Consider the following 72,089-nt stretch of genomic DNA (forward strand, 5'->3'; position numbering starts at 1 on the left):
GGCCATAATTCTGTCAAAAACCTTGACAGAGTTATGTACTCTTGTCTGTAGATGGAGGTTATGATGGTGAACAAGTATGGTAAGTTTCAAAGCCATACTTGTAATACTTCTGAAATAAAGTGGGGTGGTACGAAAAACTTAACCAAGGTGTGACGCCGACGCCGACGCCGGGGCGAGTAGGATAGCTCCCCTTTTCATAGAAAAGTCGAGCTAATAAAATCATTGTTTAGGAAATAGATATAATAATTACTCTGAGTGCATTGATGTAAAATACTGCACGGGTTAAGTTTAAATGAGTAGTAATATAAATCACAAAGACCTCCATCGTAATTGTCCACGATAGAAAAGAATCGTCCACGGTGGTATCGCCAAAAAGACAAATCCGCGCTAAGCATATTGTATTTAGCAATAATTTCTTTGGGAGTGATTTACAGTTAAATCTCATTTTTTGCTAAAACAGAAAAAACACATGTATGATGGTAAGTTGTGTTAGAAGAAAATCAACTGGAACTGTGTCCAAAGGACACTGATGCCCCCACTGTGCAGATGTGCTCGTAAACAAGAGCATGCATATCTGTATGTAAGATTTTTATGTAGAACTTTTTCATTCCACTGTTTCATTTCTGTACATATATCTAAAATGATCTACAGGTAACCTTACGTACATGTTAAATTAAATTACAAACTGAAATGTAAAATTTATATGTTCAATTATTTATATGGTATATAGTGAAAAAATCAACAAAGGGCCATAATTCTGTAAAATTTGGTCACAACAAAAATTCCTTCCTTTACTACCATCTACACATTGAAGCTGTCCATCCCTGGAAGTAGCTGTCCATCCCTGGAAGTTTAAGTAAAATCTGCCATCCAATTTAAGAGGAGTTGTGTTCACAAAATTTCTATATGGTATATAGTGAAAAAATTAACAAAGGGCCATAATTCTGTTAAATTTGGTCGCAGCAAAAATTCCTTCCTTTACTTCCATGTACACATTAAGGTTGTTCATCCCTGGAAGTTTAAGCAAAATCTGCCATCCGGTTTAACTTACTTTAAGAGGAGTTGGTGTTCACAAAATTTCTATATGGTATATAGTGAAAAAATCAACAAAGGGCCATAATTCTGTTAAATTTGGTCGCAGCAAAAATTCCATCCTTTACTACCATCTACACATTAAGGTTGTTCATACCTGGAAGTTATGCAAAATCTGCCATCTGGTTTAAGGGGAGTTGCGTTCACAAAATTTCTACATAGTATATAGTGAAAAATTCAACAAAGGACCATAATTCTGTTAAATTTGGTCGCAGCAAAAATTCCATCCTTTACTACCATCTACACATTAAGGTTGTTCATCCCTGGAAGTTTAAGCAAAATCTGCCATCCGGTTTAAGAGGAGTTGCGTTCACAAGATTTGGGGATGTACGGACAGACGGACGTACGGACAGACAAGTGTAACGCTATATGCTCCCCACTTTGTGGGTGCATAAAAATTGATCTCTATAACTTACAGGACTTACAGCTCTATCAGTATCTGTCACACTCAAAGCATTGTTTAAGAGTGAAATTAATTGGTTGTCTGACTCATATAGTTTGTTTTGTTGACAACACTTTAAAGGGCTAGGCAACTTGCCATATTTACTAGTGCCTCTCTGTGCATTATGTTAAGCAACAGCAGGCACCTTAGTAGAACAACCAATGTCCTGTTACTATTTTTTTTAGCTAGCTGGATCATTCTAAGTTGGATAGCTTAGAGCAGGCATCTGAGTAGACCAACCAAAGTCCTGAAAGCTAGCTGGATAGCTTACAAACAAGACTCTGAAAACAATCATAACTTTTTGGCTAAAGAATAATCCTCAAGCTGTTCCAATTAAAAATGGAAGTGGTGCCAGAAATACCATGAGACTTCTTTGCCTGGCTTAACCATATTACCACCTGTGTGAAGTCAGAAGATAAGTGGGCAGTACCCGATATCAAGCCTCATAACTAAGGTCTATGTTAATATCACAGTTCAGAATTGTTCACTATATATAGGGAGAAGATGTGTAAGCAGCCATATAGCTCAGTCGGTATAGCCGTGGTACGGTATTTCAAGGGTCCCGGGTTCGAGTCCCAATCAGGCTGCACATTTTTCTCACACTGTGTCATTCTACATCTACATCGTATGTCGGCGCAATCACACTTGATTATAACGCCACGGGTGGTGCTAGGTCAAGAAAAAGAAATATACGTGAAATGATAGAAAGTTAGAAGAGGTTGGATAGTTCAAAAGAAGAAAATGTAGACAAAAAGTTTGGCCAGCTACATTTTTGCCTCTTCAACCCAAACCTCTCCGGTTACGGTGGCGGCGGCCGGCACAGCCTTGGGTATCACTAGTGGGTACTTGTAGCTGGGCCCCTAATGGCGGATTAGAATGTGAGGGATAATAACCCCTGCTTGAAGGATACCAAGTTAAGGGCCTCTGCAACAGGGCAGGTAGGCTGTTCCAGGCTGTGGCTGTACGAGGGAAGAAGGAGTTCTTGTAGTATGATGTAGATGTGGATGGTTGATTGAACTTCTTGGAGTGGTCACTTCTAGTGCAACTTGGGGCTGGGGTGAGGTAATCGCTAACTGGTATGTCATTGGTGATCTTGAACATCATGGTCAGCTGGGCTTTGGTCCGTCGTGACTAATGTCTCCCACCCCAAGTGTTGAATCATGGAGGATACGCTGCTGGTGTTGTAACGGTTTGTCACATCTTGCAGCTCTACTCTGGACCATCTCGAGCTTACGAGTAAGGTCCTTGGTGTAAGGGTTCCAGACGGTGGAGCAATATTCAAGACCTGGTCGCAGGAGTAACATGTAGGCTGTGCTCTTTACCTGTTCATTGCTGATGTGCAGGTTGCGTCGAAGGAAGCCGAGTGTGCTGTTGCCCATCCTCACAATTTTGTCAACGTGTTGGTTCCAGGAGAGGTTTCCAGACATATGGACTCTTAGGTACTTGGTTGTCAAGTTTTTCTCGAGTGTGTGGCCCTTCAAGGAGTACAGGTATATGATGGGGTTCCTCTTCCTGTGGACCCTGATTATGCTGCACTTTTTTAAGAACATAATGGAATTTCCATATATTGATGTGCAACAATCAATTTTATGGTGGGTCAGCATAGTAAAAAATAGCATTTAAGTTACTAAAATTTTGCGTTCGGGAACTTCTTGCATGCCAGTAGTATAATTTTTTAGGGTGTAGATCTAGTGAAATAACAAAATTTTACTGGATCAGGATATAATTAACTCTACCTTTAATTAAGTGTTATTAAACACACAAAAAAAGCTTACACTTTCTTTAAATAAAAACGACCTTTTACATATTTCAAAAACGTAGAATTAACGTAACAACAACGATATACCTCAGGGTCCTGATACGTGTAATCCGAGTCATTTTCAATTTCATTTTGTGTATCTGTGATATGATCAAAGGCCCTTGAATACATTGCACTCATCTTTCACTTCCTGACGTGAGAACAAAGTTTAAGATCCGTAATTATCAAGTAGTATTTACATTACAATCTAATTTTAAGCTACTTAGCAAAAGACAATTGAAAATAATTAAACACGTTTCCTGTGTTTACAAAATTTCTTCCTTGTTAACATTTCACTTCCGATTTCATGAGCTAAATGTTTTCAAAGAATTCTATTGGACAAAAAGAAAAGAGCTTCACTAACCCAACGAAAATATTGAACAAAAAGATATTTTAATACTAATTTAAGTAACAAATGTAATATTTATAAGACGTACTTAAGATTTGGTGTTAAAATTAGAGCTAACCAAAGAGTGTTTCTACAGAATTTAGTCAAGGACTGGGTCAATTAAAAAAGTAAATATTAAACCAAAGAAAAGTAATTTTAATTACCTCCCTTGATAAATTCCAAGTGAAAACCAAACTCTATCAAATAAGTTTATTAAGACATCTTGTCAAAAATAGTCGGCATGGTCAACACAATTCTATTCATACTTTTTCAGATCAGTTACAGTATTTTAGAGTTGGACATTGTGGTCAAGGAAACACTTTTACAGTGTAGTGTACTAAAATTTGAATCTTGATAAGGTTTAAATAGTAATTACATGGTTATAGCAGGCCAGATACTAGGGCAATTAAAAGGAAAACACTTAATAAACATGTAATACAATCTTACTTTTGCTCGGTGTAGTCAAGTTTTTTTCTTATTTATATATGTGTCAGTCTATTACTCAAATTGATTTTCTGTGTCAGTCTATTACTCAAATTGATTTTCTGTGTCAGTCTATTACTCAAATTGATTTTCTGTGTCAGTCTATTACTCAAATTGATTTTCTGTGTCAGTCTATTACTCAAATTGATTTTCTTCAAAGAAAACTTCTAATCACTTGGATAATTATTGATATGTAATTTCAAAATGGTGAAAGTGAGTGGCCTGAAATAATAAAAGTCATATGACTTCTTTCCAGTTGCTGAAAGAATATGTGCTCACACAAGCACTATGTCACCCCTAGCACAACAACAGCTATCTGGAGAATTTTCTGACACATAAGAATCCGAAATCTCGGACAGGATTTGTTCTTGCAGCAGTGGGCTGGGGACAAATGATTGAAGTCAGCAACCTTAGCTATGTCAAGGAGTTATACAAAAACTATGTCAGGGACTTATACAAAGATCTACAATATGCTACATAAAAAAAAACAACAACAAAATTTTTTACACATTTATTACAAAGTATAGCCAAGTAAATGTCATCATCATAAAAATATCAATACAATTCACATTCTTTTATTTTTATGTTTTACAAACACTGTAGTGTTGTTATAAGATTTTTTGTTTTAATAATAATTATGATTATACTTTAACTACGTTAACAGATATTTACTTACCACTAACTAATATACCTAACATAATATAACACTCAACTTGAAATGGTCAAATAAATACATTCAAAAAAAGATGTTAGATCAGTAATTATATCCATAATTTTTTTTCTTGTGACATTCTATTCACAAATCATTCTACATGAAGACATGAGTTTGAGACCATGTTTTATGACATCATGATGTATGTACAAGTATAACATTCACATAATATGTCTGTACAAAATGTTCACTATTACACATCTCCCTATGTCTCAAAGGTAAGCTACACCAGGTCAAAATTTGATGTGGCACATCACGTCACTTTGCTCATCTGCCTGTTTAGGATTCTGTAATACAAAACACAAATTTACTTTTCATCATAAACTAAAGTATCAAACATATATATATATATAGTTTAAAAGATGCAAAATTCAATTTAATATCTGTTTCAGGATCTAGCAAGAATTCAATAACACTGGTGTTTTGTTGTTTTTTTTTTATTTGTTTCTCTTTATCATTTCAAGCAAGCTCTAGGTTGTACTTCTCTGGAAATTATGTTATAACAAAAATATGCACAAAATATGACAATCTTTTCACAATCATGACTTTTTCATACAAGTGTGACCTTGAGCTTTGAGCAGAAGACCTAGAGCAATTTATTTAAGAAACCATACCTTCATGTTTTCATCACCTCTTGTAGTTTACGTCTAGCCTCATTCACTTTAGACTCTTGTTTCTTAATATCCTCATCTGATACAATAAGTTGCTGAATCAAAAAGAAGACATGATCATCAATACAGATAGAAGAGCTTCAAAGATGTATATAAGTTTTTACAACACTAATACTGCTATCATGATGTTAAATAAGTAACTCATTCTGGGTCGAAGTATGTGTGCATGTAATCTCATGAAAGGTAGACATTAACATTCAAAGATTAACTAAAATCCTGGAAATTTTCAAGATAAAGAGACAATTTGAACTAAAGGTCACATTTGCATTGACCTTAAACTTTTTGACCCAAAAATGGGCTTGGAAAACATAACTCAGGTGTATCCATATATTAAACTACATTGTTACAGCTTTATTAGTGTTCAATTGTTAAAATGTTTAACCAATGCCACCACTGAGTGGGTCATGAATATTTCCACATGACAAGCTAGGATTGCATATATTACATGTTATAAAATAGATTTAAAGTACTAAAAACAGATGTTTTTTAGCCATAATGATAAATTGAGATTATTTATTGTAGAACTGGTACAACATTCCTAGACATCTCATCTCTGATATAGCAAATGCCTGGCAGCCTTTAGTTACCTGAATATGTGGTTGGTTAACATCCATGTGAACACCTGGATTTTTCTGTACCAGATTCTTGTTACTATGCTGACCTATGATAGGGACAGCTCCAAGATGAAGAGCTGCTGATATACTCTGTAGAATATTCTCTGTTGTCAACTCTGGTCCTATCCCTGAAACAACAGTCAAAACAAATATAGCATAATATAATTCTCAATTACATGTAGAACTAAACACCATTTTCCGAAAAGAGCAAAACTGTGACTCTCTAATGTGCAGTCAAAACAATAATCTGGACAGAAAGTATCTACAGTAGTTAAGATGTTTTGATTACTGATTAGATGTCATGGGTTAGTTCAGCAAATAGTTCTTTACACAACATTTCAGGGATTTTTTGGCTTATTTTATTGCCGATATTCAGTCATATTCCCAACTTAAAACAGTATGTTATTTTCCCAATCCGCAGAAAAAAATTCCCAATTTAAAGTTACAATATAAAAATATTGAATAACAAAATTAATTCTAAAATCTTTCAAAATAAGGGCTTAAATGTTTGAAGATGCCATCATAGTCAGTGACTTTTTGCATTGATTCATTTCATCATTGTAAAATTTAAGTCATGCATTTTTTCCCAATTTTTAACAAAACATCACTGAAATTCCCAATTCCATGGGTATCATGTTCCCAAAATCATGGGGAAAAAAACCTGCATTTTCATAACATTTCTAGACAATCTTATCTCCTGCATTGCAAGTGTCCTTCAAAATATCCCTTCCTTCCCTAATAATCGTTAAAACAGACAGAACCTTCCTGCATACATTGTTAACATGTTCTGTAATTTAGGAAATTACTTCTTAGTTTAGTTTATACAAATGTATTTTAGTTGGATGTCAAAGCTATAAGCTTATTGAAATACTCTCAAATCTGTTTCTGGAACCAACCAGTGCTAAGCAATGAATGTAAAATTTCTTGCTCAAGCAAACAACAGCTTGCCCTTGACAGGGTTTGAACACATGCGGCCATGTAAAATTACTATTTGTAACAAAGCATTAAAATAAATGTGTACATTTAACTTACCTAGAACAGTTTTAGGTAGTTCTAAGCTTTGAATAAGTTCTTCAGTACTGTCACACGCTCGAAGGCCCTGAAGTCTCTTCTCCCAAAATAACTGGAAAAAACAATAACAACCCAACTTCTGATTGAAATGAGTCATAACCAATAATAAGCTTAAAGAGAAAGATTCTTGAAGGTCCAATTAACCAACTTTAAAAATATGTATGCCACCCGACCAACCACCCACCCACTCACCAAGCATACACCAACTGACCCATCATATTCTTATAAAGGGATAAACTCATCATTGTTGAAGTTTTTAATTGAATTAATTAAAATATAAGTAAATAAAAAATAATTAATTGAAAATACAACTTGCAGACCATAGTGGTTCACAGTAACAAAATGCCCAGTCATTTATAACAGGACTATGTCTAATGTATTGAACCAAGTATGATGCTTAGATTTAAAACTTTAACACTTAAATCAATTAAATACATGTGTATTAACTGACAACATTTAAACAGTTTCAAGTTCAAAGCATTCATTTAAACACAAGATTCTAGAAGGTAAAGGTCAAACTATTCATTATCTATTTAATAGACATTATTCTTGTATACAACAAATATACAGTAAACTTCAAATATAGCAAACACGGTTATAGCGAACTTCCGGTTATAAGGAACAAAATTTTTTGGCCCGAATTTTGCCCTTCTTTATTTAATGTAAAAAATTATGGTTACAGCGAACACGGATATAAGGAATTATCGCTTATAAGGAACTCATTTTTTAGTCCCAATGCCATAAAAAGTACAGAAAATTACACTTTTATAACGAACTCCAAAATATCGGCTATACGTTAACAGATCACGTATATTCTACTTTCGTTTTCATCAGCACAGATTAAATTGAAATTAGCCTGAAGAGTTGTAAACATTCCTAAATTAAAATTAGCGATTTCTTCAAAGAAAAGTGATTATTTTTGTGCATGATACTGTATTGTTAATAAATAACAATATTGCATATATGGCCCAAGAGTTATTTCTCTTAATCAAATGCTCTTCAAAATGGAGGACGATGGTAAACAATTAGTTCGTTTTATGTAAAACTGTTCGCTATAAAAACTTCTGATACAAGGAACTTATTCGCTATATGCTTACAAGGAACTCCGGATATAAGGAACAGATTTCGAATGTCCCAATGAGTTCGTTATAAGCGGAGTTTACTGTATGTGGAAAATCATAAAAACCTGTACCTGTCGTGGGGGTTCTTGAGGGCCATGTTTGAGATCTGACTTAGTTGCACTGTCGGGATGGTTCCTGATCACTGTCACAGGCTGTTTAAATATTGACGCTGTCTGACGAATTGGCAATGCAAGGTTGGCGTCCTGTCTGATCCCTAGAATTTACAGTAATAACATTATTATACATGATTATCACATTGATTGCTATGCTTTACTTTTAAGTTGTAACATTGACTTGAATGTTCATCGATGAAATATTCATTTTGTGCACAAGCCAATTCAATACAAGTAACAACCACACATGGAAAACTGGAAACCTGTGATTATAGATTAAAATAAGTTAGTTATTGTTGTTTTGTGTGTCAATTTCATTACTTCAAAGCTACATGTGTAGTCTTTATTCACAGGCTAGACTTTTACAATAACAGATATGAAATCACATACATTCTAAAGTTCTTGAAAAAAACTTCTCATTTCTGCTATGTTACTAATGTAGTGTAACATCCATGTAAATAAAACTTATTCTTCATACAATAGGCACTGTAACATTTCTAATATATCTTACATTATCTATAATAACTTTTGATTTATGATGACTGATTCTTTATTAAACTAGAGCTATCACTGAAGGTGATTACATGTACTACCCCCACCAGCTCTAACTCTAAGTTAGTCCGGAAAACATTTTTTTATTTTTATGAACAGTGACCTTGACCCCAGGAGGTCCAAATGCAATACCAACTGGGGTCTTCATATAAGCTTGCTATACACCATGTTAGATAACAATATCTCATCCCTAACTCTAGTTAGAGTTCTGAAACCATTTTCTTATTTTTAAAAACGGTAACCTTGACCCCAGGGATCCAAATGCAAAACCAACCGGGTCTTCAGATAAGCTTGCTATACACCAATTTTGATTACAACATCTCTTTCCTAACTCAAGTTAGAGTCTGGAAACCATTTTTGTACTTTTAGTAACTCTGACCTTGACCCAAGGGAGTCCAAATGCAATACCAACCAGGGTCTTCATATTAGCTTGCTATACACCAATTTTGATTACAATATCTCATTCCTAACTCTAGTTATTGTCTGGAAACCATTTTTCACTTTTAGTAACAGTGACCTTGACCCCAGGGGGTCCAAATGCAATACCAACCAGGGTCATCATATAAACTTTGATTACAATATCTCAAACCTAACACTAGTTATTGTCCCGAAACCATTTTTCTATTTTTAGTAATGGTGACCTTGACCCCAGGGAGTCCAAATGCAATAACAACCGGGGTTTCTACATAAGGTTGCTATACACCAGGTTTGATTTCAATACCTCATTCCAATCTCTAGTTATTGTCCGGAAACCATGATGTGGACCGACCAACAGACTGACTCCTATATCCCCCTAAACTTTGTTTGTGAGGGTGTAATAAGATAAAGTTATATGAACCTTATGAATTGACTGACTTATTAATTTCATTTATAAAGTGACATACTTTTATTTACTATGATCTGTAAATTTACAATACATTGTAGTTACAAATTTCTTATTTAAGCAACTACACTTTGACTATACCACAGCAAGTCAAAACAAATGTGCAAATGTTTATCAAATAAAATTTAATGCAAACCACACAACTGAACACAAAAAAAGTCAAATTTGAGAGAACATTAAAGTTCCAAATAAGCACAGTAGCTCTAATAAGTGTCTACATGATACTAATGGGAAACTAGAAATGTGTCGTCATGCCCCCGCATGCAGCCGAAATTTCAAATGTTATAATATTTAGTTCAAAATTTGTTTGCACAAACTATTTTTTTCATTTTAAATTCAAAGCCCTTAAAACTATTCAATGCTAACACAAACCATTTTTATATAAAGTTCAAGGCACTGAATCTATTCAGTGTTAACCTTTTGTAAATTGCATATTGTATATTTGTAGCCAGAATAATGACTACATACACTTCCATAAAAGTATGAATGCTGAAACTGAAAATTAAATTTTTCTCCAACATTCAAGAGGGCTAACTTTGTCCAAAATCATTGAACCATGACCAAATTCAAACTTGAACTGCTTATTGCTAAGATGTATCTATATGTCAAATTTGAGTTGAATGATTGTGTACAACCAAATTGGGGATAATGAATGGAAACTAAAAATTTCAGATTTTTTTTCAAAGTTCAAGAGAGATTACTCTATCAGCTATCATTGGACCAGTGTATCCTTATGACATATCCATATGTTAAATTTGAGTTGAAACTGAAAATTTCCTCTCTTTTTTCAAAGTGAAAAGGGCATAACTCTGCCAAAAATCATCGAACCTTGACTAAATCCTACCTGCGCACTGGTTTGACTTATCCATATGTCAAATTTGAGTTGAATGTGTACAACTGTTTGGGAGATAATGAACAGAAACTGAAAATTTCATCAAGGGGCATAACTCAAAAATCATCCGACCATGATAAAATTCAAACTTGACCTGTTTTTTCTCATGATATATCCATATGTCAAATTTGAATTGAATATGTGCAACCGTTACTTAGATAATGAATGGAAACTGATGATGAAGGAACAGGGTAACACTATTTTCCCCAGCCATTTTATGGCGGGGGCATAAAAATGGTTTCTTATGACTGAAAAATGATTTGCAGAACCATGCAGAAATGTTTCTAAAATTACTGCAAATAAAAAGGACAACAAATGATTAATCATTATCATGCTGCCTCTTAGTTTTATCTTTTATCATTTATTGCTAATTACACACCAACATGCTTAATTGGAATTAAAATGAACATGGAGCATTATGATATATTTGAAGAATTTGTTTTCAAACTTATGTATGTTCAGTTTAAACTGGCTACATTTAATTCCAGTCAGATTTCATAAAATGTAAGAAAAAAATTGTCCTTTTTTGTCAAAGTGAATTGTATACAATAGGTATACTATAATACAGTAATTGTGACTAAACATGTATTTCTTACTACTTACTTGATCCCTGTTATAAAAAGTGAAACTGCTTACCTTTATAAGGTAATAAAACAGATCTTTCTATGATATCAATGACATCCTAAAGAAGGAACTTTCAAGAGAAAACTTAAAAAATTCTTTAAATATTTTCATGATTATCTAATAAATTACAAAATAGGACAAATAAGAGTGTTTTAAGTATGAACAATGAATGCAGAATAAAGTATATCTGACTTTTATTAATGACACTTCATTTTGGCATATTTTCTATACTTCAGTTGGTTATAAATAAGAAGAACAAATGCACAAAAAGCACAACACACAAACCTCTGGCATAGTCATATGATGATCCTTTGTGGCGCTTACTTTTTCTATGAGAACTACTGATGATTTTTCCTGTCCTAAAGTCAAATGAACTTAAATCAAATGCCTCACCAAGGTAACGAGATAAGTGGGGCTTGCTTCTAATTTTAACTCCATCTGGGCTGAAATGAATTGGATATAAGATAAGATATAAAATTGTATCAGTTGTTTTGCAACTAACAACCTACTGATTGTTATTATCAGAAAAATACCTTAATTAATAACAAAAAATACATGTATAACATGAAGGACATGGGAGTCATGATGGCTATTCTTAGCAGTCACCTCAATTAATGATACAATCTCTTTCATCTCAAGCCCATCAATTCATGAAAGAAGAACAGCAACTCATTTTTTTTAGATTTACCATCATCCAAGTAACCTTAAATACCACATCCATGCATATTACCTTCATATGAAGAAATATTTGTTTAGAAATTTGAAGGCTGTAACTTGTAAGAAGTGATTACTGTCACAAAGTGAAAGTACGTTTGTAAAATATTGCATTTATATTTTACATAACTATTTTTCCCGCCGTCCCAGCTTTATTTCGTGCAAATCGATTTTTCATGTTTTGCACGATCTGTTTTCCCGGTTAGTACTCAGTAGTTTGCTATATCTATGATTGACTAAATTTTAAGTGACATATTGCAATGCACTGGACGTTATACAGGTCACTATGACGGTGACAGACAAATTATATTTGTCATAAAATTACAGCTTGTACAAGGTAAATTTAATTTTCTAGTGATTTTGTTTCATAAATTTTTGCTATTTCGTAAAATACTATTTTCTATTAGAATTATAGTTTATTTGATTCAGGTTTAGTTATTTGGCAGTAATTTATTGTTTTCTAAATTTTCTAAATTTTAAAAGCTCTTTTTATTCTAGTGTTTCGCTATTGCAAATTTATACCGAGACATGTTAATTGATGTATGTTAATTGAAGTTTTAATTGTATTGTAATTGTATAGGAGCCGTGAATATTTTATATATATATATATCTATTCATAAATAATTTATTATGGTTCTACCGTATTTGTGCAACTTTATGTAAAATGCTGCAGTATCGTAATGATTTGTTTCAATCAATTTAATTTACGTTATCATCTTACTTCATTTCATTTATCATCAGTTTTTGTTATAAGTAAATACAACGTATCAAAACTAACGTATCTCTAGAGAAGGATCTTCAGTGGCATGATTTTGGAAGACGTTTATTTATTGGTGGTTATTATGTGGCGTATATTTGAATATATTTGCAACGCAGTATTATGCGGATGTGATTGATTTTTTGTTCCACGGAATGTATGGTGTACTATAGTGGACATTTTGTTTATTCAAAGAAGCACGTTATTTATAGGAAACCGACAAAGGTCGAGTCTTTTCCAAGGGACTTTATTATACCCTTATGCTTGATTATCATGGAACTTACCATGTTTTATACTTTGTAGCTTCTTATTTGAGGACACACCCGAAGATGACACGGGCCCTCCACACGTATGTCCATGGCTAAAGGGTGACGCATGCCCTTGTTCAGGATCCTATCAACTGTGCCAACACTGTAGGAAGTACAGTTACGCTTGATAAGATTTTATACAAGACGCCCGCCATTGTGACGAATTTTGTTTAACAACGCCACCACTTTATTGAAACATCATGACAGAAACTTTACGGGAGAAATAGACTGAGATACGTTGATAGTGTTTGTTTGTGCAGTGACTTATCATAGTACTTTTCATATATAATCATTTTTCATTAATAAATATTCATTTATTGTAAATAAATTTGTATATATTTTTCTGTTCTGAGTTGTTGGTTATTTTAGATAGCAATTGTGGTCGGCCTGGTATCCCATCGTAGTCCTTATTGTGACATTTGGTGACCTCGACGTGATTGGATACCGGTTGGCTATAGTTGTTATTTGAAACAAACCACACTCATTTAACTACAGCTAGGTTATATAGCTAACACTAGAAACTTTGGTTTTATTTTAAGTAAAAAGTTTTATTTACAATTAAAAATTTAGTTTACTTAAAGGTAGTTAAATTTTGTATCACTTTTAATTATTTTCTTTTTTTTTATATTTCGTGTGATTATAATTTCTTAACATTTTCAGATTGATACCGTGACAAATGAAACGGACTTGTGTGTGTGACAGCTATCCAGCTGAGAGGTTATAACAGCCACACAGACCCGACAGTGGACGTTTGGACGTTTAGGGTGAGTTCGTTCCATTTTCCTCCTTTTAGGTGTCACTTTATGATGAGACCACCAGTTTTGTAATCTGAAAGTGACCTTTCGGTAAAACACCGGAAGTACATATATACACACATACACTCTGCAATTTAAGGTACTACCCGCCTTGTGTACTTTTTCTAGATAAAGAAACTGTGTCTGTTATCTAGGTGAACATTTAATTTATTGTCATTTACAATTTTACTTTGTGTTTACTTTGTGTCTGTAGTATATTGAAACTGGCCATATACCTTTTATATTTTTGCACTGTGGGGTAAGTGCTACGCGACATTGAGTTTTGGGTCGTAGTTTGGACTTTGAAGTTTAAAGTATTTTGAACAGTTTTAATTATTGCCTACTGTCTACTGTACACTTAAGATTATTATTATACAACCTTAGTGAGATACTTAGATGAGTTTGAAACTTAGTGTTTGTAGTGATGAGGTATAGTGTTTAGAATATATGATACATTGTGTTATTTTAGTACTGTGTACAGTGAAGGTACATTGTGATTTATAGCGCTAGAGTGATAAATGCGTTTAATTATATGGTGTTACACTGAAGTGTAGTGTTATAGTGCACCGTGATTAGTGAATATAGCGTTTTGTGTTTAAGGGTTGTAGTGTTACCCTTTAATGATACTTTGATATCATTGTTCTACCTCACGGTAAGATTTTACTTGTATCCTAAGTTGTTGTTGTAGTAGTGTTACAGTGTAGGAAATATACATAATAAGTTCAAGATGACTAGTGTAAATGAGTTGATGAAGGTAGGTCAGGAGTTAGGGTATACTGATGAGGCTTTGAGAAACTTTGTTAAAGAGGAGCAAGCAAGGGAGCGTGAAGAAAGACATAGTAGGTTAGAAGCTGAGAAGGAACGTTTTGAAGCTGAGAAGGAACGTTTAGAAGCTGAGAAGGATAGGTTAGAATTAGAAGCTAGGTTAGCAAAAGAGAAGTTAAGTAATGAGAAAGAGAAGTTAGATTATGAGTTTAAGATTTCTAGGGAGAAGTTAGATTATGCTCGTCAGTTAGAAAGAGAGAAGGAGGAAGCCGAAAATAGGAAGTTAGAAATAGTGATAGAAATGGAAAAAGAGAAGTTAAGTAATGAGGCTAGGGTTGCAAAGAGAAGTTAGAAATAGCTCGTCAGTTAGAAAGAGAGAAGGAGGAAGCAGAAGCTAGGAAGTTAGATACAGAATATAAGATGAAGATAGAGTTAGATATGTTAGGTAAGAAGAGTGTAGGTAAGGTTAAGGTTAAGATGACTCCATTTGACGAAAAGATTGATTCTATGGATGCGTATTTGAATGTTTATGAAACTTATGCGTCTGCTCAATTGGGAACATGAAATGTGGTCACTAAACTTACCGTTTCTGTTAAAAGGTACTGCTAGGGAGGTATTTGATAGGCTTCCATTAGAAGATAGGACGGATTATGATAAGCTGAAAGATGCTTTGTTAAGGCAGTTTGAGTTGACTGATGATGGGTATAAGAAGAAGTTTAGGACTGAAAGGCCCCGTGAAAATGAGACTTTTGTTATGTTCCTAGCTAGAATTTCTAGATACTTAGATGGTTGGTTAAGATTGAGTAAGGTGGAGAAGACTTATGAAAAGTTGTTAGACTTCATAGTAAGGGATCAATTTTTAGATATCTGCAATAGAGAACTATATCAGAACCTTAGTAGTAAGAAGTTGTTTTCAGCCCGTGAAGTAGCGGAAGATGCAGATTTGTTTGCCAAGACTAGAGGAGGTCCGAAGTATGTAGTGAATCATGGAATTAAAGAAAGAGCTAAGCCTTATGCACTGCCGAGTAGACCTGTAGATAGAAATCAAGGTAGTAGTTATCGTATGCAAAGAGGTAACGATAGACTGGTAAATAGAGGTAGAGCATCTCATCAGTATGAAGGTTATAAATGCACATATTGTGGTCGTTTAGGGCATACAGCATTTTTCTGTAGAAATAAGGCTACAAATAAAGCTAACGCAGCGGAAGACATAGAACTGAACTCAATGAATCCAAGTAAGAATGATAATAGTTATCAAGGGTAATAGAAGGCGAGGATGTTATAGAGGTAGGAGTAGAGGTAGAGGAAGAAATAGAGATGCAGATTCGAAAATTTCGATGCCGAGATCAGATAGTGGTAGTAGTTTGATAGAACTTGGGGATTTTGAAGACGTGGGTACAGTTACTATAAAATTCATGTCCGACAACTAGAGGTATATGTAATGGTAAAGCTATAGTTGCAATGAGAGATACTGGGTGTACATGTGTCATAGTACGAAGGAATTTGGTAAATGCAAATCAATTGTTAGGGAAGTCCAGACGATGTAAGTACATTGATGGTAGTGAGCACAGATTAGACATGGCGTTAATTGATCTGGATTGTCCGTATTACAGGGGTACTGTAGAAGCACTATGTGTAGATAATCCTACAAATGATGTAATTATCGGTAACATAGAGGGTGCTGTAGAACCAAATTTTGGTAAGTTAGCTTCAGCAGTAGAAACAAGATCGCAGAGTAAAGTTAAAGCTCATAGAAGACTTAAAGTTCCTTCACAGATTTTAGACATCACTAATGTAGAGTTTGTAGAGAAGCAGCAGGCAGATAGTTCATTAGATGGATGTAGAAAGAAAGCAGAGGAAGGTACTGTTAGAAACTGTAGAGGTAAAGGGCAAGTGAAGTATCAGATCAGGAATAAGATGTTGTTTAGAGAGTTTACGGCAGGAAATGGTGACGTAAGTAGGCAGTTAGTATTTCTTTAGGTTCTTAGGGAGACTGTGTTAAAAGTAGCGCATGACTCGCTTTTGGCAGGACATCTTGGTATTAGGAAGACAAGTGATAGAGTCTTAGGGGAGTTTTATTGGCCAGGTGTTCTTGTAGAGGTTAGACGATATTGTCAGTCTTGTGATATTTGTCAACGTACTATTTCAAAAGGTAGAATAAGTAAGGTAACTTTAGGTAAGATGCCTTTGATTGATACTCCTTTTAAGAGAGTTGCCGTTGACATTGTTGGTCCGATCGAACCTATGACTGATAGAAAGAACCGATATATTTTGACCATGGTAGACTATGCTACCAGATATCCTGAAGCAATTGCATTGCCTAGTATAGAGACTGAAAGAGTAGCCGAAGCATTAGTTGACATGTATAGTAGATTAGGTGTTCCAGAGGAAATGCTTACAGATTGTGGATCACAATTTACTTCACAGATTATGAATGAGGTTAGTAGGTTACTGTCTCTTAGACAGTTAACAACTACACCGTATCATCCGATGTGTAATGGTTTAGTGGAGAAATTTAATGGTAGTTTAAAGCAGATGTTGAAACGGATGTGTAGTGAAAGACCTACAGATTGGGATAAGTATTTGAATGCTATGTTGTTTGCGTATCGGGAAGTTCCACAAGAGAGTTTAGGATTCTCGCCATTTGAATTGTTATATGGACGAAGTATAAGAGGTCCAATTACCATTTTGAGAGAGTTATGGTCAGGAAAAACAGAGAATGACGAAGTTAAGACAACTTATCAGTATGTAGTTGATTTGCAAGAAAGACTAGAAAGTACATGTAAGATAGCACAGCAGGAGTTAGAGAAGAGCAGTATTAGGTATAGAAAGTATTACAACAGGAAAGCTAGAGATAGAACTTTTAAGAAGGGAAGTAAAGTACTGGTTCTTATACCTACAAAACGCAATAAGTTGTTGTTACAATGGAAAGGTCCATTTGTAGTTTCCGAGGTCGTGAACAAATTAGATTATCGGATAGACATAGGTAACAATAAGATCAAAACTTTCCATGCCAATATGCTGAAGGAGTATGTTGAAAGAAATTTCGAACCAGAACGAGGTGCATTCGCAAAGGTAAGTGCAGCTGTTGTAGAAGCGGAAAATGGGTATGATAGATTAGAGGAAGATGATAGTTTAGAAACAAGTTACCAAGATGATAGTGACATATTGTTATGTCCATTGAAGAAAGGTTCAGAGACATATAAAGATGTTCAGGTCAATCCTGACTTACAAACAGATTGTAAGACTCAGATTGCAACCTTGTTAAAGAAATTTTCTGATGTTTTAACAGATATACCCGGAAATACGTCATTAGTTCAGCATGACATTAAGTTGACTACGTCAGAACCGGTAAGGACTAAGGGTTATCCTATTCCTTTTCACTCACAGCAGATAGTAAAGGAAGAAGTTGATAAAATGCTAGAGTTGGGAGTTATCGAACCTTCTAATGCCCCGTTTTCTAGTCCAATTGTCCTTATCAGGAAAAAGGATAACACGATTAGGTTCTGTATTGATTTTAGACAGATCAATAAATGCACGGTATTTGATGCGGAACCGATGCCCAATATGGAACAGATATTTTCGAAATTATCAAAATACAGGTATTTTTCGAAAATTGACCTTAGTAAAGGATACTGGCAAGTTCCTTTGTCTGACAATGCAAAACCTTTGACCGCATTTGAAACCCCGTCGGGATTTTTTCAATTCCGGAAAATGCCCTTTGGTTTAGTCAATGCCCCTGCAACATTCTGTAGACTGATGAGAAAGGTTTTGAAAGATCTAGATCACTCAGATAGATTTATAGATGATATTTTGGTCTATACAGTCACATTGCCAGAGCATATCAATGCATTGTATGAGTTATTTACCCAATTAAGAGAGTCTAGGCTTACTGCTAGACCGTCCAAGTGTTTCATATGTTTTGAAAAATTGGAATGTTTAGGTCATATGATAGGAGGTAGTAAGTCCATTGAACCTGTTCTCAGTAAGGTCAAGGCAATTCAGGAGACCGAGAGACCCACAACTAAGCGAGGAGTCCGGCAATTTTTAGGGGTTGTGTCTTGGTACCGGAAGTTCATCCCTAACTTTGCCGCCATTGCTGTTCCGTTGACCGATTTGACAAAAAAGTTTCAACCAAATCGTATTGAATGGGGTGAAAGTCAGGAAAAGGCTTTTCAGACTCTTAAGGCTAGTTTGACCGGTCCGCCAATTTTGAAATTACCAGATTTAGACAAGATATTTATTCTCAGAGTTGATGCTTCTGATTGTGGATTGGGATCTGTATTACTTCAAGAACAAGGTGAGGAGAAATTTCCAGTAGCTTATGCCAGTAGAAAGATGTTACCAAGAGAACAGAAGTATTCTGTAATAGAGAAGGAGTGCCTTGGTATTGTTTGGGCAATTTCTAAATTTCACAGATACTTGTTTGGTAAGGAATTTATTCTAGAGACAGATCACCAGCCGCTTTTGTATCTTAACAAGGCAAAGTTAAGTAACTCTAGAATAATGAGATGGTCTTTGCTTTTGCAGCCATACAGGATGAGGATTAGAGCAATCCCAGGTAGAGAGAACATAGGTGCAGATTATTTAAGCAGGGTATAATGTAGAGTGTAGTGTAGTATTTATGGTGGTTATAAATATGGTGTACAGTATTTCTACTTACATTTTTGCAATTTGTCGTTTTCACTTTGTTGTATTTAAAGAAAATTTATCAATTTTCTTATTTAAAGGGGGGCGTAAATGTCACAAAGTGAAAGTACGTTTGTAAAATATTGCATTTATATTTTACATAACTATTTTTCCCGCCGTCCCAGCTTTATTTCGTGCAAATCGATTTTTCATGTTTTGCACGATCTGTTTTCCCGCTCAGTACTCAGTAGTTTGCTATATATTGACTAAATTTTAAGTGACATATTGCAATGCACTGGACGTTATACAGGTCACTATGACGGTGACAGACAAATTATATTTGTCATAAAATTACAGCTTGTACAAGGTAAATTTAATTTTCTAGTGATTTTGTTTCATAAATTTTTGCTATTTCGTAAAATACTATTTTCTATTAGAATTATAGTTTATTTGATTCAGGTTTAGTTATTTGGCAGTAATTTATTGTTTTCTAAATTTTCTAAATTTTAAAAGCTCTTTTTAATCTAGTGTTTCGCTATTGTAAATTTATACCGAGACATGTTAATTGATGTATGTTAATTGAAGTTTTAATTGTATTGTAATTGTATAGGAGCCGTGAATATTTTATATATATATATATCTATTCATATAATTTATTATGGTTCTACCGTATTTGTGCAACTTTATGTAAAATGCTGCAGTATCGTAATGATTTGTTTCAATCAATTTAATTTACGTTATCATCTTACTTCATTTCATTTATCATCAGTTTTTGTTATAAGTAAATACAACGTATCAAAACTAACGTATCTCTAGAGAAGGATCTTCAGTGGCATGATTTTGGAAGACGTTTATTTATTGGTGGTTATTATGTGGCGTATATTTGAATATATTTGCAACGCAGTATTATGCGGATGTGATTGAATTTTTGTTCCACGGAATGTATGGTGTACTATAGTGGACATTTTGTTTATTCAAAGAAGCACGTTATTTTATAGGAAACCGACAAAGGTCGAGTCTTTTCCAATGGACTTTATTATACCCTTATGCTTGATTATCATGGAACTTACCATGTTTTATACTTTGTAGCTTCTTATTTGAGGACACACCCGAAGATGACACGGGCCCTCCACACGTATGTTCATGGCTAAAGGGTGACGCATGCCCTTGTTCAGGATCCTATCAACTGTGCCAACACTGTAGGAAGTACAGTTACGCTTGATAAGATTTTATACAAGACGCCAGCCATTGTGACGAATTTTGTTTAACAACGCCACCACTTTATTGAAACATCATGACAGAAACTTTACGGGAGAAATAGACTGAGATACGTTGATAGTGTTTGTTTGTGCAGTGACTTATCATAGTACTTTTCATATATAATCATTTTTCATTAATAAATATTCATTTATTGTAAATAAATTTGTATATATTTTTCTGTTCTGAGTTGTTGGTTGTTTTAGATAGCAATTGTGGTCGGCCTGGTATCCCATCGTAGTCCTTATTGTGACAATTACGAAAACATCTTTTGATCAAGTTGCCACTTAGTTGCATACCAAACATCTAAATCTATAAATCTAGTGAATCTAATTTTACTTATTAAGGGCTCCCAGAATTTTTAAAATCCATCTTTACTCAGAAAATCTTGTTTAACCTACATGCACTTTTGTTTGCCATCAGACACGTTGAACATGTTTTTTTTATACTTGTGTGAAGCTAAAGTTCATCTGCCCATAAAAACTAACAAGAAAAGACAGAAGGCTCAAGTAATCCAATACTTGAGTAAAGAAAGACAAAACTATGGAAACTAGAAATGTGTCCATAGGACACGGGTGCCGCCACCCTCCATAGATTTGTCAACCTGATGTCTCTAGGTCAAATTTTTTTTTTTGCTAAATGTGCCCAAGTTGAAAAGTAAAAATCTTTTAATAAGTAAAGGGCAAATACTACAAATACTGAATAAATCCACAAGAAAACCCAAAGAAGCATAAGTATACATGCTGACCAACATTCTTGTAAACTTTCAGGCCTACAGGTCAAATACTTTTTGATTTATGTGCAACACAAGTTGAATATTGTAAATTTTTACTTAGTCAAGGGCAATAACTCTAAAAATCGGTTATAAATACTTAAGGGGGCAGGAGACATATTCGAATGATGGCCCCGGTCAAATTTTTTAATAACTCAGACATGGTGTTTTGAAGGTACTGATAACTTCTGATATTTCTCTGTCATTGTAATTTTTTCTTGTTTGTGTGTAGGAAATGAGATATATTTTTGGGTTTTTATCCGAAACTAAGCATTTTGGTAGCTTTGTATGTATTTCTGACTCTCCGAATGGAGGTGAAAAAGTTAAAAATCAAGCTTTGACAGTTGGCGCCAAACAAGTAAGAAACTTCAGATAAATTTTGTGAAAAATCTAAACGTATGACAGACACTTTATTTGTCATTTCTGAAAATGCCATAGCTTGCACTGCGTGTTACTGATATTTTTAAAGGAATCGGGCGGATTCTGGAGTATGCTGCACCTTCATGAAGATTGCCTATATTGGTATATTTTAGGTGTGATTTTGGCTGGGTGGGGGTAAATATAAATTGCTGTCAGTCATTTTTTGAAGGAGCAATGCATGCAAACTATTATTTTCTTCAATGTATGTCATATACAGTCGAGACTGCCTTAGCGACCCCCTGATTTAAACGACTCCCTGTCTTATCCGACATTGTTTCAGTACTCCCAACGTATTTTCCTATAAAAATGGTCTGAATTAAACGACTCCCTGTCATATATGACAAGCGACCCTAATTGTCTGGTCCCAATGCAATGTTTTGTCTGATTTAAACGACTTTCACACCTTTTAATTGTCCGTTAATCAGATAAATAATACCTATTTTAACACCCAGAGGGCCAAAATAATTAAGTCCAATTATAATCCAGTAGCAAACAAAGACTACACACCTCTGTCTCAATTACACAGTTAACATGTATACAGGTATCGAGTGACGTCACTAAGCGTCTGTTAATGGGAAGCATCATGGTGTGTAATGTACATATAATGACCTGAGTAAACTGGATTAAGCTTGTGTCAGATTTTTTTTTTTTAATAAGAGAGTGCCAACGGAAGATATTTTAGACAGCATTTTTTTAATTTACCTTTACTGGCTGCATAATTAATACGGAAAAAATATGGATACCAAACCAGAAAATTTGGATATGGATATGTTTAACTTTTACAAGTACATGGATGCATCAAATTCCAGTTAATTTATACAAAAAAGATTCAATTTAAATCTTAATACAAAAAATAAAATTAAATTTTGTGTGATAAACATGCTAATATATAGTTGTTTTACATGGATTCTTATTTTATTTACATTAAAAATTTACGATTACCTATGTTTATTTGCAATTGGTTAGATATTATTCCTTCACACAGTTATGTATGTTAAGTCACAATGGTATATAGACAGATAGATGGTATTTAAATTTAATTTTCTTTGAGACTGTATTTAGAGACTCCCTGTCATATGTGACCTTTTTCTGAAGATCCCTTGGAAAGTCGCATATGACAGTCTCGACTGTATCATTGAATAATGCTGTGCAACTGGTTATCTGCCTGTGAAACAGATTTTGAAATATTTGGAATTGTGTTTCTGGTCACACTGAAATACAAAATTTTTCATTTTTAGGTCCCCTGCCCCCTAAAATATCCACACAAAATTACCTAGGTGCACAACTACACATGCTGAGCAACATTCCTGTAAGGTTTCATGACTCTAGGTCAAACACTTTTTCAGTTATGTGCGACACAAGTTGAAAATTGGAAATTTTTACTAATTCAAGGGCAATAACTCTAAAAATACTAAATATATCCACACAAAAATACCCAGGTGAACAACTACAAATACTGATCAACATTCCTGTAAGGTTTCATGACACTAGGTCAAATATTTTTTTGAGTTACATGCGACACAAGTTGAAAATTGCAAATTTTTACTAAGTCAAGGGCAATAATTATAAAAATACTAAAAATATCCACATGAAAATACCCAGGTGCACAACTACACATGCTGAGCAATATTCTTGTGAGGTTTCATAACTCTAGGTCATATACTTTTTTAGTTATGTGCGACACAAAAAGAGAACGGACGGAAGGACAGACGAATGGAAGGACAAGGGGGTAAATCTAAATGCCCCCCCCCCCCCTATAACAGAGAAAGTCATGTTAAAATCTGAAATTCTGATACGAGAATAACAGACATTTCTCTAGCAAATTTTTAGTAATTCAAACTCAAAGGAAAAATAACTCTTGAAATACAGATCTATGCTTGAGTTACACATAACATGACTGATGACAAGGAACAATACACCCATTTATAGTCTCAATATAAACTTTGTAAATAACTGAGGTATATCTAGTGAAAAAAAAAACACGAGTTGTTTCCTTTATCTTCTAGTAAAATCAATATCTCTAATGCTAAATCAATGCAAATTTAGCTGTAACCGCTTGTTGGGGCGATTTAATATCCCGATTTTAAAATTAATTGCACCAATGAAAAGCTTTTATTACATGCTTTTCGGTGGTTTATACAAATATATCAGTGATATAAAACTGGTAATTTCACTGTTTGAAACAGTGAAATTACCACTTTGATAATTTCACTGTTTTGAATTTAAACCCCTTACGTTGTTATAGTGAAATACTAGCGTGCACAATACTGGGTACCAACTTAATGACGTGACGTCGTAAATGACGTCACGTTGTATTATTAGTTGGCGCGCTTTTCATTCACTATTAGGTTTAATGTCTTTTTAAAACGTTTCTTTGCATGTAATAAAAAGAAAATTTGTTTAGTTTAGTGTAAGATTGAAATATATTTCACCTTGTGAACACCAAAAGTTCATATTTCACTCGTGGCTGCGCCACTCGTGAAATATACCTTTTGGTGCTCACTCGGTGAAATATATTCCGATCTTACACTGAACTAAACAAATATCCTCTATGTGATCTTAGCTTTGTCTCAGTATATATTTCAATACATCCCAGCAAACACCTGACGTTGTTTCAATGTTGGATCAAAGTTGGATTTATGTCACGACATCAAAATCCTAAATACAACGTTGAAACAGCGTTGTATTTGCGACGTCGTATCAATGTGTTGGAATTAAGTCGATAGGACGTCGGATTTCAGTGTAATCCAACATAGTAGTCTTCATTGAGTTACTTTTTAGCTCACCTGTCACAAAGTGACAGGGTGAGCTTTTGTGATCGCTTTTCGTCCGGCGTCCGTCCGTCCGTCCGTCGTCCGTCCGTAAACTTTTGCTTTAAATGACATCTCCTCATAAACCACTGAGCCAATTTCATCCAAACTTCACAGGAATGTTCCTTTGGTGGTAACCTTTAAAAATTGTTCAAAGAATTTAATTCCATGCAGAACTCTGGTTGCCATGGCAACCGAAAGAAAAATCTTTAAATATCTTCTTTTAAACAACCCTAAGAGCTAGAGCTTAGATATTTGGCATGAAACATCTTCTAATGAGTGTCTACCAAGTTTGTTCAAATAAAAGCCCTGGGGTCAAAATTGGCCCCGCCCCGGGGGGTCATTGATTTTCCCTATATGCATATAGTAAAAACTTAAAGAATCTTCTTTTAAAGAACCGTAAGAGCTAGAGCTAAGATATTTGGCATGGAACATCTTCTAGTGAGTGTCTACCAAGTTTGTTCAAATAAAAGCCCTGGGGTCAAAATTGGCCCCGCCCAGGGGGTCATTGATTTTCCCTATATGCATATAGTAAAAACTTAAAAAATCTTCTTTTAATGAACTTTAAGAGCTAGAGCTTAGATATTTGGCATGAAACATTCTTCTAGTGAATGTCTACCAAGTTTGTTCAAATAAAAGCCCAGGGGTCAAAATTGGCCCCGCCCCAGGGGGTCATTGATTTTCCCTATATGCATATAGTAAAAACTTAAAAAATCTTCTTTTAAAGAACCCAAAGAGCTAGAGCTAAGATATTTGGCATAAAACATCTTCTAGTGAATGTCTACCAAGTTTGTTCAAATAAAAGCCCTGGGGTCAAAATTGGCCCCGCCCTGGGGGGGTCATTGATTTTCCCTATATGCATATAGTAAAAACTTAAAAAATCTTCTTTTAAAGAACCGTCACAGCCAGAGCTTAGATATTTGGCATAAAACATCTTCTAGTGAATGTCTACCAAGTTTGTTCAAATAAATGCCCTGGGGTCAAAATTGGCCCCGCCCCAGGGGGTCATTGATTTTTCCTATATGCATATAGTAAAAACTTAAAAAATCTTCTTTTAAAGAACTGTAAGAGCTAGAGCTTAGATATTTGGCATGAAACATCTTTTAGTGAATGTCTACCAAGTTTGTTCAAATAAAAGCCCTGGGGTCCAAATTAGCCCCGCCCCAGGGGGTCATTTATTTTCCCTAAATGCATATAGTAAAAACTTAAAAAATCTTCTTTTAAAGAACCGAAAGCGCTAGAGCTAAGATATTTGGCATGAAACATCTTCTAGTGAATGTCTACCAAGTTTGTTCAAATAAAAGCCCTGGGGTCTAAATTGGCCCGGCCCCCGGGGTCATTGATTTGCCCTATATGCATATAGTAAAAACTTAAAAAATCTTCTTTTAAAGAACTGTAAGAGCTAGAGCTTAGATATTTGGCATGAAACATCTTCTAGTGAATGTCTACCAAGTTTGTTCAAATAAAAGCCCTGGGGTCAAAATTGGCCCCGCCCCAGGGGGTCATTGATTTTCCCTATATTCATATAGCAGACTGTCCAGCGTCCCTAAAATTCCTAAAAAATCCTAATTTTTTTCAGTTTGGCTAAAATTCCTAAAAAAATGAAAAATTCAAAGGGAATTCCTAAAAAAGCCCTATTTTTTCACTTAAATTCCTATTTTTTTTATCTTTTGTGATAAACATATCATGAAACAATCATGTTTCAATCACAACATAAATTCGAACACAGTCAGTGGAGCTAATGTCATGTCTGACTAAATTACATAAAGTCACATGTTGTATTTACCTCAACTCCTGCAGAAATGCCATTCTTGATTAATTACCAGATGTTAACAGAGAAATAACTAGAAATGTGTCCATAGGACACGGGTGCCCCCACCGCGACACTGTTCTGTCAATCTTTTTACTAAGTCAAGGGAAATAACTCTACAAATACTGGATAAATCCACAAGCCAAACCCCAGGTGCAAATCTAAAATATGCTGTGCAACCTGCCCATAAGGTTTATTGACTTAGTATGTCAAATCCTTTTTGAGAAACTTGCGACACAAGTTGAAAATTGCAAAAATTTTCTACGTGAAGGGCAATAACTCTAAAAATACTAAATAAATCCAGACGAAAATGCCTGGTGCACAACTGCACATGCTGATCAATATTCCTGTAAAGTTACATGACTCTAGGTCAAATACTTTTTGAGTTATGTGCGACACATGTTGAAAATTGCCAAATTTTACTAAGTCAAGGGCAATAACTCTGAAAATACTAAAAATATCCAGATGAAAATACCCAGGTGCACAACTACACATGCTGATCAACATTCCTGTAAAGTTTCATGACTCTAGGTCAAATACTTTGTGAGTTATGTGCGACACAAGTTAAAAATTGCCAAATTTTACTAAGTCAAGGGCAATAACTCTAAAAATACTAAAAATATGCACACGAAAATACCCAGGTGCACAACTATACATGCTGATCAACATTCCTGTAAAGTTTCATGACTCTAGGTCAAATACTTTTTGAGTTACATGCGACACAAGTTGAAAATTGCAAAATTTTACTGAGTCAAGGGCATTAACTCTGAAAATACTAAAAATATCCAGACGAAAATACCCAGGTGCACAACTACACATGCTGATCAACATTCCTGTAAAGTTTCATGACTGTAGGTCAAATACATTTGGAGTTACATGCGACACAAGTTGAAAATTGCAAAATTTTACTAAGTCAAGGGCAATAACTCTGAAAATACTAAAAATATCCCGACCAAAATACCCAGGGGCACAACTACACATGCTGATCAACATTCCTGTAAAGTTTCATGACTCTAGGTCAAATACTTTTTGAGTTTCGTGCGACACAAAAGTGAACGGACGGACGGAAGGACGGACGGAAGGACGGACGGACGGAAGGACGGACGGACAAGGGTAAATCTAAATGCCCGCCACTAACGTGGGGGCACAATAAAAAACTGTTTGTTTTAAATGGAACAATGAAAATTGTCTGACGGTGACTATATTAAAATAGTCACCAGTGTTTTTAAAATTGTGATAAAAAAATTTCCAAGGAAGTTACATTTTTATTGGCTACAGAGTTTTACCATTTACCTCAGTCTTAGGTGTATTTAAAGCAACTATTTACATGATGAACCACTAAATGTCATCAAACTTAAAAATAATAAAATCTTAATTTGTAATCAAGTTATCTGTAGAACAGATCTTTTGTAAGTGATACCAGCTGGCAGATCTAGACAAGTTTCCATTGCTAATTATAAAGTGGGTAGTAGGTAAAATGGCAGTAATGATTTGATGCTTTAACTATTTTGCTACCCAATTAGGGTACTAAGAAGTGACACCTTCAGCTGCCCTTTTTGCATGTACACATGTATGTGTGTTGGGTTTATTTACCCTCACCACCAGTATAAAACCATAAGGGCGAGCATATGCTTCAACTATGATAGGGAAAAACTGTACTTGGTTAAATAACTGCATATGTGGCTATTGAGTGCCATATTTCCTGCCTCAAATCGGCAAATAATTGCGTAGATGAAGCCGGAAAAAGTTGCGATTATATCCCACACTTAGATTAAAAACTGTATTTAAAAATTAAACTTAAATTAAAAAGGGGGGAAGACGCTTATACGCGTACGCCTTCTATAATGGGACAAAAAAAAAACAACCTAATAACTATGTTTAATGATTGCTTAATTTAATGCAAATCATACTTGTAATAATGTAAATAATGTACACATTAACATGTACTGAACATATGTTATAACATATAGTGTAAGTTTTTTTAAAATCTGGAAAAGAACTGTTGAAAATTATTGAAAAAACTGACAATGTTGTAAAATTTATTAAGATTTATCTTGAATAAATTCTTCATAGATGTTTACCCTGCTGTTTGAATTTAAATTTTAATATTCCTGGGAATGACTTCAGTTGGTCATATTGTTTTTATTGTTTTTTAAGAAATATCAAGACTTGTTGAAAATGTACCAACCTTAAAACGAATAAATGTTGATAATAAATGCATTTATAGCTAAAATAAATCTAAAGCATAATTTCCCCTTCCATTAATTATTGGCTGATCAAAGCTTAACTAATTGAATATTGGTTGTTCCGGGATACTTATAACTTTGAAAATGTTTTCATTCTAGTTATGTTTTAATGTAGTTTTTCAGCTCTTTTTAAAGGCAGTTGACTAGTGAATCCATTTCATCACTGGTGACTATGGAACACTGGTAACACCTTTGCTATAACCAAACTAGAGCATTATTTGTGAGTAACTTTTGTGTCAAATATGCAAAGTTGAACCCATATAATGGTCTTTTGAGGCCATAATTTAGTAATGAAATTCCAAATTTTAGCCCTATAATTTCTTTTATTTACCCTAAAATTCCTAATTTTAGCCCTAAAATTTCTTAAAAATTGACCTAAAAGTTGCCCTAATTTTTTGTCAGAAGGTGCTGGACAGCCTGATATAGTAAAAACTTAAAAAATCTTCTTTTAAAGAACCCAAAGAGCTAGAGCTAAGATATTTAGCATGAGACATGTTCTAATGGGTGTCTACCAAGTATGTTCAAATAAAAGCCCTGGGGTCAAAACTGGCCCCGCCCAGGGGGTCATTGATTTTCCTTATATGTGTATAGCAAAAACTTAAAAATCTTCTTTGAAAAAACCCAAATAGCTAGAGTTTAGATATTAAGCATGAAACATCTTTAAGTAAATATCTACAAAGTTTGTTCAAATAAACCCGAGGGGTGTCATTGTTTTTAACTATATGTGTATAGTAAAAACTTAAAAAATCTTCTTTTAAAAAACCTAATAAGCTAGAACTTAGATGTTTTGCATGAAACATCTTCTTATGGGTGTCTACCAAGTCTGTTCAAATAAACAAATAAAAGCCCTTGGGTAAAAATTGGGGGGGGGGGGGGGGGCTATATACAGGTGAGCGACCTCAGGGCCATCATGGCCCTCTTGTTTTTTTGTTCTGATTTATAAAACCGATAGGTCGCTCTAATTTCAGGTCAAGATAATCATTTGAATTTGGTTATTCATTTTTTTTCCACATCCATTGTATTTATTTTTTTTTTAATTGTTATACAATGTACTTGACAATAAAAAGGAACAATATAAGTACTTTAATTAAATAAATTGAAAAAATAATGGAAACTTGATGAATTTCAAAACGAGGCTACAACAACAATTTGCTTTCAAATTCAAACAAAGACAAACGACATTATACACATCATAGAAGACAACTATCATAGTGAAAAGTAAATGATATTTTTGAAGGTAGATTTGTATTAAACTTACTGCATGCATAATATAATAACTGAAAAATTATTAGTTACATTAGGAATATAATTATATTTTCATGATATTCAATTATCTCATTTCTGAACCAGTTAATTAATGAAGTCTGATTCGCTCTCATTTAACTCGTACTTTGGGATTCAATTGATATATAAATTGTATGAAATTCTGTCAAACATTTTGTTTTATTTGTGTTGTCATTTTAAGCCAAGATCCCTACATGACCTTAATCTCTCTAATTCGATTTATCAGATTAGTAGACTTGATAACAATAGGTTTTTCACCACAACGTTTTTGTTAACAAAGGAACACCTGTCAATATTTGAGATTTAATCTATTGTTATTTAAATAGATCTACATGTAAAAGGTCAAAGTAGGGATCTATCAATACAGAAGTATACTGTCAAAGTAAATATATAACTTTTTGTCAATTTAATCATTGGATTTGTTTTTTTATAGACTGACACTTATGTGTGATGACAATTAGCTGATAAGATTGTATACATGAAAAACAGTCGATAGAAAACACCATTTGGACATAAAAGAATGATAAAGGACATCAAATTAAGGTAATATATGGATTTTGATTTTGTTATTTACTGTAATTTCTGTTTTGTCAAAATTAACTGTTAACCAAAAGTGAAACAATAACATGAAATGTCTTATGGTTGAATTTGCACCTTTACATGATAAAGTTTTGCAAATTACATATATTTGAAGTTACAGATTTGAGTGTTGTACATCATCAATCGACATCTGATTTTAATTTATGATATGCTAGGGTAATCTTTGTGTAATAATATTTTAATTTAATATAATTTAATTTACCATTTTGGTTGTTATGTACACCTATTTATTTATGTTTCTTTTTTGCAGTTTCAAGGGAAAAAAAACAAGTTGAACCTCAAAACAAGTTTTACATGATTATTTGACACAGTGTCTTCATAGATGAAAATAATCAGGATTCAGTGGTGGACGTTTAGTATACCAGAAATATTCACATGGAGGAGTATATCTCCAAATTTAATACTTTTAAGTTAGTTTTGAAAGAATAAAGATAAAAAATTAATACTTTCTTTAAAAGTGAATATTTATTTATTTATTGTTTTGTGTGTTACACTTAATTTTGACAGAAAGGAATATTTTCCCTCACTTATCCGATTTTATTACTGATGAAATCAACTGCAAAAAAGGTTTTATTTATTTTCAATGATTTCCATTTTCAATGAGTTATTTAAAAGAAAACCTTTTTAAGCATGTTGTAAACATGAATACTTTAATTGACATATATTGTAATAGTTAATGTATACTGTAGACCTTTAAATGAAAATGATTTGTTGACTGTTGTTTGTAATTAATTTTACGTTACATAATGTGTATTATTGTATTGACTGAAAGAGGTCTGATAAATGTTGAACTTCAATTTTGAAAAGACATGTAGCTCTTATTTTTTTAAATTTTAATAGTTAATATACAATTTATAAATATCAAACATTATTTATTATCACTATAAATGATTAAATATGAGTCATTTTTGTGATGTTATACAAATGTGTTGGAAAGAACTGTATATTAAGTTTTACATGAATAGATAAATCAGAAATAGTGTTATACAGTTTGTTTAATTGTTTTTATGATCACTTTCTTAAAATTATAAAATCACTTTGCGAGTAAAGAAAGTTTTGTATTTTCTCTTTCTTTGGGAATTATTCATGAAAACGGGTCAGATTTATGTTGGGAATTGGTTGAAATTACGTTGGAAACTAGTTGATATTACGTAAGTAACTGGTTGGAATCATGTTGGAAACAGGTTGGATTCACTTTGGGAATTATAGGTTGGAAAGTAGTTGTATATACGTTGAATAGAGGTTGGATTTATGTCATTTTATGACGTTGGATTGACGTCGGATTCTGACGTCTAAAAAACTTTCATATACAACTAAAATCCAACGTCTATCCAACGTCGGACTCTAACGTCTGAGCAACGTTGAAACAACGTCATGTGTTTGCTGTGATTGATTGACACTGAAGGTATTTAAATTTATAGTTAAACCTAGTCCAATATATAAGACATTTAATATACAGACTCAGTTAAACGCTGGCATTTGAATTAGCCAATCAGATTTCGCGCACTGTATGGCCGCCATTTGTTTATGGGCTGTTAAAGGAATTTAAAATACATGAGAGGATTTAACATACATGTGACAAATGAAATGGGCCAAATCTGGATTTTCAGCTGGATTTTGAGGCTCAAAACTGGATTTTAATTTTAATCATGATTTTTCGGATGTGACAGTTTAATTATTTTGTCTAAAGGTATTTATATTTTAGTTTTGTTCATAAATAGGTCAAAATTAATGTAAATACATGCTGTCTTAATTGTTTTTCATTCCGCCCGATTTTCAGGCGGAACATGCTATTGGTTTTTGAGCAATTTCGATATGACGTTGCTTTGCCAAGAAGCAAAAATATCTCAAAGCTACATCATATTTATAAAACTAGGTTAAACCTACCACAAGTCAGACCATTTTACATTCATTTTATACTGTGAGATATGCAATTGATTATCTTTACTCGCAATTCTACTGATAAGAATAGCCTGTCGTCTGCTAGTTCGGAAACTGTCAATCCCTGTATTATCTTAACAAGAAACAGTGTGTGAATTCTGCAAATACCACACTCTTACAGAACATGCTAGAATCACTTATATGCAGTCTGTAAAATATGGCATGTGTATGCCTGACTGCCCGAGGCATGTAAGATCTAATTCAGAACTGCAAAATTCCAGAAATTATAGCTCCATCTGACTTATAAGCAGTCCAGATCGGACAATTTCACCAGCCTGTTGACAGTTCACATTTTCATAATTTTGTGAACAAACATATCGTCGGGTCATGTGTTTTGACGCTCATCTATTTTGACGCCATTTTTGTTTTGACCTAAAAAATGACGAAAACGACCTCGTATGACGTCATAATTTGCTGACTGCACTGCAAGCATGTATTTACAACGTATAACTAAAACATGTGGAAAGACAGAGATATTTCACTGAAAATACTTCACCTTTATCATATGTACTGTATTTTTTCATCTTTTTACTAATGCAAATTCAATTGATGTTTATGCAAGCCATAATTTTGCAAATATAGCCTTTGTGAAATCTTGACCTGCCCTTTTCTGTTTCTATCCTCCATTTTAAAATGTCTAATGAGTGTCATGTGACTAAAACTTTGCAAAGTGTCCTTAATATTCACTGTATCATAAGGTGTACAGCTTATATTTTTTGAAAACGTTAATTGGTTTTTAATTGATACTGAGTAAAATTCATAATGGATTAATTATTGTATATAAAGTTTAAAAAAAGAAAGAAAAAAATCATTTTTCAAATAAACATATACATATCTTTACAGCATTCATTTTAGATATATTTTTCAGCCCTTTAAGCCAAATACAGATGCTATTCATCAAGATTAATGGTAAATACATTCAAGGTTAAAGAGACAGGTGCACCTAATAAGACCACTGCCAGGGTGTATGACATTCCTAAATAATGGATAGTTTTATATGAAATATATTATAATTTTAAGTTTTCACGATGTAGCGGTGCGGAAATTTAGTGGTGTATTTCGATTATTTGGTGGTGTTCTACCATATCACAAAAAATATATATCAGGGCCTTTTCACTAGTTTTGGGGAAGGCGCCCTAGCCCTTTTTGTGGGGAAAAAATGCGCAATTTTCACACTTTTGGGGAAAATATCATATTTTCACACATTTCGGGGAAATATCATAATTTATTTGCATATATTCCTCCAATCACATTTAAGGTTTACTATAGTACTAAGCTTTCTGTCCAACAGGAGTAAAAAACATTTTTTACAGATCAATTTATTGCCCCTTTATATTAACTCATATTTCCTATTTATAGTATTTTACGTTGGTCATGTGAGGGTTCTTGGTTTGATTCAGAAGGTACATTATTATCAGTTTACACTGTATTACTGGCACTGATGTGCTAGGCTAGCTATTTCCGACAGTTGGGCATGTTGTGCTACTCGGAGACATGGGCTTGCACTAACAAGGTCATCAATTCATCCAATTTTTAATAAACAATTACAAACGTCACTCAATCGTATTTTCTTCTTCTGTGACATTGTTTACATTAGTGACATCGTATAAATCGCCATGTTGTCATAACAAATCACATGTGCACTAAAAAATAAGGCAGCAGGGATTTCCCATGCTGTTTTTAGAAAGTTACAAACTCAGACTGAGGCTCTGAGTTAACATCAATTGTATTAAATCAAGGTATCCCTCTATTGGGTTATTGAATTATTAGCTTTCATTGGACAAAACATTATCTATTTATAAACAAGAAAGTTTGTTTACAAGTTTTATTCTTCAGTTAAAGGGAAAATATTTGCCAGAAGGGGAATTTTAGACTGTTTTTTGGGGAAAAAAGGTAGTAATTTGGCTTGGGGAAGTAGCCTGATACAGGCTACAGCAAAGAAGGGTAAAAAGGCCCTGTATATAAACAGCTGATCTTACGTAGCGCTTCATTCTCTTTCCGGTTAGGCTGCAGATAGATCTATGATAGGTAGGAATTTTGGTATTTATATCTAGCCATCCTTCTAAATAGTGAAATGTATTTAGTTTGATTTTGGTTTATTTCTATCGTTGAGTATTTGGTCTCGCGTTATATGTTATTATTTCAATTATATTGAGATTATTTACATCGATATTCGGGCAGTTAAAATAACTACTTTTGCTCTGTCTAATATGCATGAACACTTTTATTTTTCACCATATAGGAATGAGAGAGAGACGCACATGCCAAGATTATAATGTCATATGTCGTTAGGAGCTTATCCTTTGTAAGTGTTGACTTGAATTATTATTATTTATTAAACTAAACTTTGTTAAATACTTGTTTAGAATTAATAAGTTGATAAGATGCTGTTCCAGCTATCTATTGATATTGTTCGAACCATTGATATTGTTTGAACCATTAATATTGTTTGAACCATTGTGTGAAATGTTGAAAATGAGAAATGTTGTAATGCTGTATTAATAATTATTTTCGTAATGAGCAGGGCTCGCGCTGGCAGGAGCCAATGAGCAAATTGGCTCCAAAATTATTAAATTGGCTCAAGAAAATCATGATTGGCTCCAACTTACGAAAAGTATAACTTTTGGAATATCCAGTCTAAATTTAGCATTTGCTATTTTAAGAATGGAAAAGTACACATTTGGTTTTCCATTTACAACTTCCGCTTTACCGCTTCTCATCAAAAAACACTGCGACACAGTCTGCTTTTTGTGGGGTCATTGACTGGTCTATATTTGTTACTTCCCTTCCAAATAAAATATCGTTATAAACAGTAACACAGTCTAATACACTGACCTCGTGGTATGTTTACATGTTTATCAGCTGATAAATATGACATTAATTGGTGTGAATTGTTGAATGTGCACTGGATAATTGGTCTTTATATTCGGTATGAAACAATAAATAGCGGCATCTTAAGATTATCGCCAATCATATCAACAGCTTGGTTATGAAATGGACGACTTTACGGTAAGTTTGCAATCATATAATTTTATTGTTGTTGATAAAACGATCAAAGGAATTATGAGTTATAGAATAGAAGTTTGTTTTTTTTAAATTGCAAATTAAATCTGACCTAATAATGGCTCCAAAAAAGCATAAATTTGACAAAGAGTATATTTGACAATTAGTATTCCTGAAAAAAAAATTGACCTTACTTTGTACATAACCTCTATCTGGAGCATTCATTTACAAATGGCATACATGGCTGTGAAATGTTTATGGAAAATCCAAGAAACATACAACATATTTTTAGGAAACTTATGCTAATTACTTTACTCTTATAATGAATATTTGGCTTTTTTTTTCCTGAATTATGTTTACTTTAGAACTTTTCAATATTCTTTTCTTCATTAATAATTATTCTTCTTACTCTCAAATGTTTCTGTTTTTACAATTTCAGATACAGATAGTCCTCAAACCAAATCTTTGGCATTAACCAAGCAAGCTGAAGCAGCACATTGGAATGTGGTTCTGATGTCACTGTCATGCCACTAACTTAGATTTTATGAAAACATTGCTGACCAAATTAGCCTGGAAAATGTTATTCTTATAGCTACTGAGCTGCAAGCTTTAATGATCAGTATTAAAGTAATTAAAATGTAGCTACCAAAATAAAGTTGGATATATATGTAGTTTATGTTTTTTTTTCTAAATATCTCATGCCTTTTTAAGGTGTTCCATATATGAACTAATGCTATAAATTAGTCTGACAATTGAATTCTGGTTATTTGACAGTACCATTGCCTTCTTGAAAATAAAATACAGGCACGCAATTTTTGCCGCGAAAAATTGGCTCAAAGAAAAAATCTGCCAGTGCTAGCCCTGATGAGTTTATGTTTTTTATTAATAAATTCTTCTTGGTTTCAGGACGTTTTTTATTGACAAGTATTAGCTTGGTTATGAAGAATTGAGAGAACTATATCATAAGTCGAATTCTATGTATAAAAGAAAAACTGTATAAACCAAGATGAAGCTGAAACCTCTTTAGTTGTTTATCCACCTGTATCCATCTCACCCAAGAAAACCCCCCCTGTAACATTACATTGCAGGTTTGCTCATTTAAAAACTTCTTTTGCTGTTCATACTTCATTACAGTGAAATATCCTTTTAAAATAACCACCCAATGAAAAGGCGTCATTTCATATGACTGTAAACAACAATGGATGCCTCCACAGTCTGTTTAGTTAAGTACAAAACTTAACTGATTTTGAATTTTAACAAACATAAAAATGGTTTGCAGTGATTAACAACATGCCATAGTTACTTTATATTGTATATTATTTAATGATCAGGTTCAATATAAAGAAATGCACTAGTTAAACAGCTTAAGGGCGTCAAAACTAATGACTCTAGGATACCTGTAGGATACAGTATATGATATCTGCATGCACACGTGAACCGAAACCGGGAGTTAACTGTGAAGCAATGTAAAATTTTAAACAAGTTAAGTAGAAAGCAGTAGATCGACGAGAAATAGAGATAAGAAAAGAACCAAAATAAGAATTTTGCAAAATTTTATAAATTAGGTCTATTTGCAACAAAAACAGTAACAAATCTATAATGAAAAATTAAAACCTTATATAGAACACATCTGTTTTTCCAGCCGACAAACCACACTGTCTTACACATTCTTCCCTTGACCATCCTGGAGGTAAGCCAGGTACGTTTCCTGATCTTTTGTCCATATTTCTTAATTTCTGCGGCGACAACAACAACAACGCTTAAACCGGAAATGCATTAAATTCATGGCGCAGTCTAAAACGCGGACGTCTTAATTAAGCGAACAATGAAAACGCTGACGATATATAGACAAAGAGGAAAAAAGCGGACGATAAAGATATATATAGTGTAAAATGACTGAGCACAGTTAAATCTATATTAAAGGCAAATAATTGGCTTTTATAAAGTAATATATATGAAAGGCATTAGATAGAAGCAGTAGTATTGTATAGATATACTTGTATAGATATATAAAAGAAAATCTTATGATGCATAAATTTTATTAGAATGAGTCAATTTGCAATCAAAATTATAAAATATATTTACGAAGTGCAATAATCTTTTTTTTGCCCTGAATTTATTTATTTATGTATGTTTTAAATAACGGGAAAAGAGCGGGCGTTGTAATTGATTTTAAATGTATTGTGTTAAAACGCGCGGAGAAATGACATTTGTAAAGTATATAAAAGCTGTAAGGTGTAATTATTATAATAATTTAAAAAGACTTTAGTTTATTTATTTGATTAAATTCTTAAATAATAATTGTTATGTAGAAAATCCGTTTTTAAAAGAAATCTTTCAATAATGTATTTGTTCAGTTTAATTGACGTAATCATTGTTGATAAGAAAAGGCGTATTAAAAAAAACAATTTATTTATTTATTTATTTATTTATTTATTTATTTATTTGTACATGTTAATTGACTTAATAATTTTTAATTAAACAGTACAAAGTATGCAACAGTCACGTATGGAAAATTGAATAACTATAAGGGCACGAGAAATAAGTTTGAACAACGCATGTGCACTTTGCAAGCGCAATTTGCGGACAATATAAACATATACGGAAAACGCTTACAAATATAGAAAAGCGGACGATACATAGATACCAATCAACTAATTCAAGTATCCACGTGTCACTTGTGTATTTGACTTAATCACGTACCGACACTTGTATATTTCATACACCTCACCCTTGTATATTTAATAAAGTGGCAACAGAAAACGCGGACAATATATATAGACCTATAGTGAAAAAGCGGGCGATATATATATATATATATATATATATATATATATATATATATATATATATATATATATATATATATATATATATATATATATATATATAAGCAAAAACGCTAATTTAAATTTGCCGTAGCTTTCGGCCTTGCGGCCTTCTTCAGCAGCATTTATTTCACATACAAATATATCAAACAAAACAATGGAAGTGACGTAACGTCAACGAACGACGCCCGCCGTGGCGTTGGTTGCCGTCTGCCGCGTTATTCTTTTGTATTCACTCCATACGGTCTATAGGTTCTTAATTTATTTTTCCACAAATTTTCTATTGTTTTTCTGTATTGTTCATTCCCGTATAGCTTTTCCAGCCCCATTATTGAAAAATCATTTACTGTGTGGTCGTTCGTATAAAAATGCGCCGCTAACGGATCGTTGTATTTGGTTCGTATTCTGGATAAATTAAGAAGGTGTCTTTGGTACAACGTATCCCCTGTTTCTCCAACATAAATATAACGTTCGCAACGCTTACAATAAACTGCATACACAACATTCGTAGATTTGCACGTGATCTGATTTCGAACCTTATACGAGGCCCCGTTCACACCAATGAATGTGTCTGCTTCAATAACGTACGGACAAATCGCACATTTTTTGGATCTGCAAGGAGCACAGGAATTCGGCTGTTGAAAAAAATAGTTTATTGTGTTTCTTATGAACGAGAATGTCTTGTAGGTTATTATCTCTTCTAAATGCTGCAATTGGTGGATTCGGGAATATTTCCTTCATTCTATCTGAGGTGTGTAATTCAGGTAGGTGTTTTCGTACTATTTGTCCTACATTCGGGAGCGCTCTGGAAAATGTCAGTACCAAGGGGATTCTTTCAGTGTTTTCTTTATCTTCATTAGAATGTAATAGGTCACTTCTTTTTTTACTATCTACTTTATTTAATTCTGTTTCAATATGTCGATCTTCATAGCCTCGTTTCTGTAACTGAGTTTTAATATTTTCTCTATGTTGTTTGTAAGTTGATTCATTAGTACATATTCGCTTAGCACGGAGGGCAAGTCCATATGGTATTGATTTTTTTGTCGATTCCGGATGAGACGAATTTTTATGCAAGTACAGGTGTTTATCTGTGGGTTTAGTGTATAGGTCTGTTATTAAAATGCCATTCTGAATCTTCGTCATTACGTCGAGAAACTCAAGTTTTTCAGTAGAATATCTTAATTCTAATTTTATTCTTGGATGAAGGTTATTCCCAAGCTCATGGAATGTTTTTAACGACTCGATACCGTGAGTCCAAAGGCCCCAAACGTCATCAACATACCGGAAATACTCAAGCGGAAGTTTATCTGTTATCGTCATCAGCTGTGATTCCCATGATCCAAGATATGTAGATGCGTAATTCATCCCTAATCGTGAGCCAATCGCTGTTCCTTCTGTCTGCGTGAATTTTCTTCCATCAAATTTTCTTAAGAAAATTAGAGAATATTAAACAACCACTTCCGGCAGGAACAATTCTTTTCTGTTTAGACGTGAAAGCCCTGTACCCAAGTGTCCCACGGGCAGAGGCACGAGATGCGGTTGCACGTGCATTAAATCAACGTGCCAACCCTAACATACCCACAGAAGATGTTCTTAATATGATGGACACTGTCCTTGAAAATAACACTATTTCATTTGATGGAAGAAAATTCACGCAGACAGAAGGAACAGCGATTGGCTCACGATTAGGGATGAATTACGCATCTACATATCTTGGATCATGGGAATCACAGCTGATGACGATAACAGATAAACTTCCGCTTGAGTATTTCCGGTATGTTGATGACGTTTGGGCCTTTGGACTCACGGTATCGAGTCGTTAAAAAAAAACATTCCATGAGCTTGGAATAACCTTCATCCAAGAATAAAATTAGAATTAAGATATTCTACTGAAAAACTTGAGTTCTCGACGTAATGACGAAGATTCAGAATGGCATTTTAATAACAGACCTATACACTAAACCCACAGATAAACACCTGTACTTGCATAAAAATTCGTCTCATCCGGAATCGACAAAAAAATCAATACCATATGGACTTGCCCTCCGTGCTAAGCGAATATGTTCTAATGAATCAACTTACAAACAACATAGAGAAAATATTAAAACTCAGTTACAGAAACGAGGCTATGAAGATCGACATATTGAAACAGAATTAAATAAAGTAGATAGTAAAAAAAGAAGTGACCTATTACATTATAATGAAGATAAAGAAAACACTGAAAGAATCCCCTTGGTACTGACATTTTCCAGAGCGCTCCCGAATGTAGGACAAATAGTACGAAAACACCTACCTGAATTACACACCTCAGATAGAATGAAGGAAATATTCCCGAATCCACCAATTGCAGCATTTAGAAGAGATAATAACCTACAAGACATTCTCGTTCATAAGAAACACAATAAACTATTTTTTCAACAGCCGAATTCCTGTGCTCCTTGCAGATCCAAAAAGTGTGCGATTTGTCCGTACGTTATTGAAGCAGACACATTCATTGGTGTGAACGGGGCCTCGTATAAGGTTCGAAATCAGATCACGTGCAAATCTACGAATGTTGTGTATGCAGTTTATTGTAAGCGTTGCGAACGTTATATTTATGTTGGAGAAACAGGGGATACGTTGTACCAAAGACACCTTCTTAATTTATCCAGAATACGAACCAAATACAACGATCCGTTAGCGGCGCATTTTTATACGAACGACCACACAGTAAATGATTTTTCAATAATGGGGCTGGAAAAGCTATACGGGAATGAACAATACAGAAAAACAATAGAAAATTTGTGGAAAAATAAATTTAGAACCTATAGACCGTATGGAGTGAATACAAAAGAATAACGCGGCAGACGGCAATCAACGCCACGGCGGGCGTCGTTCGTTGACGTTACGTCACTTCCATTGTTTTGTTTGATATATTTGTATGTGAAATAAATGCTGCTGAAGAAGGCCGCAAGGCCGAAAGCTACGGCAAATTTAAATTAGCGTTTTTGCTTATATACGGCAAGTTAGAGATTTTACTTATATATATATAGATATAGAAGGAAAACGCTGACAAAATAAATGTATAAAAGGGGAGAATAGAAAACTGTTATAAATTTCAAAAAATCCGGCTTCTGCCATGTATATAATGAAATTATATCAAGTTTTTTTTATTCATTATTTTTTTTAGTTTTATTTATATTTTATCCATTTATAGTTACTAAAAAACCTTTCTACTATAAATACCAATCAACTAATTTAAGTATCCACGTGTCACTTGTGTATTTGACTTAATCACGCACCGACATTTGTATATTTCAAGTAATCATACGTACACCTCACCTTTGTATATTTGATAAAGTGGCTACAGAAAACGCGGACAATATAGACATATATAGTGAAAAAGCGGGCGATATAGATATAGAAGGAAAACGCTGACGAAATAAATGTACAAAAGGGGAGAATAGAAAACTGTTATAAATTTTAAAAAAAACCGGCTTTTGCCATGTATATAATTAAATTATATCATTTTTTTTAAATTCATTATTTTTTTTAGTTTTATTTATATTTCATCCATTTAGTAACTAAAAACCTTTCTACTATAAAAACCAATCAACTAATGCAAATATCCACGTGTCACTTGTGTATTTGACTTAATCACGCACCAACATTTGTATATTTCAAGTAATCATACGTAATATACGTACCTGGAGAGTTGAGTTGATGTTACCGGGAGTGTTGAGTTTAGGTAATTCGGAGAGTTGAGTTGACGTAACCGGGAGAGTTGAGTTGAGTTGACGTAACCAGGAGAGTTGAGTTGAGGTAACCCGGAGAGTTAAGTTGAGGCTACAGGGTGAGTTGAGTTGACGTTATGGGAAGAGTTGAATTTAGGTTACCAAGAGAGTTGAGTTGAGGCTACAGGGAGAGTTGAGTTGAGCTTAACAGGAGAGTTGATTGAGGTAAAGGGGAAAGTAAAGTTGTGTTGAGGTTACTGGGAGAGTACGTTGAGTTGAGGTAAAGGGGAGAATTGAGTTGAATTGAGGTAAAGGTGAGAGTTGAGTTGTGGTAAAGGGCAGAGTAAAGTTGAAGCTATGGGGTGAGTTGAATTGAGGTAAAGGGGAGAGTTGAGTTGATTTGATGTCATGGGGTGAGTTTAGTTGAGGTAACCAGGTAAGTTAAGTTGATTTGAGGTTACCGGGAGAGTTAAGTTGAGTCGAAGGGGAGAGTTGAGTTGAGTTGAGGTTTAGGGGAGAGTTTAGTTGAGTTGAGGTTACTGGTAGAGTTAAGTTGAGGTAGAGGGGAGAGTTGAGTTGAGGTAAAGGGGAGCGTAAAGTTGAGTTGAGGTTACCAAGAGTGTTGAGTTGAGATAAAGGGGAGAATTTAGTTGAGATTATGGTGAGAGTTAAGTTGAGATGAGGTTACCGGGAGAGTTGAGTTGAGGTCTAAAGGGGAGAGTCGAGTTGACTGGTAAAGGGGAGAGTTGAGTTGATGTTACGGGCAGAGTTGAGTTGAGATTACAGGGAGAATTGATTTGAGATAACTGTGATGAGTCTGGTCAGTTAACTAGTACATATGTGTATATCCTATTGTTAAAATGTTTAATCTTTTTACTTTTCTTTAAATTCATAGTCTATTTTTCTCAAGTTTGATTTTATTGAATATTTTGGTTCATCTGGAGGCATGCAGCTTTAAAGGCCACTAGTTCATAGTGGCAAATATGCCACTATGAAAATCAAATGAACTGGGGGCTTCTGTGAGTGTACTATATGGACATATTTCTAGTTTTTCTTCTTAATTCAATGTGTTAAGTTTATTTTTCATTTTTGTGGTATTGTTATGTTTTTGTTGTTTTTTTGCGTAATTATTTTTACCTTTCTTTTCTAATGTTTATATTGAAAACTGTTGATTTAAAAACTTTGTTTGTGTTTCGTTTCCAAGTAAGTTCCAACTTAACCAATTATTAGCGCATCTCCATGTAAATCATGTTTATTAGCTGACCATGAAAGAAGTTGAACAAAAAAAAACAACAACAACAACACATAATTTGTCTGTTTAAATATTAGCATACTATGAAAATAATGGAAAAAACTTGCTTACTTAAAATTGAATCAAAACAACAGCAAACAAGAGCACCACTAGGCGGAGCATTTTATATGACATGCCCGAAAGTGTTTTTTCAAAAAGCAATCCTGAGCTTTATAGCTAAAGAACCTTCATATATATATACAGTTGCTGTTTCTAAAACACCACCATCAATGTGTTATCTTGTAAGAAAAAATGCTACGACGGATAGACGGAAAGACGCCAGGGGTATTACATAATATAAGCAAATTTTTTAGGGCATATAATTTATGTACTCAATATAAGTGATCATCCTATATGAAGTTTGACAGTTGTAAAACTGTTAACAATATAAGGTCATTTGATATTGACCTTTGACCTTGTGACCTCAATATAGATATGGATCTTTTATTTAAATAGGCAATATCATCCTATGAAGTTTGAACACTGTAAGACTTATGCTCCAGAAAGCACAATTTTTCAGTGTTAAAGTCATTGTGACCCTGACCTTTGATCTTATGACACTAAAATCAATAGGGATCATGTATTGGACATGGCTGTTCATCCTATAAAATTTTACAGCTGTAGGTTCATTAATACTTAAGTTATTGAGCGAAAACCGTTTTCAGTTAACTTTTAAGGTAATAGTGACCTTGACCTTTTACCATGTGACCCTAAAATCAATAGGGGTCTTCTACCCAATATTGACACTCATCCTATGAAGTTTGATTATTGTGAGGCCAGTGGGTATAACATAATGGAGCATAATAATACAATATTCATCAATTTTTATGGAGCTTAATAATACATTAGAAATTTATGAAATAAGGGGATTTTGTTCGGGTAGGTACAGTAAGGGGATTTTGTCCAGCCTTGCAAAAACATGAAGGGAATCATGTCCACTCATGGAGGGGATTTTGTCCGGGTATGCGAAGGGGATTTTGTCTGAAGGCGATTATGTCCGTACACCACAAGAAATATGTATGATATCATCTCTTTAGAGGACTCTCTCAATCGTCATTTGTTTTCTTTTCAGTAAACATACATAGTTGTGGTGTGTGCGTGTTTGTGTGCGTGCGCGTAGGTGCGTGAAAAATAGCTTAGTTCCAGACACAGCTTCAAACTGAAGATTGAGGAATGTGTGTGATCAGCCCTATTTAATGAAGTATCCGTTGGATGGTCAAACATACCACTATATTAAATATAGCTGTACTACAGCAATCAAAGGATAACTGTTAACGCACCAGCAGGATGTTTTACGAGTTTCCTCCCTTGCATTTGCATAATGTTGTACATATATTTTATCTGGTATATACAATAATTGAAAATCTTGCAAATGTGCCATGCGATTCTATTATCAATGTATCATGTATGCAGTGCACACAGATTTTGCAAAAACATGTCTTAAAGAAAAAATAAACATAAAATCGTCTGGTACACAAGTTGCATTATGAATTAGTAAATAGCCTAACCATGTTAAAGACATTACTTAATCAGTACCGACATGCTCGTGGAAAATGATAGTGACCATTTTGTTTTATATGTATTTTTTTTCTAACATTTTGTAAGAATATGCTGGACATATTCTTCTTCAAGACCATGTTGTTTTGTATACAACAGGTTGAACTATATAACATTTACAAAAAGTCTATGTTATTTTGGATCATCCCTCTTACTTTTACCATTCTTTTACGTAAAATTGAAGAATGAATTATCAAGCACCTAAGGCTGGATTTTTACAGTGTTGTCTAAGATAAAGAACTACTTACCTTTAACTTAATTAATGTTAACACAATAAACAACTAAAAATAGTTAGAAAATAGTTAGAAAACACCGTGTTGGTTATTCATGTGAACAAGACCTATAAATTTTGTTAATACCTGGTTGTGAGAAATGGAAATGTCAGTCTTAGAACTAACATTATGATAACCTTGTAACTTTAATAGAATTAACCTTAGTTTTCCAGGCCAGTATTTCATAATCTGAACTTATTTTTTTATAAAATGTTAACTAACTTAAGTATATTTTACTTTCTGTTTGCTAGTTTTTAAGAAGTTTGAAAGTAAATGAGACAAACATTTAGTAAGTCCACTAATAATATACAAATAATAAACACATGTATAATAATGCTTTATAGCAGTACCAAATACCACTCAAAACAACAACTGTTAACATTGTGAGGCACCTGTATGTGCCTACATACTGGACAAATCAGTAGCTGTCCAAAATTAATCATATTTATTACACCTCAGCTCTAGCAATTAAAGTAGTTCATGCATGCACTGTCCCAGAAATAGTTTCATTATTTTCCATATTCTCTTCGGAACTGTCTCCGCTGCTTTCAATAAATTCAGTATCATTAAACTGTGTAAAGTTTTGTTCAGTCTCTGGTACCTCTTCATTTAGACTACCTCCTGTTTTCTCTAATATCTGGTGTATATCTAGAGCTGTACCTGAAAATACAACAATCAAAATAAGTTAACAGGCTGTTTGCTTCATTAAGCTTAAAAATAGAAAATAATGAAATGCAGGGGAATATTACATGTTTGGGGGGTTTTAATGTTAATTTAAACCATATCTTGGTGGTAAGTCCACCTAACTGAATTGCATGGATAACTTAATGGAAATTATCAATTATTTCACAAGTGACCAACTTACTCATCCTGCATGATTTATGATTCAAGTGTGAGATATGTATGAACATTTGACTCAATGTCCGAGATCATTAGACGATATCCGGAACGCAGCAAAATGTGTTTTTCCCAGCTGATCTGTAGGTTCCCCAGCTGATCTGTAGGTACAAACTGACTTTTACCGTTATAGCTTCACGGTGCACTACTCGTCACAATAGATTAGTCAACCTGTTTCGCTTGTTTTTGAAGATGTTACTGTAAAGTGAGTTTGTACCTACATTTTTAGATGGGAAAAACCCAAATGTTCTTAATTCCTGAGTAAGTCTATTGTCACAGAAAAGTATTGTCTGAGCAACTTCTAGATTATAAACTCAATTTTCTCTCTTTAGAGCTAAGCAGGCAGATCAAAAAATAAATGCAAAACTGCTTAACTGATAATAATTTAAAGTACCCATTAAAAGGACTCTATTGTTTGAATTTTTTTTTGACATGACACAACAAGAAATTATTTGTTGAGATTAATGACATTCCATTAATGATTTAGGTCAAAACCAATAACTTGTGTGCAAATTTTAGGATAATTTGCTCACTCTGTTTTCCCAAATAATTATACTTATTGTGAAAATTACCCAAAGTTGAAAATTGTTGCAATGCTTTTCACTCAAATCGGGATAAGAATAGCTCAAAAATATTATGTTTAATTCATCCTAGAGTATATTTCTTAATTATCTTATTTATAACTTTTTGTATTAAAGTGCCCAAGCTGATCTATGTGACAATTTTATATTTGACCTCTGTGGAGTTCCTTTAACTTCACTACCAGGTTTTAATATTTTAATGGTAATATTTATATCAGAAAAAAATAACAACACAGCTACCATTCAGGACAGAATTATACAACTGCTAAAAGTCATCACTTGACTTGAACAATTTATTGGTAAGCAAAAGTTCAACTCGAGCTTACGGAACGTCGGTGGTTCTACTCAGGGTACTCAGGTACGCGTTTGTGCCTGAAATAATGCACGGAAGGGCACCTGAGGTCTTCCTCAACCAGTAAAGCTGGAACGTCACCATATGACCTATACTGTGTTGGTGTGACGTAAAACCAAATAAAACAAATCAATAAAAGTTAACTAAATTAATAGTGAAAAAAGTTGTAAAGGGAGTTAACCAATAAAACTTATAATGATACATAAAATTATTGTTGTCTCCCTTGGGTGAAAAAAAAATCTGAATATGCATTATGAATAAACTTTGTTGTGGGATAAGGTTATCACTACAATTATAATCAAAGTCTTGAAACTATGGCAAATCAACTTTTTAAAGCATAACACACTTCTATAGTCTTAGCATGGACTAAAAAGCATAAAAAAAAATGTGTTAATTTCGGTAACCATAGGTTACCCCATAATAAGCATAAAATAGATAATTCTGCAACAATGACAAAACATTGAATTTATTTTGATTGTTGTTGATTTTTGAGAAATATATATTATAAGTTTGAATAACTTCTTGTCTTTTTTCATCACAAATGAATGTGGAGATGTTTTTGTTTTATCATAGTACTAGATTAAATTATAGTTGGTATGAAATTGAGTAAACCTAGTGAGTTATCTGTTGTTCAGGTAATTCCAACAAGTTTTCAATACTTTTCAACACAATTATGAATTCCATAAATTGTACATTTGTTTATCTGTCAAATCTGATTAAAACCAGCTCTGAATAACACTCCGCTTTTAGATCTGACCGTGACCAAATACGAAGTCATTTTTGGTGACCTTTCACACGCTGCCAATCATCGACGAGCTTTCCTTATTTTGAAAGCGATGCGTTTACTAATTTTAACCCTGGGAAAACCAGTACTGAGTAGGTAATTTTCAAATTTTGGAGAACAAACATGGCGTTGTCCAAATAGCCGACAGGTAAACTTGCAAAACAATCTTTCCCATTAAAAATTAACTCTATTAATTCAAGTTATTTATTAAAAATTACTTCAAACAATTTTTTTTTCTCACAAAAATCAACAATTTGTTTTACTTCTACTACGGATAACAGTATTTTGATACTTCTTCTAATGCCTATCTGTAAAAACCGATTTGATTGCATGCCTTAAAATAGCTCTCTCGGGAAATCGGAATTATAAAGAAGGCGAAACATATACGGTCGTTTTCAGATCTACATGAAAGAAATAAGTAGGTCAACTTTAGTCAGATTGACTATCTGTCATACTGTAACTGACAAAGTCATATGATACAGTTTCTTTTGCTGAAGTTGTTGTGCACTGTAATCAACAAAGTTAGTTTGGACAAGTTTCCTTTTCTTATCACACGTGTATTTAATTGGACAAACATTTATTAGAGAAATATACATACATGTATTATAACTGTATCAATATATACATGTATGTTCAGTATAACTATATCACATCATGAGAACTTGATGATACTATTTTTATGGTTCATTAAGACAGCAAATGTCTGAATTAAAAATGAAAATGAAAAATATGACTGGCAGGCACAGATCCAGGTCATTTTACCAGAAAGGGGTCTCAAAATTATGACAAGTGGAAATGAATAATTCAGACAGCGTTTGGCATTTTCAAAGTTTTCCATAATGACATTTTTGAGCGATTTTCACTCATTTTTAGGTGATTTTCACAAAACATATTACACCACCCTAGAGCAGTAATGCTCTAGCTTCTTATTTAATGATTTAAGAGGAGTTAACCAGTCACTGCACTAAGGTGACATTTAAAGTCCAAAGCTGGGAGGGTTTCCACACAGACACGGGAGGTCAGCTCCTGACCCCCCCCCCCAACATGATATGCCCCTGTAAACACTCTATCTAAACTATTTTAAAGGGACTCAACTGAGGTTTAAAAGCCTAAAAACCAAACATTTACATTTCTTATGTAAATGAGCTGGGGCACTTTAAACAAAAATATATGCAAAGATAGTTAAGAAATATACTTTGAAATAAGTTGAAAATCGTATTTTTATGCTTTTCTTGGCCCGATTTGAGTGAAAAGCGTTTTAAACGCTTTTCATTTTGGGCCATTTTTTTACAATTTGAATAATAATTCTGGAAAAACGAAGTGTGCGAATGATCTGAAATTTGGCACAAAGATAAGTGGTCTAAACCTTCATCAAATGGAACATTTATCTGGAAAAAATATTTTCAGTCCCGTCATGTCAAAAAACCTCAGTGGAGTCCCTTTAATATTTTAACACGAATGGGACATCTATTACAATGATTAAATTGGTTTTCAAACAATTTTTACATAATATATGAAAGTAATACCCTATACCATTAAGTCTCAATAAAGTACTTGACAAGTGACCCCTCATGATTTCTGAACAGAAACAAATGAACTGCCCTGATCCATTGTCACTGAGAAATTTAACCTTGCTGAAGAATCAAATAAGCAAACCTAGATTACTTATCCAATTTTCTCCCTATTTAGCTAAGCTGGTGGACAGTAGTCTGACAACATTAGACAAGCATTGAAAAACTAAAAGATTAAAAACATTCCCTCTCTGAAGAGGAAGATAACCTTGTGAAGAGAAAATGCAAGCAGCTCTTGAACTTATATCTAAAGCAGGTTTCCAAATAAAACTTTCTGACAAAATGATGCATAGTAAATCAAATTGCTTATAGTGTCAACTTGCTAATATATATATTGAGACATTGATGTTTCTGCTGGAATTTAGTTGGTAACGTATTTGTTTTTTATTACAGTGATAACTCCTATCTACTTTCAACAGACATTGTGCCATCTGATCTTATGGTCTGCAGTGTTCACTATTCAGTCGATACATATTTTGAAATTTCCCCTTTAAAGTGAACAATAATTTTGTCCAGATTGAAAATGGACAAGTCCAATGAAGATATTGAGTGTGGTTGGGGTTAATAATCAAATGTTTACGATACCGATCATGTTACCAACCATCTATTTCAAAATCTCTGACCAACTTATCTTATTTTTCACTCACAAATTGTTAAGTTATTGTAATGGATATAAAGTGTTAAAAATACGCAAATAATGAATACATCACAAGAAACTAAAAAAAATCCTTTTTTTTTATTTGATAAAAAAACCCTAACAAATCATCATTATAATTCTTTATAGATATATTTATGTTTTATTTATATTCAAAACTTAGCGTAAATATTTGTTGAATTAATCACAATGTCTGGACTAGTTTGATCATTTACAAGCTGCATTAAAAAAACATGGAGTAAAATTTTATATTGAAATAGTGTTAACTTTGGTCAAGTATTTTCTGCAGGCTATTCAGATAAGAATATTATTTTATTCCAGTGATAAATCAAACACTTTAATGTAACTAAGATTTTGAATCACATATAATCTGTTTGTATTCTGGCAGTATGCCACACCTACTGGTCCATTTATTCCTTGTTCTTTATCCAGTAGAATCTTCACCTTGGTCAGGTCAGATGATAACTGATGCATATTGTGTGACCAACGTCCACATACAAACACTGCCCCAGACCTATCAACAGTTAGTTGACATGGCTCCTTCAACTGGTCATCCTCGTAAACGGCATTGACTCTCCCATCAAAGGTTAAACCTATCACACAGTTTTTCATATAGTCAGATACATATATAATAGTGTTGTCTGCACTGACTGTTAAGAAATGAGGATCAGCAAACAGATATTTCCCATGATGATCTTTATCAAATATTTTCAGTACTTTACCAGATATGTCAATTATCTTCACTGTTGCTGGTATGGTTATGTAAGATAATATAAGCTTGTTGTTACTACAGGCAACACCATAACAACATTTTCCTACTTCTATATCTTCAGTGTTGGTCACACTCATAGACTTAGAGAATGTTATCAGTCTTAACAGTCTAAATTCAGGAAATGTGACAGCAACTTTGTTATTGTCAACTTTAGCAACAACCCATGGTTCTGCATACAGGTATATTATATCATATGATAAAGTGCTGACTGACATATCCTTGAATATAATCAGGCTTCTAAAATCAAAATGAGCAATCAGAAGACAGTTTTCAGATAATAAGCATAAAGATGAAAACCCGTAGCATTTAAATTTAGCATCTGTGTGATAACTTGCAGTTCTTGGTACTTCAGACTCATGTATTTCTTGATAGGTCAACAATTTGTCACAGTCTTGTAAATTGGTTATATTTTGTTCAGATGCTTTGCTTTCTACTTTGTAATAATGAATTGAATTGTTCTGACATTGTTTATCTGCATCTGGTTTCAATTGTTCCACAACTCCTTTACCTTTCTTCATAGCAACAAACAGTTGGCACCTTTGATCTGTAGTTTGGTGATGAATCAGCTCCTTTGATATGGTTCTTAACTTTAATTTCATTTTAGAGGTTGTATCTGTGATTGCCTGCAAAACCTCTTCGTCATCCTTTTTTATGATTTCAATTTTCTTCTTTATTTCATTTTCCTCATCATTAAATAACTTTTCTAATCTATTTTGATGCTCTTGTAATTTTTCAATCTTCTCTTTTTTCTCTTGTTTAAGTATTTTTAAGGTTTCTTCTATCTTTTTGTCAAAGTCATGAATTACTTTATTCTGATGCCTTTCGAACACTGACAATATTTCTTGCTGTTTTTGCATGACTGTATCTAATATCTTTGTTTCTTGTGAAGCAACATAGTTCATGTTTATGTTCACATGTTTTTCTGTATTTTCCAAATCTTTCATTAACCTATCAAGATTTTCAGTGAGTTCTTTAATTTCTTGGCTGTTTTCAATTCCTTGAACAAGAGCTGGCAAATGGCTGACCATACTACAGATCCCATGGTCTTGTGTCTTACATTCAGTACAGGCAAATTTCTTACAAGCTTGACAATAGAACTTGACTAATTCATCTTGATGAACAGAACATTTCTCTAGACAGAAATCCTGTGGCATGTTATCCTTATCCTTGATAGTATGGGAGACCAATAATCTTTTATGGAACTTCACACATGTTCCACACAAGTACTCGAAACACTCTTCACAAAATCCCTCAGCAGGAACATATTGCTTGTCATGTTTATCACAATGTTCACAAAACATTTCCTGAACTTCATCAGAGTCCTGTGTAAATGAGGTACTGAAATCACTTCCAATTGAAAATGCCATAATTCAGGTACTTTGGTAAACACACACTTGAGTTTTGTTTAAAATAATCTCAATATTTAAAGTAATGTTGATATCAAATCATTATTATCTATGATAACTAGATCATCACATGGTTATCCCATGACAAATTTTACACAATCATAACTTTCCTATCATAAGGTAATCAAATTAGGTCAGTGTTTTGATTGTTAAAATGTACATTCCTTGTTTCAAATAAATTTTTATTATCTTTTCAGGGTGTATCAAACTTGGTTGATAACAATTTTTAAAATGAATAGAAGTTGTTTACTATGTATAATAGGCTGCATATGAATTTGAAATAGACTTCACAATTAAACTGAATGAAATTCTCTGAAAGAGTTTATTACAAGCGCCAGTCTCCCTACGTTTTGGACTTCTTGTTGATATCTCTTGTAGTTTTAGAGTTATGTGCTGGACCAAGTTCACAGTGTAAAAATGAAAACAAAGGGCAATAACTCCAAAATTAGGCAAGACAGAGTTACAGTTCTTTTGCACTGCACTTCTACTCAATGAGATATATCTACCTACTAAGTTTGTTGTGGATATTTTGTGGTTTCAGAGTTATGTCCTAGACAAAGTTCAAAGTGTAACAAGAGCCATCGCCGGGCAGGGGCAATGCTCGACTTTTTACTAACGTTTCCTATTATAAATTAAATCGGTGTGTCTTGTCACATTAGTTTTGTCAATGTATGAATACTATTATAGTATATCCCCATGTGTTTTACAGAAGAAAAAAAAGGAAAAGATATATATGTATATATATATATTAGTTTACCAGTCCTGTTTCTTTCAAATATATACTATTCATGGTGTATGTTGAAGGCTCCAACAATATTGTCTCTTTTTTTCGTTGATGTTTTTGTTGTTGTTGTTTCGTTTTGTTTTTTAGTTAGTGGGAATTTGAATGCCAAGATAAGAAGTCAAAATGATACATACAAGCAATTTGCACTTAATTTGCTCTTGTTTTCTGTTTTTCTCAGTGTGTTCTGTTTTAAAGTTTATGTGGTTTTTTGTAGTGCCACATACAAAAAGGTAAATGGCACAGGTACCAACATAAGTAAATAACTAAAACCCCTTTATGACCTTGAACTATAATTTTGCTTAAGAATTTACCTTGTGGTATATCATAGCCCTTTTCAAGTCCATGTGGGTTTGATGGTGTGACACAGTCTAGATTTACTTCCTTCCGTAGACACTGGTCAATATCAACAGCACTGAAGAAAGCCACAGTCTGAAAATGCAACATTCTATAAATAACTTTTATTATTACAACATCAAATATTAAAATGTATGTGTATCACACATAGAAGATGACATGAGTTGCCATTTTAAACACAAGCCGGTTGAACCGGGTGATGTCTCTAAATAGGTTTTGGAAACAGAAAAGTATACTTTTGTAGTTTTAGAGCTATGTCCTAGACAAAGTTCAGAGTGCAATAATTCCAAACTTTGGCAAGGCAGAGTTAGGGTTACCCAATGAGATCTATCTACCTACAAAGTCTCATGTTGATATCTCTTATAGTTTAAGCAAAGTAAAAAAATTAACAACGGGCAATAATTCCAAAATTAGGCATGGCAGAGTTACGGTTTTTTTAGCACTGCTCATCTACACAATGAGATCTATATACCTACAAAGTATCATGTTGATACCTTTTGTTGCTTCCGAGTTATGTCCTGTACAAGAAAAGCAAATGGACGTACGGACAATGGGGCGACTAAATGCTCATCATATGCTCACCTTTCGGGTAGCATAAAACCAAAAACATTAAGGAAAGCAGGTTTAGAAAATATCATAGAGTAAGTGTATATTTGTAAATGTTTCGATGAAACATCAATAATTGTCAGATTCTTTCATTACATGATCAGAACAAGTATCTTTGTGTTTACATTTAAATTACATTAATATAAAGGGGGATCCTTAGCAGAGTTGTATAGGTCATTAACTTCAAACCACTTGCCCCTTACAGCTGTGGGCTCGAATCCAGACAGGAAGTTTGGATTCTTCCATATGAGGAAGCTATCCAGCAAGCTTATAGAAGTGCCCGTTTTTGCCTGAAATAATACACAGAGGAGCACCTGAGCTTCTTCACGAATTTTTGAGGGCTCCGAGAAGCCCTTCTCGGGCCGCCATTAGCCTTCTCTGTGCCTGACTCGGCCCTCTGTATAAAAATGGCCATTATGATAGAACGACATGTATTATCGGGAGAAAAGGCGTTATAAAACGTTATATAAGTTTGACACGATCATGTCGGGTGGGTCTCTTGGCTATTCCTACGGCGGATAACTCCGGACTATGAAATATTGTTTCGATAGAACGACATGTAGTATCGGGGAAAAGCCCTTATAAAATGTTATAAAAGTTTTAAAGATCATGTCGGGTGCGTTGCTTGGCTATTCCAACGGCATTTAATTCTGCCGACGACGAGGGCTGAAATGAGCTCGGACTGTGAAATATTGTTATGATAGAGCGACATAAAGTATCGGGAGAAAAGCCGTTATGAAACGTTATAAAAGTTTGAAACGATCATGTCGGGTGCGTTGCTTGGCTATTCCGACGGCGTTTAATCCCGCTGCCGACAAGAGCTGAAATGAGCAATGCAAATGCCTAAGGTCATTTTAAGATAGGTACACAGAACGTGAACCCTAAGACTCTCTATTGTGGTCGCATTGTGTCCGGTCTGCTATTTTTCAAAGATGAGTTTTAACTCCGCCTACGACGGTCCTCAGCCCGTGATAAAAGGAGGAAGGTTGCAGCATGTGTACATTGTCTCACACGTGCTTGCAGAAAAACTCATACTTTATAGGAAGCACAAATGCCCAACATGACTAACTCTGTAAGCTCATCAGGTCAAGGGGTTGTTGCCGTAGAGTTTATTTACTCTACGTGGTATATCGTCTCTGTAGATCTTCCAGTGGTTGCTGGTTTGTCTTCTGTCAGATCTATAATATTGATATCTTGTTTTGGTTCATCTTCAGTCAGATCTATAAAATTATTAATGTGTTGTCCTTGGCTTTTCTTCAGTCAGATCTATTATGTCTTGTCCTCCGGTCGTTTCTTCGGTTTTTTTTTTCCATATCGTTTGGGTGAGTAATTGGACTTGCAATACGTAAGTTCTTGGTTTTGGAACACTCTGATCGTCCTGATCGTCTTCGTCTTCAGTCAGATCTATATATATATTCTCTAGTTCGGGTGAATCCCGCCTCCTCAAAATGTTTCATTAATATCCTACGGTTATTTTTACAGTAATGAATCCGAGGTAGCGCCTCCAACTAAAAATTGCTCACAATGGGGAGCAATTGAATGCATACTTGTTTTGATTGTCTTCAGTCAGATCTATATAATTATATATGATTCTCTGGCCAGGGTAAACAAACGCAAACACACACACAATGAAATTGTCTTCAGATATATCTAACTTTAAGCTTCGGCTAAAATCCCGCCTCCTCACAATTGTAGAAAGCAATTGAAGAACTATGTAAGATCACTGTTGATAGTGACATTCAAAGAGCAGCCGATTTTAGAAAGGCTATGCAGTATCTAACTTCAAGCTTCGGGTGAAATCCCGCCTCCTCACAATGGTGAGCAATTGGACTTGTAATACGGGTATCTTAGTTGTATTGTGAGGGGTTGTCTCCTTCTTAAGCGTAGTTTTTGCGTGTGTTATCCATCATTGTTGTTGTTTTTTTAAAGCGTAGTTGTGGTATGATATAGGTCCTTTTTTCCTTTTTCTTGAATTATTATTACCTTCCGCCTAACAAGTGTTACATACGTTTTCAACATCCGCAATGGATTGCGTAGTTGATGGTAGAACTATGGAAGAGAACAGGGTCCCGGTTCATCCTGCTTTACTATCCCCTTTCTGACTTTTTATTTCTTGTCTATCTTTCTATCTTTCAAAAGTATTGATTGTTTGTACCAACGTTGGAGAATGTGTCCATTTTTGTACTTTGATTTTTTTTAACTTTTTGTAAAGTGATAAGAATGGCAAAGTACGGTGGAGGGACGGGCGGTGGCTCAAAGGGCTTACATACCGCCAGACAGAAGGGGGAATTCGCTACGTCCCCTTCTTTTCGCCGTGAAAATAACAGTCTGGTTGTTTGTACCCACGTAGGAGAGTGTCCATTTTCTTTTCTTTTAATATAAGGTGACTATACGGGTCAACCCTTGAAATATACCCGAAAAGGGCTCAATTTAGCTCAGTGCTGCCAATTCTTTTTGACTTGACTCGAATTATTTTAATTCTCAAATATTCCCTATTTACCTCTAAAAATTATATATTAACAGTTATTTTAACAATATTTTCCAATGCATTTTATTCTGGATTAAAAATCGGTGTGATTTACACATTAAGTACTGCTACCCGGTAATCACCTTATTAACACATTATTAGATATACTTAACATTATAATTCCTCGTTATGATTCTATACTTTACAACTGATATAATTATATTTTGAATAAAATATTACAACAAGAGGGCCATGATGGCCCTGAGGTCGCTCACCTGTATATAGGCCCCCCCCCCCAAACGTTGCAGGGCCAATTTAACCAAAGGGCTTTTATTTGCACAAACTTGGTAGACACCCATAAGAAGATGTTTCATGCTAAACATCTAAGCTCTAGCTCATTGGGCTTTTAAAAGAAGATTTTTTTTAAGTTTTTACTATACACATATAGTTAAAAACAATAACACCCCTGGGGCCGGGCCAGTTATGACCCCAGGGTTTTTATTTGAACAAACTTTGTAGACACTTACTAGAATATGTTTCATTCTTAATATCTAAACTCTAGCTATTTGGGTTTTTTCAAAGAAGATTTTAAGTTTTTGCTATACACATATAAGGAAAATCAATGACCCCGGGCGGGGCCAATTTTGACCCCAGGTCTTTTATTTGAACAAACTTTGTAGACACTCACTAAAAGATGTTTCATGCTTAATATCTTAACTCTAGCTATTTGGGTTTTTTCAAAAAAGATTTTTTAAGTTTTTTGCTATACACATATAAGGAAAATCAATGACCCCCGGGGCGGGGCCAATTTTGACCCCAGGGCTTTTATTTGAACAAACTTGGTAGACACCTATTAGAACATGTTTGATGCTAAATATCTTAACCATAGCTCTTTGAGTTCTTTAAAAGAAGATTTTTTAAGTTTTTACTATATGCATATATAGGGAAAATCAATGACCCCCAGGGGCGGGGTCAATTTTGACCCCAGGGCTTTTATTTGAACAAACTTGGTAGACACTTATTAGAACATGTTTCATGCTAAATATCTTAGCTCTAACTCTTTTGGTTCTTTAAAAGAAGATTTTTAAGAGTTTACTATATGCATATAGGGAAAATCAATGACCCCCTGGGGCGGGGCCAATTTTGACCCCAGGGCTTTTCTTTGAACAAACTTGGTAGACACCTATTAGAACATGTTTGATGCTCAATATCTTAGCCATAGCTCTTTGAGTTCTTTAAAAGAAGATTTTTTAAGTTTTTACTATATGTATATAGGGAAAATCAATGACCCCCCTGGGCGCCAGGGCTTTTATTTGAACAAACTTGGTAGACACTCACTAGAAGATGTTTCATGCCAAATATCTAAGCTCTAGCTCTTATGGTTTTTTAAAAGAAGATATTTAAAGTTTTTTTCTTTCGGTTGCCATGGCAACCAGAGTTCTGCATTGAATTAAATTCTTTGAACAATTTTTAAAAGTGACCACCAAAGGAACATTCCTGTGAAGTTTGGATGAAATTGGCCTTGTGGTTTATGAGGAGATGTCATTTAAAGTAAAAGTTTATGGACGCCGGACGCCGGACGAAAAGCGATCACAAAAGCTCACCCTGTCACTTTGTGACAGGTGAGCTAATAAAAATTACAATTAAAACGTATGTAATGTCTTTTTCTATAAGGCACTTTATTTAAGTATATTTACGAATAAAGTCTATATTCAAGTATTTAAAATAAATAAGTTTCTAACTAAAAAAATAAAATTTCGAGCACATTCTTTTTGAAGGCGTTGTCCATCTTGTTGAAAACCATCCCGCCTAATACTTTTGCACAATGTGCCATTCTCTGCATAACAAGACATAACTTTCTACTACAATTTACCATTATCAAACAAATGCGCTTGTTTGCACAACAAGAGCTGTCGGTAGGACAGCAATGCTCGACTATTCTTAGTGCTTGATAGTAAAAAAAAATGCTTGATACAGTTACCTCCTCCTGTTAACAGGTTGGGGTAATGATGGTGAACAAGTGTGCAAAGTTTCAAAGCCATATGTCAATGAACTTTGAAAATATTTGAGGTATTACAAAAACTTTAACATAAATTCTAAGTCGAAAAAGGGGCATAATTCTGTCAAAATGCTTGATAGAGTTACCTCCTCCTGTCTACAGGTTGGGGTCATGATGGTGAACAAGTGTGCAAAGTTTCAAAGCCATATGTCAATGGACTTTGAAAATATTTGAACTATTACAAAAACTTTAACATAAATTCTAAGTCGAAAAAGGGGCATAATTCTGTCAAAATGCTTGATAGAGTTACCTCCTCCTGTTTACAGGTTGGGGTCATGATGGTGAACAAGTGTGCAAAGTTTCAAAGCCATATGTCAATGGACTTTGAAAATATTTGAACTATTACAAAAACTTTAACATAAGTGGTTACGCCGACGCAGACGCCGACACTGACGCCGACGCTCGGGTGACTGCAATAGCTCTACTTATTCTTATCGAATAGTCGAGCTAAAAATTGGGTTTAGATTTTAAAATATGGAGAGAAACAAGAGCTGTCGGTAGGACAGCAACGCTCGACTATTCTAGTGCTTGATAGTAAAAAATAATGCTTGATAGAGTTACCTACTCCTGTTTACAGGTTGGTGACATGATGGTGAACAAGTATGCAAAGTTTCAAAGCCATATGTCAATGGACTTTGAAAATATTTGAGGTATTACAAAAAAACTTTAACGTAAATTCTAAGTCGAAAAAGGGGCATAATTCTGTCAAAATGCTTGATACAGTTACTTCCTCCTGTCTACAGGTTGGTGTCATGATGGTGAACAAGTGTGCAAAGTTTCAAAGCCATATGTCAATGGACTTTGAAAATATTAGAGGTATTACAAAAACTTTAACATAAATTCTAAGTTGAAAAAGGGGCATAATTCTGTCAAAATGCTTGATAGAGTTACCTCCTCCTGTCTACAGGTTGGGGTCATTATGGTGAACAAGTGTGCAAAGTTTCAAAGCCATATGTCAATGGACTTTGAAAATATTTGAACTATTACAAAAACTTTAACATAAATTCTAAGTTGAAAAAGGGGCATAATTCTGTCAAAATGCTTGATAGAGTTACCTCCTCCTGTCTACAGGTTGGGGTCATGATGGTGAACAAGTGTGCAAAGTTTCAAAGCCATATGTCAATGGACTTTGAAAATATTTGAACTATTACAAAAACTTTAACATAAGTGGTTAGGCCCACGCTCGGGTGACTACAATAGCTCTTCTTATTCTTATCGAATAGTCGAGCTAAAAATGCTATATGGGTAGCTGTTTGCTATCAGAAATATCGTACCCAGTCAAGAAAGATGTAATGCCAAGAATGGAACATAGTGCAAATTACCAAATGGAGGTTGCATCTTGCACATAGAAACACTGATGTCAACGTCACTGGGTCACAATGTTTTGAATGACTCACTTGTGTCAGAACTAGAGGTATTTTAAAAGGCAACAGTCTTGTATTTTTTACTACAAAAGTGAATGACATTTCTTGATAGAAAATACTGCAGGATTATTATAAAGAGAACAAGACTTTTCAAGTTTCTTAAATGATTTATACATATTGCTCAACAAAAAACATAATAAAAGAGAGAATTACAACAAAATACAGGAGTGAAAATTCATATACATCAGGGATGATCTCTCTTGTTTTAAAAATACAACAGTTACAGATAGGAATTACAAAAAGAAACGAGCACTTAAGATAAAGATAAATTTTTGTAAACTATTTCATCAACTATAAATAATGCATAAACATACTTCAAATTCAATGACAAGAGCATCTGAATAGGTTCCTCGCATATTATTTAACTTATTACTTATAATGCAGTAGAACTTTGATATTCTCTCCATCATAATAAATACAAACTTCTATCAAAACTTGCTAATTTTAGTTATTTAATAATTTCTCATGTCTGAGCTACAAAACATTACCTAAATTAAAATCAAACAAACAAGATTTTCATCCCTTCCAGGCACTTGCATTTCATTGTGCAATTAATCTATTCATTTTAAAATAAAAAGCAACAATGAAGCAATTAAGACAAGATAGTTATTGTACAAGAAATACCCTTATTAACACATTCTTCAGATTTTAAAATAGATGAACTAAAGACAACAGGCAGTAATGATAATAATCTAATTATCAGCATAATATAATACTTACATTTTTTTGAATGTGGAGATTTATATTTAAGGATAAAATTAAAGGGTCAATAACAACATGTAATATATATATTCTCTCTATGCTGAGTTAACATCAATGACTTATTCACCTTTTAATCTGGGACAGTTTATAAGTAGTTGAAAAGATTTCAGTATCAATACTTAACAGTATGACTGTGCTGGCACCACTCTTAGATGATAGTATAGACATACTTAATATCAACATAATCATTCAAATGGTTAACTTTCATTTTCATGTAAACATGTTATTGTCGAAACTTGATTTCCCCAGATTAACAAATTTAAAGCAGAATTTTCAACTTAAATTTTATATTTTTGAATAATTTTCACTTGTAACAATTGTAACAAATCCAATGGGTCAAGTTATAACTATACATGGCTAGAACTTATGGATCCTTTACCAATATCTTATTAGACTATAAAGGTCTACTATAATTTAAACATTTGTGAATCAATTTTAATGTAAAATTATAATGTAAAATCTACTTCAGGTCAAACAACAACAGCTATGAAGTGGGTGGGTTTTCAATTAATTTCACAAAATAAAATAACATCTTAAAGGGAGACTACTGTACCTGTTCATAGAACCAACAAACAGAGCTACGGGTAGACTCACAACAAGCTGTCAACACGTACATATTAAAGTCCCACAACATATACTGATTTAACATTGCAATACACTTCAAAAAATACATAAAACAACACAAGTACTTAACAGATAAACATCTCTCTTAAAATAAATAATATTTCATGTAATTTTTTTCCCAAACAATTTCACATATGTACTACTCACTTTATACAAGACAGTACAATACTAGACTATGTCATTCTATCTTTTTTACACATAGACCACTTTTGCTTTGAACACTGTTGTAAAATATCATAGATAAATTCTAAGTTATTGAAATAACACATATATTTGTGTTTGGGTGAATAATAATAATAATTTTGAAAGTATCAATTATTTATCTCAGTATACTTTAAAGATGTATTTTTGGTGAAAATGCTAAAAAGGTTCTACACATACAATTTGTGAAGTTAACAGGTTCAAAAATGACAGTAAGCAAAGAATTTCTTGATTGGTCCCATCATAACCTAACCACATACAACAATAGCCTTCTTTTTTTAAAGAATTTTAAATACATATATCATACAAGTTATAAGAAATAGCCTAAGATAACATATAACATATGAAAAACAAAAATAACAATGTTTGTTCATTATTGTGTTATATAAACCTCTCTCTTTGTCCTTTCTTTAACAGAAATATATCAATGAGTTTATTCTCTTTGTCCTTTCTTTAACAGAAATATGAGCAGCGTCACGACAAACCAACATAATGGGCTTGCGAACAGCATGGATCCAGACCAGCCTGCGCATCCACGCAGTCTGATCAGGATCCATGCTGTTCACTTACAAGTAGAGAAACTGATAGCGAACAGCATGGATCCTGATCATACTGCGCGGATGCACAGGTTGGTCTGGATCCATGCTGGTCGTAAACACATTATGTTGCTTTTGTCGTGACGCGGCTCATATATTAATGAGTTTAGGTTGTACATGAACTTATTCTATGTAGTATAAGTCCTCTCTGATTTCATTTGTTCTCAAATAAGAACATGGACATCTCTTTCTCTATATCTCTATGATTTTATTGTATGACAAATAATGTTCAACATGGCAATTCAAATTCTAGGTATTACATTTTTTTTTTTTTTTTGGTTTTTCAGCTTTTCATTGTTTCATGCCTTTAAAGCACTATTTTGATGAAGTATTATTTACTGAACTATATCACCAAACAAGTGTTTTTTTTTCTAGTATTTAAATAGTTAACCATAAAGGCTGTCTCTATATTATTAAATTTAATTCAGTCAGTGCCAGAGAAGAATATGGTTTTAAATATATTGTCTTCACAAAATTATCAACAAAGATAAATTAATGCCATGCCAGCAATGCACAAATCCCTAGACCTAAAGCTTATTTTTAGCTTTATGGTAGATAAAGAGGCACATTTTAGCAAAATTTAAGAATGTCAAAAATAGTGGGTTATGACATTAGACTTAAACCCTTGTAAGCTCAGATTTATGTAAAAACCCCTTTGTACATTAAACTATGTAAAGTCAATAAATGGGACTAATTATCCACCTATTATTTACAGAACATATTTATGTCACACTATATTTATTATCTTAACAAATCATTAATACTGATTACTTTAAGCATTCCAAGCAGCGAGTAGTTTTTACAGTATGACAGAGATATATGTTTATGTAAGGAATTTGTTTTCTTGTTTTTTGGTGAGAAATAATTATGCTGTAAAAGATTAAATCATAGAGAACACCTTGCTAACTTAACATCACAGTTTATAGCTGTTGTGTAAATTATGTTCTCAGAAGTATAATATAAGCATTTACATGTACAAAACATCTGATGATGTATGACCAATGTGGAATGACAAAGCACTGCCATTTGTGTCCTTAATCACTACAGTTAATGACAGCAATAAGCACATACAAGATAGTTCTACAGATGTAAAAACCTGGCTTTAGTTTTTTCCCCCTTTACATCTGTGACACATCCCAACTGCCACCTTTCTACTGACACACAATAGCATCAAAGCAAGCTATACCTCATATTTATATGGTTTAAACTATTTGTATAACAAACTCATTTTACAGTAACACTGATGCAAAAATAGTGCACCAAATAAAAAATGTGACAATGACAAATATTACTCTGCATTTGTTCTTATATAATAAGATAGAACTATTAATGTGTACCTTAAAATGTGTATGTGCTACAACAAATAAAACTGTCTATAATAACAAAATTTCATACTACGTAATATTGGTAACAGTGGAATAAACCTGTTATCACAATCATTTCCTAGAATCAAGTTAATAAATGTCCGACCAGTTCACTTATAAGCAGTTAAGCACATGCAGTACCACCGACTTACATGGCAGCCATTATCAAATTCTATCAACATTCATAATCTCCAGACTACAGGTTATTCCATTTGTAACACAAATTTAACATCTTTGTAATTATCTAATGGCTTCTTTGAAATTGTTTCAATTGTTTTAAAGTATCAAGACTAAATCATTCACTAAAGTTACACAGTACATCACACTTCAAGTTTCCTCCTCTCCAATGACTTAGTACTTGCCACCAGTTCCATACTGGGAGGCCGCACCTCTCACCGCACCTTGTGCAGCGGACGACGCTGCGTTAGCTACTCCACTCTGTACAGCCTCATTTTTCATCACTCCTGTAGCAAACTCTTGCTGTGCTTTGGCAAAACTGGCTCCAGTACTTCTGTAGATTCTATGTACCTATATAATATAGAAAATATAACATGTTTAATGTCTTCCAGCATCTAAAAACAACAACAGCAAAACATCCTTGTAAAACTGACTTATATTGTATACATTACATACCTAAATATCAAATTCGTGAATTTTTAAATCTTTGATTGAACCTTTTGAATTATGTACAATTTTAAGTTAACAATGTTGATCTTATAAAATATGAAATGTACACAATTGTATTAAAAGTCTATGATAAAATAATTTTTCTTTTAAAAACAGTAAAGAGTTCATTCATCTATAAGTACAATTAAAGAAGCCATTTTAATTTACATCTGTATTATTAATTCTGATCAACATTATTTAAATTATAAATATAAATTTGTGTTACATTTAAATGCATTAATCAGAATTTAATAAATCTTTAGTCTTATTTTACTTATATATACAGGGATAAATGTTTCATGTTTCAAAATATATAGGTGTTTGTTCATCATGCTATAAATTTAAAAGCTTAAAAAAAAACATTGTATGTTTTGTTTTTGTTTATTATTGACCTTAATCAATTTTGATAAATACATTTTTATATATGCATTTTACAACAAAGAGATAATCTGATAAACACACAATTTGACAATATTGTAAAGATAAATACACACAATTACAGTATATTTAATAACAGATCAATTTGGTGATATCTTAACTATTTTATCAATTAATTATCAATTAACAACAAATTAAAACAAAATTTTCATTACCAGGTTACAGATCATGTATTTTTTTTGTTTATCAATTTATCTTGTTTATATTGAAAATAAAGAGAGTCAGATGCAATTTTTTTATCAACCATTATTTACAGCAACAATTTTTTTATATAATAAAAGACACTGGAATACATTAATTCAATAAATCCATTTTTTATACTGAACTTAAATAATTTAACTTCTTATTTCAAATCTAATAATTTTGAATTTGATGAAAATTTAAGTTTTAAACATATTTCAAATTCTGGAAATGAAATTAAGTTCTCAGTTTTTCTTCATGAAATTCTAATATAGAACAAAACTTGTTCATACTTAAACAATCATTTCTACTTTTCTCTTTTATTTAGTTTAAGTGTCCGTATATTGATGGTGCTTAGGTGATACACAAATGTCGCACAAAAATCCATCATATATAGCTTTTAATAATGAATAAGAGGACAGAGCATATATTGTGAAAAAGGGGGATCAGTCTCTAGTTAGTTATGCTTTTGAAACAAGAGCTGTTGGTAACACAGCACTCTCCACTATTCTAAGTGCTTGATAGTAAAACAAGAGCCTGGATTATGTAGAATTTTCTAGGTTCAGAAAGAGCTATAATTAAGTCAAATCTATGTTAGAGTTATGGGCCTTGGACAGTGACCCTCTATTATGCTCTCAGTTTCAACCGAAGTCCTTCAGTAGTTCAAGAGATACCAACATGCTGTCAGCAGTTCAGGAGATACCAACATGCTCACAAAAAGTTAACCAAAGTGTGATGCTGACACCTGGGTGAGTACAGTAACTCTCCCTTTTCCTGGAACAGTCAAGCTAAAAATGGAAAAAGGTCTACAGACAAACCAGTCTTGCACTATGTGTAAACTGAGTTTCTTAGCAATGGATTTTATCATTTATTGATTTTAGATTTTGATAATGTTAGATCTTGAAAAGTCAGAGACTGAACAATTTTAACCTATTTTACTGTGTAAAATTTTACCAGACAAGAATTTTCAGAAAATTTTGCATTGACACATTTTAAGCCAATTAAAATTGAAAACAATAGATAAGATTTTTTTCCAAGTCATATTGTTTCAATATCATTTCCCTTCCTGGACAAACCAGTACTGAGGCAAGCCTATTGCTTTGGTAGGGCTAAAATCCATGATATCACAATACACCACAACAAGCCCCCTTCAAATTACATATGTTTGTAACAAAGTATTTCCTGAGGCTATTGTAAGTCCATGAAAATGTGTATACCTTTAACAACATAATAATTTCTGCCGCGGCACAAATGGAGAAAAACAGCGCCACAAACATCATGACCGCCCCAGCTGCGGTATGCTTACCAATTATTGTTAAAGAATTTATCCAGCCTCTAAAAATACATAATAAATTTGGGGAATAACACAGGTGCGCATATTGTGAGAAGTGAGAAAAGCTACAGAGTGTTGGTGTACAGCGGGACATAAATATCATATAGACATAGGTCTGTGATAATGAGGTCATTCACTAAAGACTGGTTGCAACATTTCCTGTAAATTCCAAAAATACAGAGAAAAAAAAGAGAACATGCACATTAATTTCATTATGATTTGGCAACTGTAATAAAGGCTAAAGAATAAATCTAAAGCTAAGCAAACTATCAACCAGCTGCAAAATTTCTCACTAGTACTAGCAATAGCTCAAAATAATGCACTGCTGTGGAAACTTTTTCTTTATAATGTACAAGATAGTATCAACTTCATAATTTCAAATGCTTGCTTTGTAAACTCATTTTCCTAAGTGAAGTTTGTTGAAGAAGGTTAAAGGGTTTAAATGTTAGTGAAGTATAAACGTGAAGAAAATAATAATTGATAAAAATATGGAAATTTCTCATTTAGCGGGAAAATCATCTAAACTATCATTTTTGAGTGGAAAGAATGAGTAATAATCTTTTCTCAGTTTCTTTATTGTGGAAAATTCATGACCATAACTACTATAAAACTGGAAAAAAGATAAACCATATACCCCTTCAATCTAAAATAGATAATTTAATAAGAAAGTTAAGATTCCGAGCAATGCAAATATTCCTGGCACTATAAGATCATGGTTGCTGTTGTTGTTTTTTGTCCCAAGTTTGGTACATTGTACTTTGACCATCAAATTAATTACCATTATTATTTTTATTAAATATTACAAATTGACTTTATCACAAGTCATGCATTAAAATCAATACTTTTTACATTTGTATGTTTTATGCAATAAACTTTGAACTTAATGTCACCCTGCCAATTTAGAAAAGGTAGTTTAGTTTATCAATGAAATGTTTTATTTACTAAATACTCAAGCTCTAGTAAATTTAGTTTTAAAAGACTAAAATTAGTAAAATTTCAATAACTGCAAGATATTTAAGAATATTCACTATTAGGTTTAAAAATGTAATAAAATCATAAACTTAATAAGTATTAATATTCAAAATAGTCTTCAGTGGGAAAGTTTCATGTGCAGTCTTATGCTGCAGTGTTTAAGCAATTTTTTTTCCAAATATTTTAAGGAGACAGAATAAGTTAAATTACAGATTTTTAACTTAAACATTTTAAAGACTCAGTATGCCCCAGAAATGCTTTTATTTTTATTTCTTCAAAACTTTTTGTGTGCATTTTTGATAGTTTCCACAAAGTAACTTTTTTTTGCAATTAATACAGTTATAGTGATTAAGTCAATGGAAGTCAAAATACTACTTTGTTTACATTTTTCTACTTTTATGACATATTATTTCAAATTTAGTGCCACTGTCTTCATGTAACAAGCATCCAACATGCTCTAAAACCAATTATTTACACATTACAAAATTCATGTTTGCTCTTTCTAAAGAAGTTGAAATTTTATAATTTCTGAGACATAATGTGCCTTTAAACTTTTATCTTTAAACAGTGTCATTTTCTAAACATCAGAAATAGAACAGAAATAAAAGAAAACTGTCAAAAATACTGACAAGGAAAGATTGATGAACAAATAAAAATAAAGATATAAAATTTCTCCTCAACATAAAACTACTCTGCAAAATAATACTCAATATTCAGGAAATGACACAACTGTTAGTGATTTACTGTATGCTTTTCTATGAATATTTTGATTGCATTCAAATCAAATCTTATTTTCAAATTACATTTTTAATTCAAATTTAATTCCCTATTTCAGTTAAATGAAAATTATATAAAATTATATCTATTTTGTATTATAAATATTCTTTTATTCAAGCCAACACATCTTTGTTTGTATTTTATTACCGAAGTTTATAATACAGTAGCTTTACAATCTTGAAATATTTTTTTCTTTAAGTTGCTTTATAATTGTTTTTAAAAAAGCTCAAATGTGACTACAAGAGGTTAAAGACAGGAAAAGGAATGGGATGGTACTGAAATGTAAATTGGGAGAAACAATTATTCAAGAAATAACATTTGAAATGCAAACAAAATCATCACCGCTCAAAAACAATAAAAATACCTTAAGTAACATGACCATTACTGCTACACATGTAAGGGTGAAAAATAGAGCAACAATCAACATTAACACCCCCGCTCCTGCATTGTTGCCAACTGTTTTAAATGCTGTTATCCATCCTCTACAAGTATATGTTAATTTATGTATATCTTAGCTAACTTTAACAGTATATCTTAGCTAACTGTAACAGTATATCTTCGCTAACTTGAACAAAGTCTATGTTCCTATATAAATATAGATACTATCTGCTATTCTACGTACTATCTGAAATGTAAGCAAGCCTTCATTAGGTTATAGGAATATCACTCCAGTTACTATATAAATATTCAACCATACCATATCAATCAATACACACTGGCATACAATATATATAGTGATAATACGCAAGTCAGATGCAGAGAATCCTCAAAATAGACCTGGCTATTTTTAGGTCAATATACACGATGCCAAAGACTAAAGAAGTAATATACTTTGATGAAACAAATGAAGAATACTAAAACGAAGAAGAGCCTCAATCACAGCCTTAACAAACACCACAATGCATTGAACAATTTGAGAATGATGCCACCAATAAATGTAAATTAAGTATAACATAGTCAATTCATGCTTGATAACTTTGACAAACTCATAACCATGAAGGGTCATGTCATTTGAAATAAATATTATACTGTATTCTTTTCCCTTTTTTTAAATTAGATACTTAGTTCACAACCTGTTCTATATTTTGACTATGGAGGAAATTAATTATTTAAATTCAATGTTCATATAAAACAATATGCTTTGAAAGAAAGTGCAAATAACCTTCACATTGATATAGAAATTGTACATATATATGTAGGGAAAGAAGTGGGTTGTTTGTGGTTGTTTTGTCCGTCAAATTCTGAAAGTGCATTTTGCATTATGCAAGGGAGATAATAACACAGGAGGTTAAAGCTGCAGAGTATACACAATTGCCTGGGTTTGATGTTTACCTTAACTAATAAGAAAAACACTGCACCGGCACAAAGAGACAAGAAAAAGGCAACTATTAGCATAAGTGCACCAGCACCATTATCTTTTCCTATAATTTTGAACCCATTTATCCAGCCTCTGTAAAGATAAATGTAAAATACCAGCAAACAAGAAATATGATTTTCATAATATACTATCAGACTTTTTTTTGTGTAACGTAACTCGAAATAATTTCAAGCAAATAGAATTTTGAATTCAATAAAACCCTTCATAGCTTCATAGCACAACCAATGATTTTAAACAAAAAAAAAATTCTTTGGGATTTGAAAATTGTATGCACTATTTTGTAAACAAGTAAACTGATATTACTGCATACATGCTAGATTATATTGAACCCATCTTAAGAATTTCCTTCCAAAACCGAAGGGACGCAATTAAAAAGCAAATCATCATGTAAAATTGATTCTCATAACCATGTTGTCTGGAAAATAACATGCAATATCCCTAAAAACCAAAATGAGAAAAGCAAATTATCAACAAAAAAAAAACACGGGGAAAAAAAAAACGCAATAGGATCTTCACCATCCATGCTACAAACTAAACGACATAGAAAATAAGCTTGGTGGAAAATAGGCTAAACTTATACTATAAATAGAATATATAACCTTTTTTTCACCAAAACATTTGCAACATAATACAAGGCTGCATTCCAGTCACCATTTAATTGAATCAACTACATGTATATACATATATTTTACCTATTATACTTATGAAAAACATCCCTGAACTGCTTAAACTGACTTTATTTTCCATTCTAAAAGTTGACCTCATTGTATAAAATATTAACCACAATTTGTGTAAGTTTCATTTTTGCAACAAATAATTGCTATCTAAAAGCACAAAAATGTCCCAAACCAAATGGATATACAGTATTAAAGTTGTATGGAAGAGAACATAGAATATTTTAGAGTTGATTCAGTTAGACAGTGTACAAATTCAAATATTGCAGAAATCACTCAGTACATAACTGATACATGCTTTAATATTTATCAACAAATTACTATAAACTGGGGAATATTTGCAAGAATTCTATCTATTCAGACCATATATTTGTCAGCTACAGTACTCAAAGATTAGAATTACAAACTCTCTGATACCCGTTGTTTTACTTGAAGGTAAAAGCCGATACTTATTTTACTGAAGCTTGTTGGGCTAACATAACATACACTTATTTTTGTTTCCCATATCTTGCCATTTTTAAAACTGTATAATAGTATATATTTAACAAAGCAAAACTAACTACTGGATGAAAACAACATTGATGCAAATACTCCCAATTTATAGAAAATAATGCAAATACTCCCAATTTATAGAAAATAATGCAAATACTCCCAATTTAAAGAAAATAATGCAATTACTCCCAATTTATAGAAAATAATGCAAATACTCCCAATTTATAGAAAATAATGCAAAAACTCCCAATTTATAGAAAATAAACAAAACCATTCAGCATCAAAATAAAAAGTGTGATTCACAGATAAAAGATGATATGTGTACTTGTTTAATTTCTGTAAAATAAAATCTAAACACAATTTAATAAATAATGAGTGATTTACAACATATATGTACAAGTGCCAGGATTCTTGTTTCAGCATATTTTCACTTTTCCTAAAAACACTATATATCAAAAACATCATTTATGAAAATGCTGTCTCATTTATATATATATTTAAAACATACACAGAAAACAAGTATCTTGGCACTACAAAAAAGACAACCATTTATTGGGGAAATTGTGAGTCAACTTGTTATTAAATGTTCAAATATTCATATGACTTTATAACTTATTGAAACGGTATTCATAAAAATTCAACAATTACTGCTCAACATCAAAACTCTCAATTTCCCCAGTTTTCCAACACAGGATCCTATATTTATCCAATCAGTGTGTCTAACACAGGTCTCTGCTACTGTAATCGTTACCTTCACAAGAAGGGCAAAGCAGAGCACTGCAACGACCCCAAAAAATATACCGACAAATATCATGATGAGGCCGACGGCCACATTATCTCCGACGGTCCCCAGTCCACCTATGACACCACTGAAAACATCATTTCAAGTTAGTACAAAATATATATATCAATATATAGCTAAATGTCATGGTTATTCACATCTTTTTAAAATTCAGGTACAGTCTTATCTGAAAATAAGCAAAATCATCTACCAAAAATAACAGAGTTACCAACACTACACGTATATAAATTACATGTATTTTGACATGACAATTATCTTCAAAATAGCAATCATCAATGCAAAAGGTATTAAATGCAATGTGAAGGCATAAAATAATATTCATTTTGTGAAAATGTTTAAACTGGTTTCTCTTGGCAATGTTACTAGTGGAGTACAACATAACATTACTTCAGGTACACACAGGTGTTTTGGTACAACCATCAACCTTCATCAAAATTCCAGGATATCTGATTCTCACACGAATAAGATTTCTATTAAAGTGAATTGGTCTAAAATGGGCATGCTTTCCTTAAGTATTTCAAATATTGATAAAAACTACAGAAATGTATCATTTGGATATGCCTATAAATTACTGCTTGAAAAAAAAAAAATGTTGATAAAAGTTGTAAGTGATCTAGTCTGAAAAATTTTATGATGAATAATAATATTTTGTTCTAAAACAATTTATTATCTGCTACAAATGTATATTGTTTGTTTGTTTGTTTCATTTTAGGCCTTTCCCCAACATTATTTCAGTCATATAGGTGGGTAATTTCCTAACCATCGTTCCTGGAGAGTTACACCAGTACTAGACTACCTTCCTCCGTGCTACACTACTAAAGCATCTCGTTGGGATCGAACCCACGCCAGAGAGGTAACCGGATTAGAAGTCATCGACTCTAACCCCTTGAC

The 72,089-nt window shown here is 33.2% G+C and overlaps 4 protein-coding genes across 9 annotated transcripts in view; all 4 read right to left on the reverse strand.

The window, feature by feature from the left end:
• Positions 1–4,700: 4,700 nt before the first annotated feature.
• On the reverse strand, positions 4,701–37,357 carry LOC132734249 (methyl-CpG-binding domain protein 2-like). 2 transcript variants are annotated; one of them, XM_060720954.1, is made up of 7 exons: positions 37,181–37,357; positions 11,781–11,899; positions 8,464–8,606; positions 7,233–7,323; positions 6,174–6,328; positions 5,530–5,621; positions 4,701–5,202 (listed from the first exon to the last, which is right to left on the reverse strand). In XM_060720954.1, exons 1-6 carry the CDS (start codon positions 37,288–37,290, stop codon positions 5,532–5,534), a joined length of 708 nt encoding a protein of 235 aa, XP_060576937.1. In that variant the 5' UTR covers positions 37,291–37,357; the 3' UTR covers positions 4,701–5,202; positions 5,530–5,531. The 2 variants fall into 2 exon arrangements, with proteins under 2 accessions (XP_060576937.1, XP_060576936.1); XM_060720953.1 differs by having other exon boundaries at positions 11,742–11,899; positions 37,181–37,355.
• An 8,187-nt stretch (positions 37,358–45,544) lies between these two features.
• Positions 45,545–53,473, reverse strand: LOC132734232 (DNA polymerase subunit gamma-1-like). Its single transcript, XM_060720936.1, has 2 exons — positions 53,341–53,473; positions 45,545–45,887 (listed from the first exon to the last, which is right to left on the reverse strand). Exons 1-2 carry the CDS (start codon positions 53,471–53,473, stop codon positions 45,706–45,708), a joined length of 315 nt encoding a protein of 104 aa, XP_060576919.1. The 3' UTR covers positions 45,545–45,705.
• On the reverse strand, positions 50,252–52,252 carry LOC132734243 (uncharacterized). The gene has a single exon (XM_060720948.1). It carries the CDS (start codon positions 52,204–52,206, stop codon positions 50,380–50,382), a length of 1,827 nt encoding a protein of 608 aa, XP_060576931.1. The 5' UTR covers positions 52,207–52,252; the 3' UTR covers positions 50,252–50,379.
• Positions 53,474–60,026: 6,553 nt separating the features above from the next.
• The window catches only part of LOC132734225 (secretory carrier-associated membrane protein 1-like), a 19,293-nt gene continuing 7,230 nt past the window's right edge, over positions 60,027–72,089 (reverse strand). For 2 of the 5 annotated variants that reach the window (XM_060720924.1, XM_060720928.1), the window contains 2 exons: positions 65,988–66,105; positions 60,027–64,014 (listed from right to left, as the gene is read on the reverse strand). In XM_060720924.1, the coding sequence (XP_060576907.1) occupies positions 63,838–64,014; positions 65,988–66,105 (295 nt within the window). In that variant the 3' untranslated portion in view covers positions 60,027–63,837. Of the gene's footprint in view, positions 64,015–65,987; positions 66,106–68,216; positions 68,335–69,184; positions 69,303–71,147; positions 71,266–72,089 lie in introns of all 5 variants that reach the window. The other 3 variants (XM_060720925.1, XM_060720926.1, XM_060720927.1) reach the window with 3 other exon arrangements.

This window comes from Ruditapes philippinarum, unplaced genomic scaffold (genome assembly GCF_026571515.1).
Source record: "Ruditapes philippinarum isolate M1 unplaced genomic scaffold, ASM2657151v2 ctg723_1_1_1_1, whole genome shotgun sequence".
In the NCBI taxonomy this organism is placed as follows: Eukaryota; Metazoa; Mollusca; class Bivalvia; order Venerida; family Veneridae; genus Ruditapes; species Ruditapes philippinarum.

What these genes read in the sequence shown, in the direction of transcription:
- LOC132734249 (XM_060720953.1), bottom strand. Translation starts at nt 37,290, where the DNA reads ATGGACAAAAGATCAGGAAACGTACCTGGCTTACCTCCAGGATGGTCA. An exon ending in ACAGATGTGTTCTATATAAG is followed by an intron (nt 11,900 to 37,180) that starts GTTTTAATTTTT and finishes AATTCATTTCAG; the next exon opens with CCCAGATGGAGTTAAAATTA. An exon ending in ACTACCTAAAACTGTTCTAG is followed by an intron (nt 6,329 to 7,232) that starts GTAAGTTAAATG and finishes CTGTTGTTTCAG; the next exon opens with GGATAGGACCAGAGTTGACA.
- LOC132734243 (XM_060720948.1), bottom strand. Translation starts at nt 52,206, where the DNA reads ATGGCATTTTCAATTGGAAGTGATTTCAGTACCTCATTTACACAGGAC.
- LOC132734232 (XM_060720936.1), bottom strand. Translation starts at nt 53,473, where the DNA reads ATGTTGCATTTTCAGACTGTGGCTTTCTTCAGTGCTGTTGATATTGAC. An exon ending in GGGCTATGATATACCACAAG is followed by an intron (nt 45,888 to 53,340) that starts GTAAATTCTTAA and finishes TTGTATTTTCAG; the next exon opens with GTACAGCTCTAGATATACAC.